This window comes from Marmota marmota, unplaced genomic scaffold (assembly GCF_001458135.2).
Source record: "Marmota marmota marmota unplaced genomic scaffold, marMar, whole genome shotgun sequence".
Taxonomy (NCBI): domain Eukaryota; kingdom Metazoa; phylum Chordata; class Mammalia; order Rodentia; family Sciuridae; genus Marmota; species Marmota marmota.
Window position 1 is genome coordinate 8,237,246 of NW_026000241.1, and position 70,900 is coordinate 8,308,145.

General features: G+C 44.8%; 3 protein-coding genes across 8 annotated transcripts in view; all 3 read left to right on the forward strand.

The window, feature by feature from the left end:
- Nucleotides 1-9,703, forward strand: part of Smarcc1 (SWI/SNF related, matrix associated, actin dependent regulator of chromatin subfamily c member 1) — a 140,760-nt gene extending 131,057 nt beyond the window's left edge. The window contains exons 31-32 of the mRNA XM_015488913.2: nt 4,411-4,610; nt 7,158-9,703. Coding sequence (XP_015344399.2) covers nt 4,411-4,610; nt 7,158-7,249 — 292 coding nt within the window. The 3' untranslated portion in view covers nt 7,250-9,703. The remainder of the gene's footprint in view (nt 1-4,410; nt 4,611-7,157) is intronic.
- Nucleotides 9,704-15,641: 5,938 nt separating this feature from the next.
- Cspg5 (chondroitin sulfate proteoglycan 5) lies at nt 15,642-29,076 on the forward strand. Of its 2 annotated transcripts, none has more exons than XM_048794839.1 (4): nt 15,642-16,749; nt 19,422-19,610; nt 21,776-21,932; nt 28,629-29,076. In XM_048794839.1, the coding sequence occupies exons 1-4, from the start codon at nt 15,683-15,685 to the stop codon at nt 28,788-28,790; spliced, it is 1,575 nt and encodes a 524-aa protein (XP_048650796.1). In that variant the 5' UTR covers nt 15,642-15,682; the 3' UTR covers nt 28,791-29,076. The 2 variants fall into 2 exon arrangements, with proteins under 2 accessions (XP_048650796.1, XP_015344400.2); XM_015488914.2 differs by having other exon boundaries at nt 21,776-21,851.
- A 28,482-nt stretch (nt 29,077-57,558) lies between these two features.
- Elp6 (elongator acetyltransferase complex subunit 6) overlaps nt 57,559-70,900 on the forward strand; it is an 18,386-nt gene continuing 5,044 nt past the window's right edge. The window contains exons 1-6 of one of the 5 annotated variants that reach the window (XM_048794894.1): nt 57,910-58,006; nt 58,736-58,752; nt 60,744-60,822; nt 62,417-62,487; nt 66,699-66,817; nt 69,750-69,951. In XM_048794894.1, the coding sequence (XP_048650851.1) occupies nt 62,473-62,487; nt 66,699-66,817; nt 69,750-69,951 (336 nt within the window). In that variant the 5' untranslated portion in view covers nt 57,910-58,006; nt 58,736-58,752; nt 60,744-60,822; nt 62,417-62,472. Of the gene's footprint in view, nt 57,774-57,856; nt 57,872-57,909; nt 58,007-58,735; nt 58,753-59,318; nt 59,337-60,743; nt 60,823-62,416; nt 62,488-66,698; nt 66,818-69,749; nt 69,952-70,900 lie in introns of those variants that run through there. The other 4 variants (XM_015489342.2, XM_048794895.1, XM_048794896.1 and 1 more) reach the window with 4 other exon arrangements.

Here is a 70,900-nt window from a genome sequence, read left to right on the forward strand (position 1 = left end):
ATCTGCGTTGGAGAAGCCTTTGTATGAGCTCTGTATGTGAAAAGCGGAGGTTAAAGAGTACATTGGTTTAAATCTTCCTAAGTTCTTCATTATTAATACTGTAAAAAAAATTTTGGAAGTACCTAGAAAAATCAAAACAGGAAGTGGTCTGATTGAATGAGAATTCAGACATGATAAAATGTTATATTAATGGTAAAACTAGAACATTTTAAGCCGGGCATGGTAGCACAGACCTGTTACCCCATCTGCTTAGGAGGATTTTTTTAGGCCAGTGTAAGCAACTTAGTACCCCTGTTTCAAAATAAAAATAATTAAAAGGGCTGGGGATGTTGTTCAGTGGAGTCAGTCCATAGTACCACAAAAAAAAAAAAGCAAGAAAAAACTAAAACATTTTATATTGGTCAGTAAATTATGGTTTGAGAACATTTCAAAAAGGTATTAAGCATTTGGCCTCCCCCCCACACCCAGCCTCATATAAGTCAGGGTCTCAATATGTTGCCCAGGCTGGAATCTTGCCTCAATCTTCCAAATATTTAGGATTATAGGCACATGCCACCATGCTCAGCTCAAATACTTAGCTTTTTAAACCCCTTCATTAGACCTACTTTACAGCCCTACGTATGGGAAATAGTATTTAGGAAATCATTATAACCCATTGTTGCAGGCTTACTCTCTGAACTCAGTCTCACCCTGAAGAGGGAGAAGGAATAGCTCATCATGTCAGCTAATCTTTTCTTATCTGAAATGCCTTTGGTTCTCCTTGTATCATGTGATAATAGAGCTACCATACCCTTTGTAGAGGAGCAGGTTACCCTCACAAAGAGAACAGTGAGGGCCCAATTCTTAACAAAGAGCATCTGTGGCAGGCACTCCCAGGAAGCTGCTGTGTACTGTGGGGAAGGAACATCCTGCAAGGAGTCTGGGCTTCCCCTCACTTAGTCTTGATTGTGCTATTTTCGTTTTCCTGGGGACTCAGCCAAAAGATGTACTGTGGACAGTTAGAAATGGATTGATGAAATGTGCTCAAGATTGGGTGTCCATAGGTTCCTTTCACAGCTTCTTCTAATATTCCAAGGATGAAAATGAAATCTTTAACTAGTATTCCATTAGACATGATGGATTTAAGTCTTTAGTAAAATATCAAATAAATCTGAGAGACTGTGAGGGATTTTCTACTAGCTAAACCTAATTTTAACAAACCATTTCATATTTCAGGCTTCAGACGCCTGCTGTTTTTTGTTTTTTTTTTTTCCTTCCTTTTCCTTGTATGTAGGACAGACTCCCCACCATCCTATGCTTTGCTACTTCTGTTTTGAAGTGATGTCTCTCTCACCTCCTACTTCTCCCTATCTACTGGGGAAGAAAATGCCTTTTTTTTTGTAGTGGGGATTGAACCCAGAGGCACTTAACCACTAAGCCATATACCCAACTGTATTTTGTATTATATTTAAAGACAGGATCAGGATCTCACTGAGTTGCTTAGCTTTTGCTGAGGCTGTCTTTGAACTCGCAATCCTCCTGCCTCAGCCTCTCGAGCTACTGGGATTTCAGGTATGCGCCACTACACCCAGTTCCCTGAGTTATTTTTAGTGGAAAATATATACTTACCCTTTATTTTGTTTAGTAAGATTTCCTCAGGGATTTCATGTTTCTGTGGACCATACTTCTTTGTACTGGTAAGAATTAGTAGGGTAGACACTCAGAGGTGTCTCATCTCTTTCCCTGTCTGCTCTCTAATTCTACTGCCCCAGGTATACCAGCCCCATGAGCTATATAGCATATGACAGCAATAACAGGACAGCACTCACTCTTGGCATATTCTTTGCTTGCCTGAGATGTTTGCGTATGGTTCAGAAAAGGAAAGTAATTATTTTTCCTTTAGCATCCTTTCCTCTTTGCTGCCACCCTTCCAAAAAGCCATTTTTCTCTCATTGCCTAGAGAGCCATGTCCCAATGGCTCTATGACCCTCTCTGTGACTGTAGGATAGAGAAACACTTTCTTTGGGAAGGTTTTAAAATTTGCAGTAAGTGAAAACAAAAGATTTTTTGCTTGGTTGGTTGATTTGCTGTTGCCTTGAGAAACTCAAAATTACGTTATCCAACTATTGCCATGCGGATATAGGGAAATAGGTAATTGGGCCAGTGCCACTGAGCCTGTAACTTCAGAAAGAGCAAAATCCTGTGAGCTCATCCCAGTGCATGATGGACAGGCATTACCTCATGGATCTGTCAGCATGAATGCTGCTCTCTTCATGATTATTTATGTTGGTGTTAGAGAGGGATGTTCCTGGGAATTGAACCTAGGGCCTTGCACATTATTACCACTGAGCTATACCCCCGGCTGGCTGGCTTTCTTTCTTTCTTTCTTTCTTTAATTATTTATTTATTTTGGTGGCAGGGGCACAGAGTAATGTAGTGCAGAGAGAATTGAACTTTGAGGAATTTTGGATCTAATTTACAATTCCCTCTATGATTCTATGACCATAAAGAAGTCTGTTGAGGGCTGGGGTTGTGGCTCAGTGGTGGAGTGCTTATGAGGCCCTGGGTTTGATCCTCAGCACCACATAAAGGATAAGTAGACCTCATTATCCACAAAAGGATAAATAGACATCATTACCTTAGTACATGTATGAAGACATGAATGATGTGATGCTACTTGGTGTACAGAGATATGAAAAATTGTAATCTATATGTGTAATATGAGTTGTAATGCATTCTGCTGTCATAACAAAATTTTTAAAAAGGATAAATAAAATAAAGGTATTAAAAAAAAAGAAGTCTATGGATTTCTCTGAGATGCTTTTATCCTCTATAAAATGAGAATATTGGAGAAGCTAGTGACATAATAAGGCACTTTACCAAATAAAGACTTCCTCTGATTATACTGAAAACCCTAAATAGGTAGGCAACTATTTAACTTTACTTAGTATAATCTCAGGAAACTGAAGCTAGGGGCATGCTGAATAACTAACCTAGGGTAGAATGAAATCAAAGTGATTGTGCAACTGTTTAGTTTCCAGGCTGCATCATCTGTACTTTCCCTGTTGATGGTACTGGGTTGCTACTGACTGGGATTGTCCCATGGACCCAGTATTCAGTCAGGGGTTTTGGCAAATCATACTTTACTATAGACATCAGAATATAAAACTCTGTCCTGTGAGAAGTGATTGAGACCGAACTGTTGTGTATCATGTCACTTATGTGAGCACACACCTGGAATATTCTTCCTATTTCTTTCTCCCTTAGCCAGTATTGGCTCTGGCTTCTTTGTAAAGGTATTCTTCACAGCTCTATGGTTAAGTTTTCTAGAGTGAGAGACTGACAAGATGTTCCTTCTGGCTCATGTAAAGCTCTGTCCAATCTGAACTTGGCGGAAGGAGATGTGCCTTTCTAGTATGTACCCAGGCTAGAATTCTGTATTTCTGACCTTAAAAGTAAGCCTCTGCCTACATCTATGACTGCCTTCATGCTACAATGACAGAGTTGACTAGTTGTTCCAGAAGCATATGTCCAGCAGAATCTAAAATATTTATTGTCTCTTTAAAGAAGTTGTTTGCTGAAAATTTCTTTTGTAGTGGGACACTGGGAATTGAACTCGGGGGCACTCAACCACTGAGCCCCATCCCCAGGCCTGTTTTGTATTTTTATTTAGAGACAGGGTCTCACTGAGTTGCTTAGGGCTTCCCTAAGTTGCTGAGGTTGGCTTTGAACTCATAATCCTCCTGCCTCAGCCTCCCAAGCCACTAGGATTATGGGCATGCGCCACTGCACCTGGCTGAAAATTCTTAAAGCGCAGTGTGAAACTGAATACAGGAAATATTTTAGTTTGTTTCTTGTCTCTGAGGTCTCCTGTCATTACTTTGAAAACACTTGGAAGAGATGGAGTTGTCTATTTCCCCCTTGTGAATCTCTCAGGTTTGTGGTTCATCATAGGCTTATTAGGGAGAAATTTTTTGTGGATAGGACCTGGAGATTCAAATCAGAATCCTTGTTTAGTGGGTTTCAGACAGACCTTTCTTCAAAGCCTGTGCATGAAGCAGTCTGGACTAAGCTGCAGTTCTTGGACTGTGAACTAATTTCCCAGCAAAGTTCTCTGTGAAACTTTGTGTGTCCTCATGAAGATGTTTGACCATCCACTGTTCACCCAAACTAACTACAATGAATATTTTCTTTTAGGTGTGCTTTCTTTGTAATTGCTTCTTTACCACTACCTGCCTATGCCAGAGCTTAGAATAGATGTTCCTCATTAGCTGCTCCCCAAATGAATGAACAAATAAAAGTTGATCATAGAGATTATGAGTTATCATTGTTAGATTTCAGATCCTTGGGAGGTTTGGTATTTGTCTGTATTTAATAGTTTCATGCATTGAGTTGATCCACTTCTAGTGCCCTTTCCTAGTGTACTTAACAATACTTTGAATCTCCTTCTACAGGTCAGATACCAGGACCAGGTTCCATGATGCCTGGGCAGCCCTTGCCAGGCCGCATGATTCCCACTGTGGCAGCCAACATCCACCCTGCTGGGAGTGGCCCTGCCCCTCCTGGAATGCCTCCTATACCAGGAAACATCTTGGGACCCCGGGTCCCCCTCACAGCACCAAATGGCATGTGTAAGTAGCACAGTAGGGAGACATGTTACTTCAGGGTCTGCCTTGGGCACTATAAATAAGGGAGGAAGGCTTTGTTTTCTCAGAACAAAAGTCCATGGATGACCCTGAGGTTTGGCAGGTCCATGGACAGTGCAGTCTGTGACAGTGTGTTCTAGAAGATCCATTCTTGATCACTGATCTTTAGTACCCCTGATGGGCAGGTTTGTAGGTGACACGTGTGGAATGCTTCCATGCAATAAGGCTGCACTCTCAGCACGGAGATCTGTGAGAAAGTCAATAAGATATTCTTCTCCCACTCCTGTTTAAACCCATCTGGGTCAGGTGTGGTGGTACAGGCCTAGAATCCCAGTTTCACAAGTGGCAAAGGCAAGGATCCCAAGTTTGAAGCCATTCTCAGCAACTTAGCAAGACCCTGTCTTAAAATAAAAAGTAAGAAAAGGATTGGGGACGTACCTCAGTGGTAGAGCACTCGTCTAACAATCATGAGGCCCTGGCTTCAATCCTCAGTACCCACCCTCCCCACAACACACACACACACACACACACACACACACACACACTTTGAATCTCAACAGACACATAGAGCTACTGATTGTTACTTTCCCTACACAAGCCTTTTAAGCATATAGGATTCAAAGTGGTAAGTATAAAGAAGAAAGGAAACCAGTTTGGAGTAGTAATAACAAAAGTTTCTTAGGGATCTTTTCCTTAATATATTGATAGTGGCTGCATAGAATAAGGAGGGACTATTCAGGAGCTGCATAGAGGAGGAATGTAAAGTCCGGTGAACCCAGTGGAAAAACACTGGTACTCCTCAACAGCACCTGTTTGAGGGTGTGTGCAGAGGCCCAGTAATTTCTCCCATAAGCCCTTACTGTGCTCCAGCCTTGGCCTCCAGAGGCTTGCTTCCAAGGCTCTGGCCGCCCTTTACTCCTGTAGACCTACTCAGTGAGTGTGATCCCACAGTGTATCTATTGATCAGGTACCCCAGCCACATCCATAATCTTTGGTTCATTTAGAAGTTCATACATTTTGCAAGAAGTTATCTCCTATTCATAAGACAGAAATAATAAGAAACATAATAATCCCTGACCTTCAGAAGCTTTAGTTGAGAAAATAAGAAATGAAAAGTTGAACAAGATTTACTGAGGTTATGGGAGACTACAAGAGTGCCTTGAATGCACTCTAGTTGTCTAGGACACTTCCTAGGGGAGAAAGGCAGACTTCATGTACAAAGACATTCTTCTCTGGATCCATCCACATGGGCTAGACAAAGTAGGTTCATGGGGGTTAGTTGGTGTATGGGATCATGATAGTAGGGGGCGGTGAAAATGATCTCCCCTGAGCTTGTGGTCAGATATATAATAGAGTGGGTTATCTTCCTTGACAAGAAAAGGCTTGAAACGTTTGCCAAGCCACCTCCCAAGCAGTACACAGATGAACTGGCCTTCCAAGGGACTTGACCAGTTTGCCATCCACAGTACAAAGATAACATCATTGGTCTTTTATCACTATTGTATCCTTGTGGTCCCCCATAGTTTGTGACTTCAGAAATCCCTCCTAAAGAGTCCTCAGTGAGACACCTTGAGAATGTGGAGGTTTCCGATGAAGTTCCCTGCCATAAATGAGTGATTGAGGAGTTCTGAGTTGCTGGCTTTTGTCCACACTGGATTGTTTCCCTTCTCCAGGCCTTAGTTTCCTCTACTTAAAGATAACAGAAGGGTTGGGATCCTTGGTCTTCACAATGCTTTGAAGAGCCTTAGAGGTTTGGAAGAATCCTCTTGTGGGTGGGGTTGGGCAAACTGACTGGTGCACTTTAGTTATTTGTTTCATACATTTTCATTTCTGGCAAGATCTAGAGATTTTTAAAACCCTGGATTAAATGATCTCTAGGGTTCCTTTGTACACTAAAGCAGCTAAAGTTGAAATAGGAAAGAACCCCAGACACTCACACTAATTGTTTCCTTCAGGACCTGACCTAGTTTGGGCCAGAAATCCGAGGACTGCAGTTGAGGAGCTGTGAGGGCCTCCCAGGAATATCCAGCTTGTCAGCAGCTGCTTCAGTGAAGTTCCCTGGCCCTGGTGGAGACAGTTAATCAGCAAGATGTTATTGATAATCTGTTTTGTGCCCAGCTAGACTAGACACTATGGGAGAAAGAAAAGTAAAAGTAAAAAGACACAGAACTTGCCCAGGAAGGAGCTTATTGTTTAACTGAAGAAATAAAACTAATAGAAAGAACCATTACAATATAATAAAATCAAAATACAATTAAGTTTCAAAATGGCCTGGAGTGATTTTTGAAAGGAATGGGCTTTGAAGGATGAGGCGATTGGAACACCCCACCACTCACATTAGGGTAAGCACATTCGTGGGTGAGAGTTCCTTTGTATCTATCCACATAGACCACGGTGGCAGCAATGCCTCATACGCCACATTGCTTGCCTGCCACAAAGAAAGTTACTTCCTATGTCATTTTTTACTGAAGAGGCTCTTTCCCAAGCCCTGTGTTTCCAGGAGTGACGAGTTACCGTTGGATGTGTTTGCAGATCCCCCTCCGCCACAGCAGCAGCCACCACCACCTGCAGATGGGATTCCTCCACCTCCTGCTCCAGGCCCACCAGCCTCGGCCACTCCTTAGCCTGGAAGATAGGAAACCTCTACGCCCACCACAAGCTGGAGTGGGGATGACAAGACTTGTGTTCCTCGGCTTCCTTGGGTTTTTTTTTTTTTTTTTTTTTTTTTCAGGAGTTTTCTTCTCACAGCCCCAAGCACGTGTCCCATGTCCCCACTCCTCTTGCTACCCCTCTCCATGCTCTGTTATCTCTTGTGTCAGGTCCTCAGCTGACACTCAAGGGGAAGCCTGTGGTGACAGTGTGCCCTGATCATCTTAAAAATAACCCATACCTCCCCTGTCTTGGTGTGGGAGGTGTTGTCTGTTGATCTGCAGGTCCTGTCAACAGTAGTATTCTATGTCTTTATCATTTTTGCTCTCCTGTAGTGGATTTTTATTTGTTTGTTGTTGTTGTTGGGGGGGGTTGTTTTGTTTTTGTTGTTGGGTTTTTTGTGGGGGGGGGTGGGTTTTTTGTTTTGGTTTTTGGGGTTTTTTTTTTTTTTTGTTTTGTTTTGTTATTTTTTTTTTTTTTTTTTGGTCTTATGCTTCAATGGATAATCCTCTATAATTATTATCTTTTTCTCCTTGGTTATGGTTGTTTTAAAGGAGAGCATCCTAAGTTAATAGGAACCAAAAAATGGTGATGGGCAGAAGGAGATAGCCACAGGGGACACACCTTAAGGCATTATAAGTGACCTTATTTCTGCTTATCTGAGCTAAGAGTGGTGCTGCTGGTAAAGTTTCCTGAGACTTTTGCCATATAAACATGCACCAAAATTAAGAGAGATAGGAAGAGGCGAGGGGGATACCCCATTGATTTTATTCTCTTATGAGGGCCTCCACCTTGCCTGGCAGAACATAGCTACTTTAACCAGTATGTGGTAGAGGACAGCACAAATATAGAACAAATCCACTCCTTCCCTAGACTCAATGGTTCTGGTTTTCTATGCAGATGATTTGCTGAATTGAGGGGTGGGTATTTTTTTCTGAGGACAGTGTGAGCTTTTAGGGTTGGAATTTGGGGAGGCATTCTTTAGTTCCCTGGGCTACCCAGGAAAGTTTAAGGAGTCTAGAGCAATGGCCTCCCCATGAACCTAGCCTACTATTCATTGTTTTATATACATTCTTTTTTTTTTTTTTTTTTTCTCTCTCTCTCTTTAAAAAGCCCTTTAAAAGAGGAAAAAAAAAAAGGTAATGCTAAACATTGTAGCTCATGGAACTTGGTTAGGATGGCTGGGGGTCCAAGTCCCCAAACTACCTCTTGCAGTAGCCAGGGTGAGTGGAATTTCATGAAGCGGTACTTAAGGTTCGGGATAGGATTAGAAGAGTGGGAACAGATCTTCGGCCTCTCGTACCTTCTCCCTTCCCTTTCTGAGATTTCACATTCCATCTGTCACAGGGTTGTCAAGAAGGTACTGAGGGTACCAAGGACCTCACTTGGCTCCAGAGCATCATGCTTTAAGGTTTGGGGTGCTCGGGCTGGGAGGGTGGGTTGCCATTCCAGAGGAAGAGCCACAAAAATGCCTTAATTTGAGCCCATATCTACCCCTGCTGATGAGTGACTTGAGAGTCTTTGTTTTGTCTTCTTGTCCTTCTTCCCTCCCTTCTATCATGAGTAGCAAAAGGGTGTTTTGGCAGATCTTGGTTTCCAAAGCGCCTGGCTTCTTCACTTTATGTTCTCAAGTGGCAGTTTCATTATTTAGAATGCAAATTAGAACATCTTTTTCTATGTATTTTCTAAAGCTTTACATATAAGAGGGTGTAGGGAGGTGTTTATAAAACACCATAGAACTTTTCCCCTTAATATCAGAAAGCAAAAAAATAAAACCACAGTTGAGATTTGCCTTTCAAACCCTCAGGTTTGCCTCTATCCAGGTGGCCCTGGTCACCATCAGAGTACTGGAATAGTAGAACCAAGGAGACCTTGTTCCTTTAATGTGTTTGTTCTAGACATCTGGCATGGAAGTGGAAATGAGCTTGTTCCAACTGGAGTTTACTTGCAACGTATTAGCCTCCAGAAAGATCCCAGTGCCTTTTGATAATGGCCAGGGTTTTCCCTACTTCCCTCCAGTTTTCCCAAAGGAAACTCATTCCAAATACTTAACCTTTTCCGAACCTGGAGTCCTAGAAAGTGTAGTTCTGGTTCATACTGTGGTCCTTTGTAACCTCAGGTCTCTAATGTGATCACTTCGAATTTTAAAAGATCCAGGTGGAAATATTTTTACTATGCCGATAATTTTCAAAGTACCTGAATTCAACACTGTTATGTTTCAGTATAAGTGATGACTTTCTTTTCATGTTTTTATCTGGTTTCATTCCTATATTATAGCCACCCAGGTTTTTTTGTTTGTTTTTTGGGGAGGGGGGGTAATATGTGGTTTTGTATAAACATGTTTCTCACTGTGTTATTATTTTGGAAAAATGAGAGGAAGGAGTTTTGAGAGATTGGAAGAAATGAATAAATGAAATACCATTTCTGGATTCTAGTCCCATTTTCTGCATTCATACACCAAGTTCATCATGTATCCAAGAAGAACCTAAAGATTCAGTCCCACCTGGTCTTGGTTTGCAGTTAAATTCTATGACTCCAGGCCACTTCCTTGACTGACCACCTTCATGATGCTTCAGGAGCATGCAGTTGATTGTGCCTTGCCCTTGGTCAAAGTGAAGAAAGACAAGTGGAAGTTGTCTAGAAAGGGTTGCATCCTGGTGCCTCTAAGTGAGCTAGAGAATGTACAGATTAGACAGCCCCACATTGGAGGCAGGCCTTGAGGACAGAAAAAAAGAGTGCCTAGTTTTCAAGATGCTATGAATCCAAGCATGATGGCTCAGCCTGTAAAATTCCAGCAGCTCCTGAGGCTGAGACAGGAAGGTTGCTAGTTCAAAGCCAGCCTCAGCAAAAGTGAGACACTAAGCGACTCGGTGAGACCCTATCTCTAAATAAAATACAAAATACGGCTGTAGCTCAGTGGTTGAGTGCCCTTGAGTTCAATGCCTGATACCCCCCAAAAAATAAAATAAATTTTAAAAATGGTATGAATCCAAAAGAAGAGGATTCTGTATGCCATGAAGTGAACACTCAACTCAAGAGAGTTTTCAAAAGAAAAGTGTGGATCAGGATCATCTTCACAGACAAGCTGAGGCTTGATGGACCCTGCTCTCAGCCACTGATGAGTTCTGGAGCCTTGTGTTTCCAGGGGATGCTGATGCTGGTCAGGGTATCATCCTTTGAGAACCACTGGTTAAGAAAGCTATGTGCTTGAACAGGATCTCTACAGTTCCCTCTGTGAGACCTTTCATCCAGTAAAACATTTAAGTACCTACTAAGTGCCAGCTATGGGAACTTGCAAACAGTGAAGTCTTAGTTGTGAATAAGGTAGGCAAGGCCCATGCTATCCAGTCCACTTATATTCTGGTGGGGTGGGGGATGCCAGACCATAGTTAATAACAAGTACTAGCACTTTACATAGTGCCAAATTTTCATGAGGAAAATGAAATGGCATAATCAAGAGTTTCCTCTGAACATCTGGGAGATAATGTGAAAGATCTGAACTGTGATTTATCTCATTTATGCTGAATATGGTACCCTAAGAGACAGACCTTCATTCCTTCCAGAAAAATCTCCACCTGAATAATCAGGGCACCCATTTGCCTGGATTCATTATATCAGCTCATGAGAACTCTCCATCTTTATTTATCATAAAACCCCCTGTTCTCTACAATTCTTTAGAGCATATTCTGTTCATGTTTGATGGGGCTTCTTCTCAATCCCTATCAGTGAATGATCTTCACTTAAGGAGGTCCTCTTTCAGAATAGGATGCAAAAGTATATCTATTGAGAAAGTCCTACCCTCCTCCAAGCCCAGGTCCCTCAATGTTGGACCTCCTTGTAGACCGCTCCACTTAAACTGTTTACCTGTGGCTCATTTTTAGGCATGCCACCACTCCAGTAATTAGGGAGTACTTTTGAGCCTGAACTTGGGACAGAGCTAAGATTGCCACATATGAAGAGTGACCATAGGGAACAAGAAAATTCAATGGATCAATGCAAACAGTTTCCAGAACCAACCATAGATCCCTCTGGAATCACCTTGTCCTACTCTGATTCTTATGGGGACTCCGACTCAAGAGGTCCTTATCTGGTCCCTCTCCCTACCCTGGCCTGCCTTGCAGAATTGGAGCTATCTTTACTACTACTATCTGAAGAGGCCTTTCCCTGCTCTTCTAACTCAATGAAGAGCAACCAGGTGACTCGTTTTAAGCAGCAACCCTTCCCTTTGAGGCAAATACCACACCTACCTTTAGAGTACAACTTTTGCAGGCCTCAGCAAAATAGTTATTTCTTAGTACTACTGTACATTGACTGCCACCTACATACAAATGGCAAAGGAAAGAGGATTCCACTCTAGTTCTGTGGCAATCTAATGTGCCTTCACAAAAGGTGGGGTGGTGGGGCCATAGTCCTTTTGCACAGGCTAGTTTCTGTGGCTTGTTTAGCCTGCCACTGACAGGTTCCTACAGCCATCTGGATTGTGGCATCCTGAGCTCTTTTTTTTGTTTGTTGTTGTTGTTTTTAGAGGGGGAGAGAGAGAACTTTAACATTTTAGTTTTCAGTTATTGGCAGACACAACATCTCTATTTGTGCTGAGGATCGAACCTGGGCCGCACGCACGCCAGGCGAGCGCGGTACCGCTTGAGCCACATCCCCAGCCCTCCTGAGCTCATTTCTGCAGTGCTGCAGGATCCCTGAGAAGAGCTTAGGTCACCTGCTGAGGCAGCAGGTCTGTTCTGCAGACAATCTAGTCACTCCACATCTGAGGCTATCTGTGTTGGCTTCCCTTAGGTGGCTGTCTCACAACTGGCTTGGCTTTGGGATTAGGGTTAGAAATTCAGGAGACCTTTCAAATCTGGTATTGCCTCAATAAGGTGACCAGGTTGTACCTTCCTTTTCTGAGAGTAGTTTGCTCAGCTGAGAATTCAGAGTTCCCTACATGAGGATGTTATAGTCAACACAAAGGACTCAGACCCCAGACCACTTAGCCCTTCCCTTCTTCCTGGGAATGGCATAAATAGATCTATTCCCAGTAGCCCATCACCAAAAACAATCAGATTTTTTCTGCAGTCTATAACATGGGTTATATTGTTCCCTGTAAGAATCATAGTATTGGGCTGGGGATGTGGCTCAAGCGATAGCTCCCTCGCCTGGCATGCGTGGGGCCCGGGTTCGATCCTCAGCACCACATACAAACAAAGATGTGTCCGCCGAAAACTAAAAAATAAATATTAAAAAATTCTCTCTCTCTCTCTCTCTCTCTCTCTCTCTCTCTGTCACTCTCTTTTAAAAATATATAAATAAATAAATATTAAAATTAAAAAAAAAAAATCATAGTGTCGGGGATGGGTTTGTGGCCTCAGTGGCAGAGCACTTGCCTAGTATGTGTGAGGCACTGCATATAAATAAAAAATAAAGGTCTGTCAACAACTAATTTTTTAAAAAAATCAATATTAAGTGTCCAGGTGAAAGGAACTTGGGGAGGGGAGGAGACAGGGCTTCCACTGATGCCCTACCTCCCTGTCCTGATTCCCATTAGAGCATTCAGAAAACTAAAGTCTCAATGTGTTAGTAATTAATACTGAAGATTTAAAACCAAGAACTGTGCTGCTTTCTGTCCAGACCAAACTGCTCCCTCTATGGCAATGGTCCTTGTACCAGCCTTGCTCTGGAGGCAGCCTGCCAACCCCAGTAGAAAACAGGCATGAAGAAGCCATTGCCACAAAATCCCTGACACCCAAATGTAAGAGACATAAGCGGAAGGATATGTGAGTGTGAGCTATAAGTAGGTCAGTTTCTCTCATTCACCACTTCCTACAGCTTATATGCCTACCTCATCCCTTGTCTCCAGGAAAAAATATGACATTCATTTGACACTCTATGATTGCCAAATATTTTGACATATGAGACTCAGGTTACCGATCTCCCAAAGTCACAGATCTGATGCCAAATCTTACTCTTACCTATCACACACTACTGCCTAGAGGAACTTTTCCCATCCATTTCATGGGTGTCACCCAACCAAGCATGCTGTGCTCAGTTCTGAAACAGCTGGTGACATCTGCTAGAGAACTTCAGAATGAAACAGAATGGCAATAATTGATGTAAATTCCCAGGTTGAGGGAAGGTGTAGTTCAGTGGCAGAGTGTCTGCTTCACATACACAAGACCCTAAGTTAAATCCCCAGCACTGGAAGGGGAAAAAAAATCCCAAATGAAAAGTGGTATGTCTTCAGAGAAGGGGAGGAGATATCTGAGGAAGGACACATTTCACATTTTGTATCATGTTTTGCTAAGTCAAAAACTTGAAAGAATGTATTTAATAGGTACCCATTCCTGAGGCCTTCTTCCCACACAGACTGGCCTCAATAAAAGGAGAAGGTAGGCACAGCCACTAACATCCACTCTGCTACCACCAAATACAGGTTAAAGGAACACAGAGACATCGAAGCATACAACATGACAAAGGAAGCAGAGATGGGGCTGGAGATAAATAAGGGTTACAAACCAGGTGCAGTGACACACCCTGGTAATCACAGACACTTCAGAGTCTGAGACAGGAAGATCACAAGTTCAAGGCTAGCCACAACAATTAAGAAAGACCCTATCAAAATAAAGGGTTGGTAATGTAGTTCAGTGGTAGAGCACCTCTGGGTTTAGTCCCCAGTATTGCAAAAAATAATAAGGGTATGTTGCTGCCTCTGGCCAAAAGGCAAGTATGGAGCCCTACTGGATCTGCTTAGAAAATGTTGCATTTCAAACATATTTTACTGAATCTGGAGGCAGCATGAAGCCATGGAAAGAGCCAGGAAGTCAGCCCCTTTTGCAGGGAGCTTCAGACTCATGATTGGGGGTGAGGTTGCTTTATCTTCACTGATGCCTTCTACAGAGTAGGCCTCCTTGCCTAACACTGATCAGGGCATAAATCAACTGTCTGAGCCAAGCAGAGGTGGACTCACAGAGTAGAGTGATCCGAACTGACCTTTTCTGGGGTAAGAAACTTGTCAGGCATGAAGGGGAGGGACACTACGCTGGGAAAACAAGCCACAGAATTTCTTATTGGAGAAACTGAGACTGAACCAAGGCAGTCTCATCAGGAAACACATGACACATTAGGGTCACTTATTTGGTCTCCTATGACAGGAATGAGAGCACGACAAATACCAGCGTTGCCATATCTTTGGGCTGAGACCCAGAACGTCTTAATTTTACTTAACATATCAAGAGGTAAATGGCTACAAGGATATACTAGGTGACTGTACCATGGCTCTGTCTCCCCACAAAACAGGGGTCCATAAATCAATAGTCCTGGGAAACATTGTGAGCAGTCTAGGGGACCCTCAGAGTAACGCTCGGCCCCATGTCCATGTGCACCTGGTCAGAGATATCAGCCTCTTTGGTCCACCCCGGCACTTGAGCTTTGGTGGCCCAGGACACCCGGGGAATGATGCTTCCAGAGTATAAGGATACGGGAAGCAAAGGCCGCTCCCCAGGCTGCTCCAAGGGGGATAGAGGGAAATTGAAGTAGCAGCAGCCCTAGAGGGTCTCACCCCTTGCCCCTGTGACGCGTTCGGCAGGCCTGGCTGGGCGGGGATCTGGGTTGATTGATGGCTTTGGCTGCGGTCGGATTAGGTCTGATCCGCTTAGAGCCTGGGCCGTCGGATTCGTCCCTTGCCAGGCTCTGCCAATGTCCGCAACCGCCCTCGAGGAGAACCCGAGGCTTCCCGGAGCACCTTGCTACCCAGAACACGGGGTTGGCACAGAAAACCCAAGAGGCTCCGTGCTTTCCGGGCCAGCTCGTTTCCACACCCGGACTGGGGCTCCTGCTCTTGCGGCCCTTCCGAGCTGCGTTCCCAGTTTGCGGTGTCTGGGCGCGCGACGTCCCCGCCTCCTGCTCGCCGCGTGGCGGGTGGGTCCTCCGGGGCCAGGGCCTTTGAGGGCTCTTAACTAGGAGGCGGGAGGCAGCCACTCGCGGTTCTCACGCGCGTGCACCTGTCGGCTCGCGCCACGCGCGGCGCTCTGNGACCTCGGGGCGGGGTCTGGGGAGGGCGGAGCCTTGAGACTGGGTGGGGCCTGGAGGTGGGGAGGGGCATGAGTGATTCTTTGAGGTGAGTCCTGGAGGTGGCTGTCTCTGCCTCGTTCTCTCAAGGTTGAGGCTTCAGGACCACCCAAGTATGGGTGGTCTGTGAAATAGGGACAGTGTATTTTCCTAGCTCAGGAGGTGCACTCGGGGCGGGACTCGAGGTGGGTGTGGCCCTGGGAACGCAGACGTTGCCCCAGGGAACCCTGGTCTAGGGTAGCGAGCTTGGCAGGCTACTGGGTTTAGGCTTCATGTGCCATCCTGAAGCAGCATTTCGCTCTCTGCTCGTAGCACGTGAGGCGGGAAGTGCGGTTGAGGCCGAGGAGCTAATGAGGAGTGTACTGTCGTGGGAACCGCACGCTAATGACACGCGGGAGGAGGCGGGCCTGCCTGGGACTGATGAAGGCGAGACCTCGTGGACGGCCCCTGGCAGAGAGCTGGCCTCTGTGGGCCCCGGGGTCGGACCAGAGGAGGCACTAGAGGCATCAGCTGCAGTGACTGGCACCGCCTGGCTAGAGGTCGACGGCCCAGGCCTAGGCGGAGTGACCGCAGAGGCCGGTAGTGGTGATGCCCAGGCCCTTCCAGCTACTCTCCAGGCTCCTCATGGAGCCCTTGGGCAGTCGACAGTGCCCCCTGCCACTTCTGAGGCTACTGAAGCCAATGGGCCTTCCTCCCCCACTGCTCTTGACAAGCAGAGCCCAGGCCCTGAACTCCCCAAGGAGAGTCCCTTGGAGGTTTGGCTGAATCTAGGAAGCAGCACACCTCAAGGGCCAGAGCCCACTGACCCACTTCAAGGCACACCAGAGTCCCAACCAGCCTCAGATATAATTGACATTGACTACTTTGAAGGATTGGACAGTCAGGGTCGTGGTGCAGACATAGGGAGCTTCCCAGGGTCACCAGGAACCTCAGAGAACCACCCTGATACTGAAGGAGAGACCCCTTCCTGGAGCCTCCTTGACTTGTATGATGACTTCACCCCCTTTGATGAGTCTGATTTCTACCCTACCACATCCTTCTATGATGACCTAGAGGAAGAGGAAGATGACGACGAGGACAAGGATGCAGTGGGAGGAAGAGACCTAGAAGATGAAAATGACCTTTTGGTGCCCACTGATAAGCCTGGTGTGGGGCCTGGGACAGGCCAGCCTACCAGTCGGTGGCATGCTGTTCCTCCACAGCATACTCTGGGGATGATCCCTGGAAGCAGCATCGCCCTCAGGCCCCGCCCAGGAGAGCCAAACCGGGACCTGGCCTCAAATGAAAATGGCACTGAGTGCCGTAGTGGCTTTGTGCGGCACAATGGCTCCTGCAGGTCAGTGTGTGACCTCTTCCCAAGTTACTGTCACAATGGCGGCCAGTGCTACCTGGTGGAGAACATAGGGGCCTTCTGCAGGTAAGTGAATGGTAGGTAGGCAATGAGAACTATAAAAGAGTATAGGTGGGGCAGACCCAGCAAAAGGAGAGTGTGGGGGGCACAACTTCCAAGAGTTGTACATTCACAGGATTCCCAGGTCAATAAAGATCCACTCACATTTCTTCTACAGAATAACTTATTAAAATGTATTTCCTGTGGTCTCATCACCAGGAGAGGTTCCTCAGAAATAAGATTTTAAAAGTTCTCTACCTGACCCATACTACTCAATTATGAAGGCAAGTGAAGGACTTCGGAAAGGATTTTGGAAACAGCCCTTTGCCGAGGTTTTTGTTGGAGAGTGCTGGCCATTAGTATAGCCAAGGAGGGCTGGCCTATTAATCTGCTCCAGAGTAAAGACAGCTGAGACAGCTCTGTCCAAACCCAGTGAATAGCAGGAGGGCCCAGTCTCATAGATGGGCATGAGCAGACCCAAAGAGCAGCCACTCACACAGGTGAAATCAAACTGAGAGTCTGGCGGTTTTTGACTTTGGATAGTAACTCTTTTTCTTTCCCTTGGTTGATACTTGTCTCCCCTAAGATACCACATTCATGATACCTTCAAAGATTTAGTTTAGAATATCCCTGAGAACATTGTCTACAAGAACCATCCCCCATCTCTTCAGTAATTACCCCAATCACTTCACTCTTGGGAACTGCCCTAATGTGAGATATTTACCTGCTGGAGAACTCCCTGTCTTATTCTGGAAGGATCATGAGTCAGGGATGATTTGGGTGGTTCTTTACAGGTCCTAGAAGTGGAATAGAGTGTTCATTATCCTCTGAGGCTAGTTTCCTTTGATCTTAGGAGGAACATTTCTGTTATCAGAGTCTCTTTGGTCAGTGTCATTCTCGATGCTTCTTTTTCTTGTTCTTTGTAGAGGTATGTGAAGAATCAGGTTTCTTAAGGGCTAATGTTATGATTGGAGAATAACACTGGTGAATGCTCAAAGAGTTTCAGTTCCCTTCTATGAAAGTTCTTTGTCATAAATAGTTACGCTAGGGTCACTCACACATGATGTGACCACAAAGTTCTGGTTGGAGTTGTCCATCCATTGCCAATAGGAGGTGCTGTGGTTTAGAAATTAGGAGGAGGTGGTAAGGCTTTGCCAGCTGGTTAAGGGCTACCAGAAATATGGGGAAACCCCATGGTTTTGTGCTTCAAACTTTATTTTGGGGAACTATAATGATGATTTCAGCCTGGGAGCTGTGGAAAGTCATCTTTGCAAAGTCATCCATTATCCTCTGAGAGACTTGGTGTTTCACCCTTAAAATGAGCTCCCCATCAGAGTATGAAATTTAAAGGCCTTGCTGCCTCTGGAGATCTGAAAAAGTTCCCAGAAACCCCTGGAGCTCTCAGGGAATTCCTGAGTAAGGAGTAAGATTGTCTCCTTACCAAGCTACCTGGCTCTGCTGACCAGGGATCCACCAGTCTGCCTTAAAACGGCTTCCCCATATGCCCTCTTTAGCAATCCTTGCTAAGCTTTCACTCCAGGGTCACACTGGGGCCTCCCTGCCCAACTCCTGCTAGGGCTGTGCACACCCAGCCTGGCCCACAGCTTGAAAACTGCTTTTGCATTCCACTCACAGGAGACTGCTGAGCCTTTAGTTGCAGACTGCAGCGTGCCTTTGTCTCTGTCACCCTGACCCACTGCAGAGAAACGAAGAGCGCTGTGGCTGGACTTCTCTAGAACACGGGATTAGAGGGCCCCACTTAGAGGGTCTGCATTCCCTAGCAACCTCAAACAGATAGTTCCCCTATGATAGGAGAGGATCAGTTGGAAAACAAAGAAGAATTGCTTGTTAGCCATTTCTTCCCAGCCTATTCTGGATGTAGACTAGCCAATTCTCTGGTGCATAATTTCCCCATTTCTGGGCCCCTTTCTTGTCTGTCATTCACCCTGAGGTTCATGTCCTCCCTCCTTTGCCTGCCTCTATATCCTTCCACATCTTTCCTCTTTGAAGCAGCCTGGTTCCCATGGAAACAGCAATGTCATTGGAAGAGTTGGAGCCTGGGAATGTCCCCAAGGGCAGGAGAAAGTCACTCAACAAAAGGACTAAAACCCACCCAGAAGGTTGATTCTCACTATGCTTATATGACAGTTCTCATAGTATTGGAAAGGTCTAGGGGCAGAAGTTCTGATACTGAAGGGGTAGGAGGAGAATATACATCCATCCTTGTGTCTGTCCTTGTCTGTCAGTTTCTTAATTTTCGGTGTCTGGTTAACCACGTGAACTAGATGAAATGCGAACAACAAGATAGGTTTTTCATGTTTGGGGAAGGGCCTAGTACTTTGTAACGATAGCTCTTATTCATCTTGTGTCTCATCTGTCTTTCACCCAAAGCCAGGGCAAGCAGAGGTCTGAGAGAATCCTGTGATTGTCTTCACTGAGTTATAGTCACGTAACAGTCATGTAACTTAGAGCCATTCACTCAGTTTCTCTGTGCCTTTGTTACCTAATTTATATCATGGCCCTCAGAGAGCAGCCTGATCCATTTCACTGAGGACTTATAAAGAGAGGGGAGAATACTTGCTTTGAGTAACACCAGGTGGTCCTAGGAACAGGCTATTGAGATGAGTGGTGGGGTCAGGCCCAGACCCTGGCTGCGGCTGCAGCTGCCATCAGTCGTGGTCTCACTGTCACTGCTGCAGGTGCAACACCCAGGACTACATCTGGCACAAGGGAATGCGCTGCGAGTCCATCATCACTGATTTCCAGGTGATGTGTGTGGCCGTAGGCTCTGCAGCCCTTGTGCTGCTCCTGCTCTTCATGATGACCGTCTTTTTTGCCAAGAAGCTCTATCTGCTCAAGACGGAGAACACCAAGCTGCGGAGAACCAAGTGAGTCTGTGCCACCCAGCCTCTTGGTGGGAGATGCCTGACCCCTGATCCAGGGATGTTGTCACGGGGGTTTCTGACACCTGCTCTGCATCCCTAGCAGTTTTGTTCATGCTGAAGAGTCGCCCAGGCTTATCCATTCACACAGAATGTGCTGGTATTGCAGCAGAGGTGAAGCCCCCATGCACATTGTGGCTACCTGGCAACATTCCCAGCACCCTTATTCAGGACAGAGAGTGCTTAAGGAAGAGGTGGCCAGCATAGAGCATGTCCCAACCCTAGCCCCCAAGCAAGTTGCTGTACTTGGTCTGCCCATCCTGCCAGATAGCATCTGCTTCCCTGGTCTTTGACAACCAGTAGCCAGTGTGAGGATTTTGCCCACAAATTAGTGTGGAGTGATTTCACCCCCCTCAAATCTGCTGTCACTCACTACCATCTCCCCCTCAGTGGATGCTGAAGAGAGAGGCTTTAGCACTACAATATATTGCTTCCCACCCCTCACCCTTCCTGAATCCCCCCCACACTGGGGATTGAAGCTAAGGGCACTTTACCACAGAGCCACACCCCTAGCTTTTTTTATTTCTTATTTTGAGATAGGGTCTTGCTGAGTTACCAAGGCTGACCCCTGAATTTGAAATCCAGTTGCCTCAACTTCCCAATTCACTGAGATTACAGGTGTGTGCCACTGTGCCTGGCTTGCATTGCTTTTTAAAAACTGGTCAACCCCTGGTCCAGACAGAAGTGTTTAAGGAAATTCTCTTTACCTTTCCAGAGTAGAATTTTGTGACTGAGGAGGGGGTCCATGGTTAACTTTCTCTGCTACACCCACATGGGGATGCAGAATGGCTGGCTGCTTAGCTCTCAGCAGAGCAGCACCTGTGTGTGCATGTGAATGTCAACACACATTTACCATTACGCTAGGTCTTGAACTTTCAGATATGACCTTATGCACTGTGAGTGAATTATTCTTATCACGAAGTAAAATAAAAACCTTTCTAAAGTGTCACAGGAGTCAAAAGGAGGAAACCGAAGCTCATCTTCTTTGGAACCCAAGAGACAGTTGATGCAAAACTGGCCCCGATTGCCTTTCAACCTGTCACCCCATTAATCCCTCTGACCTGAGACACCCTCCAGAGAATGTGACTGAAGGACTTCCCTGGGTCCTGAAAAAAGGACAAAACACCATCTGTTGCTCCTGTGCGGGTGGACGCATGCAATGTGCAGATGCTGGCAGCCCTGCGGCATTTCAGTTAACTGCCATGGGGCCGGAAGGGCCTCTCCATTGTGCCTGTGCATTGAGGCGGGGGTGTATCTGGGCACATGATCACTCCACACAGACAAGCCAGGACCCTTGGCTTCTCATGCCTACACCAAAGTGGTGGGTATGTGAGGTGGAGGGGATAGGACCATCTAAATCTGGGCAGCTGCTGATGAGGATAGGGGGCAGAAAGGAGCAACTTCCAGAGAAGAGGAGAAGCAAGAGCTAGAGCAGAGTCATGTTTGCCTTCCTGATTTTGTGTTTTTCAGGGGCCGCTCCCTCATTTCTCTGCATACCTTATTTCTTTCCTGAGCCCAGTTACTGCTCTGATGATGCTTCATGTGCTCAGAGCACTGAAGATCCTACTGCGATTGATTGATTCTAAGATGCATATTTTTTTCTCACATATTAACATCTCTGAAATTGGATTGTATCTTACAATCGCTGGCATCTTGCAATCACTGTTACACAGATGGTAGTTTTGATGTAGTTGTAATTGCTTGGCATGCACAAACATGGTCATAGCTGTTCATATCGTTGTCAGTTCTGTATCTAAAGTCCAAACGAGCTACTGCAATTATGTTTAAAAAACCCAAGGTGGGCTGGGGATGTAGCTCAGTTGGTAGAGTGCTTGCCTGGCGTGCACAAGGCCCCGGGTTCAATCCTCAGCACCACACACACACACACCAAAAAAAAAAACCCACACAAGGTGATAACAAAATATGGATCATGGTTTAAGTGGCAGAAGTTTTTTCTTATGGTGTATCAAATAATGAGGCATCTTATTCCAACTCTTGGTATTTAACAAAATGTAGTATTTGACCCATGAGGCTGAAATATTAACTTCTTTTGTTACATTTTGCCATGATCATTTCACTTATGTTTTCCCGTCTCTCTTCTTTCCTACCAGCAAATTCCGGACCCCGTCTGAGCTCCACAACGATAACTTCTCCCTCTCCACCATTGCTGAGGGCTCTCACCCAAATGTAAGGAAATTTTGCGACACTCCTTGTATCTCCTCCCCCCATGCCCGTGCCTTGGCTCACTATGATAACGTTATCTGTCAGGTAACTTGTCTTCTTCACATCTACCCTTATGCATGCCTCAGCCCCCAGCCCAGGCCAAGTCTACAGACAGCTTTGGAGGTCAGATTAGGGCAACCCAGTGGAGCATTGAAGGTGGGAATAGGGGCTTGATAATGTCTGGCCTCTTTGACAAGCAGGGGTTATATGTAGTAGAGCTCTTTTACAAGGTTGACTGGTAATTTTAGCTTCATCTGTGCTTTAGAAGTCTGATTTTAGAAGTCTGATTTTACTTTCCACATCATGGAGAAAGACCCTGCTTTCATTAATAGTCTCATAGGTTCTGGTGGTTATTTAAGCAAGTAGTGGTTTCCTTTGGGGACAGGTGGAAAACCCCTTCCATCCTTGATCCTGTTTGAGGACCCTAACAATTGCGAGGCTTATACACAATTGGTTAGTGCAAGGTGAGCACAAAACACTGGTGGAACTTTAAACCTGGGAGTAATTCTATTCTTAGTAGGATGAGCTCATAAATATCAATTGAAATTCAATAAAAGTTCCAAGTTGACCATTTTCCAGAGATACTAGCTTATTCTATGGCCTGGATCAGGTCAGCCATTAAAATACTGAGTACTGGGGCTGGGGTTGTGGCATAGAGGTAGAGTGCTTACTTTACACGAGTGAGGCACTGGGTTTGATCCTCAGCACCACATTAAAAATAAATAAATAAATAAAGGTAAAGGTAATGCTGGGTTGGCTGGGGTTGTGACTCAGCAGTGGAGCACTTATCTAGCGTGTGAGGCCCTGGGTTTGATCCTCAACACCACATAAAAATAAATAAATAAACAAACAAATAAATAAATAAAGGTATTGTGTGGGCTGGGGTTGTGGCTCAGAGGTAGAGCCCTGCCTTGCACACGTGAGGCACTGGGTTCAATCCTCAGCACCACATAAAAATAAATAAATAAAGATATTGTGTCCATCTATGACTAAAAAATATATTAAAAAATAATAAATAAAGGTATTGTGTCCAACTACAACTAAAAATGAAACAAAAATACTGGGTACTGTCAGAGAATTTTGAAAGTCAAATAGAAACCATAGAAGCCCTCAAATCATGTCATATCCAAATCCAGGAAATCTGCACTTAATGCAGCTCTGTACTTTAAGGTAAATGCATTATTATAACACCAGTCAGGGAGCTAAACTGAAACTCTTATGACTAAGACAGTGGAGTTTAATGGAAACTATGAAGAAGTTCTTTGAAGTAATGGGGTATCAGAGCTCATCAGGACCTTGACAGTCTAGAGCAGTGCCATCCAGTGGGGCTTCCAGTGAGACAGGAGAGTCCTCTGTCTGCACTGTCCACTACTGCAACAGCCACTAGCAACATGTGGCTCTAGAGCTCTTGACATGTGAACAGCACAAATCAAGACAGTCATCTTTTTGTAGATGGGGAAACTGTAGCCCCAGAAGGGAAAGGAGAGAAAATAGTAAATGCAGCCTTAGTCACAGAAAAGAAAAATGGCCTGACAGAGGAAGTCATTAATTTAAGTAGGAAGTGAGAGGATCATTTTTTTCCTGATGACTTTGATGCCAAGGATAGAAAACAGGTGATTTCACCAAAATATTAACAAGTTCAAGATATAAATAATAACCAAGGAAACAGGATGTCTTAAAGCTTTAAGATGGATAACAACATAACTCAACCCATAAGAATGTGGGCACCTTGAGGGCAGGTCAGAGTCTCACTCATCAGGCCAATCCCTCCCACCTTATCCAGCCCCTTGCAGTGCTGTGCATTCAATCCACACTTATTGACCACTGGTGACAACAGCCCACCACCTGCTCTCTTGGTTCCACTGCCGGATCTGCCATCCTATACACATGGGACAGCAAATATGCCCAGTCAGGGCATTCCTGTCCATGGCGGTTGCTCCTGCCTGACAGAAGGCAAGGTTTCCTAGGAAAGGTTCTGACCCATGTGTTTCTGGCACTATGAACATGGACACCTTTGCCATGTCTTCACAAAAGACAGGAAGGAGATAGGTCCTGTTGGGGGACTTAGTTGCATAAGCCAGTGCAAGGGCTTCCTGTTCATGGCTGAAACAGCCATGTGGAAGGTGGGGCATCTTTACATGAACATTTCTGCCCACCCCGAGCTCAGACTGGCAATCTTGAAGACCAGAGCAAAGATAGGCAGCCACAGTGAACTCTGCCTGAGAGGGGGTCATGGGGTCAGCTGGTACAACATGATGGCCGTCCCTCAGGGAAAGGGTGGAACCAGGCTCTAGTGGTCCCCTTGGCTCTTCTTGGATCTGATGTCCTTCTCCCAGCTTGTGCCAGCAGCAGCATCTTTTCGTTCTTTTTTTTTTTTAACATTTATTTATTTATGTATCTTTAGTTTTAGGAGGACACATTATTTTGTTTTTATGTGGTGCTAAGGATCGAACCCAGTGCCTCATGCGTGCTAGGCGAGCATGCTACCACTGAGCCCCAGCCCCCGCCCCATCAGCATCTTTTCCACTCTGTAAAGCACTGAGTGTGAGGGGATGATTGTCCGTGCAGCCGGAGTGCTCTCTCGCTCTCCCCACCTAGCCTACAGACCAAACTTGGTCATAGTCAAGGTCTTTTAGGTGTGGCCAGTTAGGATGGGTGTGCTGGAGCTGGGGGTGAAGCTCAGTGGTAGAACACATCTCACACAAGCAAGGCTCTGGGTTCCATTCCTAGCAAAAGGGAAAGAAAAAAAATGCCACTCCACTGTGAAATGCAACCCTGCTTGTTGCCATGGCCATCACACTTTCCACCTCTGCACTGTGCAAGGAGAGGCAAGGACCCAGAGTCTGGCCTGCTGGTCAGCCTTCCCCAGCCTCTCCCTTCATCCTCAAATTCCTTTTTGGTATTGAGGAGCCTAAAATTTTTGAGTATTCTATTTCTCTTACTAGAGGGGTTATTTCTAAATAAAGTAAATTGAGTGGGTCATTTTCCTACCCCAGTGACTCTCAAAAAACCCATATAATTAGCCAAGCATGGTGCCACATGCCTTTAATCCCAGCAGCTTGGGAGGCTGAGGCAGGAGGATTGCAAGTTCAAAGCCAGTCTCAGCAACTTAGCAAGACCCTGTCTCAAAATAAAAAATGGCCAGGGATGTTGCTCAGTGGTTAGGTCTCCCTGGGTTCACCCCTGGTACAAAAAAAAATTTTTAATTAAGAAAAAAATCTGTTGTTTTGGGTCTTGTGTGGCAGGGTCCATACTGATTTCAGTGTCAATGGCTTCCCGCCCTCTACTGCTCCTCTGAGCTCACTGCTCTCATGTGAGGTGCTGTAAGCATGGGCCACAGTCTTTTGTGTGGCTGAGCAGCCATCCTGGGGAGGGGACATCAGGAGGCTGGAGGGAGCACAGCAAGCTGGACCTGCTCCAGGTGCACCATGTGAATGAAGTCACCTGAAATCCACTGGCAGACTGCCCAGGCTGAGCTGCCCTGTTGCTCCTCACGGCGGTGCTATCCAGGGAATGTGGCAGATAAATGTGGCAGATAAAGTGGTCCTCCTGAGACCTGACAGAGCTTCCAGGAGTTTGTTTTATTCCTAGGACTTTGTGGTACCCAGAAGTGCTGTTTTTTCATAGTTACATTTTTTTTCCTTTCCAGACTCTGCTTTTGCATGTGTATAGTAAAGCACTGGCTGCCTACCCCCTCTGACAGAGGTTTGCACATGGGGTCCAGGCCTAAATGTGTATTACCCCTGGGCTGCAGGGTACCCATATGGCTGAGATGGAACACTGGGAGCAAGGGTCCTCTGTGGTTTCCAGGATTTATGTCAGATATCTATCCTGCTCCCCTGTGACTAGATACATCTGCCATACCAAAGGCAGATGGATCTGCTGCTACAGAGTTTGGCAACCTTAGGCTTTACAGGAAATAGGACACAGTGGTGCACTCCTGTAATCCCAGCTGCTCAGGAGGCTGAGGCAGGAGGATTGCAAGTTCGAGGCCAGCCTCAGCAACTTAGTGAGACCCTGTCTCAAAATTTAAATTTTTTAAGAGGGGCTGGGAATGTATGTAGCTCAATGGTAGAGCCCTCCTGGATTCAGATCCCAATACAGGAAGATAAAAATAAAAAGCAGAACAATTCTGGAGGAAATACTCTGGCTACAACAACAAGACATGTTTCAGACACTCCCTCGTCTCTTCTTTTTGTGGAAGGCACTTGGCTTGCCTAAGAGTCTTATTTGGATACCTCTGTTTCTTACTTTTAGGATCTGCATCTCCCATCTCGGCACAGAAGGCAATTTTTTCATCTTTCCAAATCCCATGGGCCCTGGATGGGACAACTTGAATGGGGGCCCCTTCTTTGTGACATCACAGCTCTATAAAGAGTCAGTTGATGTACTTTTCTTCACATTTTGAGAAATTCCTGTGCCCTATGTGCCCAAAAAGCATGTGACATAGAAAGAATGTGGGGAGGTTTCTGGAAAAACATGAAAGTAGTTTGCATCCTTAGAAGAGGAAAAATGAGCATAGACCCTTACTGTCTTTTCCCAAGCTTTGGTGTGATTCAAAATCCATCCTGCCCATGATCTTTAAGGGCTCAACTCTGAAGCTTCCACGTCCAGCATCTTCCCCAAACAGAACAGACGCACACACAATAAGAAATACAGTTCCACCTCAACCCTCTTCCCTCTCCATAAAACATACACATGGGCTGGGCTGGGGGTATAGCTCAGCGGTAGCACATGTGCTTAGCATGCACAAAGCCCTGGGTTCAACCCGCAGCACTAACACACACACACACAAAGTAAAATAACCAAAATATATACATACATAGACCATATTTCTATATTGCCTAGAAATCTTTCTATCTCAGTGTATATGGGTTTTTGTCCTGCAGTTGTTAGGGTCTTTTTTTGTTATTGTTTTATTTGGTTTTCTGGTACTAGGGATTGAACCCAGGAACACTCTACCACTGAGCTACATACCCAACTCATTTTATTTTTTATTTTTTAAACTCAGGGGCATTCAGCCACTGAGCTACATCCCCAGCCTATTTTGTGTTTTATTTAGAGACAGAGTCTCACTGAGTTGCTTAATGCTTCCCTGTTGCTGAGGCTGGCTTTGAACTGACAATCTTCCTGCCTCAGCCTCCTGAACCGCTGGGATTACAGGCCTATATCACCATGCCTCACTTATTTTTTATTTTGAGATAGGGTCTTGCTAAGTTGCTGAGACTGAACTTGTAATCCTCCTGCATCAGCCTCCATGTCACTGGGATTCCAGGCATGCACCACTGTGCCCAGCCCCTGCATTTTTTTTTTTTTTAATTCTCTCCAAACAGTGATTGACAATGTCAGGTGCCTGTGTGTGCTGTGTACAGTTGCTGTGCCTCAAGTCTGCCTCAGGACTCTACAAAGTCCATTTCCTCTTGTCTCATTGGTATGGGGAACATGTGTCCCCTGTTATCTATAAATCATGTCCAAAGTCTTTAAAACTCTATTAAATTTTTGTTCAGTCTAGGCCTCTGAAAAGCAGCCAGCAAGTCTGTGGCAGTGGGCAGGTGGCAGAGCTTTTCATACCCACAGTGTTCTGTGTGCGTAGCACCATGAAAAGCCAGACTTTTCCCAACCCATCACTACCCTAACCCAGTGCAGCCGGTGGAATGGACTAGAGTTCCCCCGATGGAGAATGCCTGGCCATTAAGCATGATCTTGATTTTTGAAAGTAGTTAAAACAAGAATAGTCCTAAGGGGGAAAAAAAAAGAATAGTATTAACTAGCTGGTCAGATGGAATATTCTCCACCCTTCATGCTATTCGTGAATCCACCTCTCTGATTAGCTGAGTTCCGTGTACTTTATAATAACTCTTTAGGGTACCAGACAAAAAACTTGAGGCCCACAGAATCACTCTAGATGTGATCCCTTCTGGGGGTCCTCAAGGAAAAGAGTAAGGCAAATCCTACTGCAGAAATCCTCTGAGGGCCCAGAATTATAGAACTGGAGGACTGAATGCTACTGGGCTCTCTGGAACCCTTTCACTGGCAAATTCAGGTCAGATTCAGGAACTTGTCCTGGGGCTTCAAGTGGCACTTATGGGTGGCATGAAGGCAGAGGTGCACCTCAGAAGTAGGTGGGGGATCCACAACTTAAGTGAACATCTGAGGCAGAGTGTGGCAGGCCACTGAGGCAGCCAGACCCTGGGGGTCGGGTTGAAGAAGCATCTTTTCAGTTAACATCTTCAACAGTACAGTTCTGACTGCAAGAGGCTCACGGGTCTTTGACCTGTAGTCAGGGGACATGTCTGCATGTCTGGGGAGTGTGCATCTGAGTACAGTCCCACGTGTCCCCCCCACCACCCTTGTATTCCCTGACCAAGACGCTGATGGGAACAGAGCTCCTTGTGTGAGACTTCAAAGGTGTCTGAGCCAAATTAAGGGGGGCTGTTTCCCCCCACTCTATGTCCAAGAGAAGACATGACTAGCCCCAGTTACAGGTCTTTGATTACCATCAACTTTTTATCTACATCTGGCCATTGCTTATAAGCTTATAAGGATGACTTTCCTAAAAAGTAGTTGCTAGTCAGTTACTTCAGTTTATTATTCAGTTTATTCAAGACTTAGAGCTTTTCTTCCTTATTCGTATATAGGTTTTGAAGCTCTGCTTCCTTAGCCGGTTAGAAAACCCAAGGTAATTATTGATTGCTCTGCCCACTGTCTCTTTCCCCTTCCCAATTTTTTTCCCTCCTCCAGGATGATCCTAGTGCTCCCCACAAAATCCAGGAAGTTCTGAAGTCCTGCCTGAAAGAGGAGGAGTCGTTTAACATCCAGAACTCCATGTCACCCAAACTTGAGGGTGGCAAAGGTGACCAGGCCGACTTGGAGGTGAACTGTCTCCAGAATAACCTAACCTAAAGCAGAGCAAGGAGAGAGGAAGCGGGGGCGGGGGCGGGGAAGAAACATTATCTCCTCTGGTACAGAGTCCGGTCCACGTAACCATTTGTTAGACTCTTTTCTTTTTCTGATCTCATGGCATGCTTTGATGTATTTTGTACAGGAGGGGAAAGAAACACTTAAAATAAGCAAAGAAACTGAACAGAACTGCATACACTGGACTGTTTTATCTGTGCTGTCTGTACATTGCTTCTGCCGCTGTGATTTCTAAACCTACACTGTTATTCAACTGACTTTTTTTTTTTTTTTTGTACTTTGACCCACCTTTTTTTGGAATACCAGTCCAAAAAAAAAAAAAAAAAAGTTCTTGAAATAAAACTTTTTTAAAAGCTATCCATTTTATTCCTGTCATGTGGCTGCTTCTTACCCATTCTCACTAGTTTGACTTGCATTCTGACCTTCACTGGAGATGGACTCCAGAGCAACATACATCAGGCTCCGTGGCTTAAACAACACGAATTTAGTTTTTCACAGTTCTGGAGTCTGGAAATCCAAGGTTGTCACTAGTGTTGGTTTCTGATGCGTCTTCTCCCTCTAGCTTACAGATGGCCACTGTCTTGCTGTGTTACCACATGGCCTTCTTTCTTTGTGCAGAAAGAGGAAGGTCACTGATGTCTCGTTCTTACAAGGCCTCTCTGATTACCTCATTTAGTCTGACCTAGCCTCTTTTTTCTTTTCTTTTTTTTGGGGGCGGAGGTACTGGGGATTGAACTCAGGGGCACTTGACCACTGAGCCACATCCCCAGCCCTGTTTTTTATTTTATTTAGAGACAGGGTCTCACTGAGTTGCTTAGCATCTCGCTTTTGCCGAGGCTGGCTTTGAAGTCTCAATCCTCCTGCCTCCTCCTCCTGAGCCTCTGGGATTATAGGCATTTGCCACTGCACCCAGCCTTTAACTAGCTGCTGCTGCTTTTTTTTTTTTTAAGTTGTAGGTGGAAAAATACCTTTATTTTGTTTATTTATTTTTATGTGGTGCTGAGGATCAAACCCAGTGCCTCACACGTATGAGGCAAGTGCTCTACTACTGAGCCACAACCCCAGCCCTAACTAGCTTCTTAAAAGCCTGTGTCTGTCTATAATCAGGTTGTAGGTTGAGACCTCAATGTATAAATTCAAGAGCAGGGCATAATTTAGACCAAATAATCTTATCTCATCTACTGTTAAGAATATTTGCTGGCTGGGGTTGTGGCTCAGAGGTAGAGCACTTGCCTAGCATGTGTGAGGCACTGGGTTCGATTCTCAGCACCACATATAAATAAATGAATAAAATAAAGGTCCACCAATAACTGAAAAAAAAAATATTTAAAAAAGAGAATACTTTGGGACTGGGGTTGTGGCTCAATGGCTGAGCACTTGTCTAGAGTGTGTCAGGCACTGGGTTTGATTCTCAGCACTACATATAAATAAATATCTTGTGGGGGGGGGGGGCTGGGGATTGAACCCAGGATGTTATGCATACCAATTGAACTATATATCCCCAGCCCTATAAATAAATAAAATAAAGGTCCATTGACAACTAAAAAAAAAATACTCTTTTAAACCAGGTGCAGTGGAGCATACCTGTTATCCTAGCAACTTGGGAGGCTGAGACAGGAAGAGCACAATTTCAAAGCCAGCCTCAGCAATTTAGCAAGGCCTTAAGCAACTTAGTGAGACCCAGTCTCAAAATAAAAAATTAAATGGGCTGGAGATGTGGCTTAGTGATTGAGCACCTCTAGGTTCAATTCCCTAGTACCAAGGGGGAAAAAAAAGAATAATCTTTAAAAAAAACTCTCTTCCAACTGGGCCCAGTGTTGCACACCTATAATCCCAGTGACTCAGGAGGCTGTGGCAGGAGGATCACAACTTCAAGGCCAGCCTCATCAAGGTAATGAGACCCTATCTGAAAACATAGCGGCTGGGGTTGTGACTCAGTGGTGGAGTGCTTGCCTAGCATTTGTAAGGCACTGGTTCAATTCTCAGCACTGCATATAAATAATAAAGGTTCATCAACAACTAAAATATATATATTTTTTAAAATAAAAATAAAAAATATAAGGACATGGTGGCACATGCCTATAATCCCAGAGGCTCAGGAGACTGAAGCAGGAGGATCATGAGTTCAAGATTAGCCCCACAATTTAGCGAGGCCCTAAGCAACTCAGTGAAACCCTGTCTTGAAATAAAGTATTAAAACGGGGCTGGGGATATAGCTCAGTGTTAGAATGCCCCTGAGTTCCATCCCCAGTACCAAAAAGAATCCAATGCCAGGGATGGAACCCAGGACCTTGTGCATGCTAGGCAAATGCTCTACTGCTGAGCTACACCTCCAGCCCTTTTGTCTAAATTTTATTTTGAGCATTTCACTAATAAAATTTGCTTAGACTGACCTTGAACGTGTGATCTTCCTGCCACAACCTCCTGAGTAACTGGGATTTCAGGAATGTACCACTGTGCCTCACCACTTTTGTCCTCAGACTGTATTAAGTACTTACACTCTGAGCCAAGCCTACTAAGGGAGGCCCTAGTCTCAAGAAGTTCATAGTCTACTTAAGAAATAGACTTAAATAATTATAATGCAGTGTGTCAGTATTATAATGGGAGTGTGCATGAAGAGTTCAAAGAGGTTGCAAGTGGATGTTAAATGATAAGAAGGCATTTTTCAAGATGAAACAGGAAAGCAGGAGAAGGTGTTCAAGGAAAAGAGGAACTACTCAGGAAAGTAGTGCTGGATGAGCAGAGATTGTGCGAGAGGGAGGGGTCCTAGGTGATGGGCCTGGAAGGAACCACTGAAGAGAGATAAGGAAGGACCTGGAATGCCCAGTAAGCATGGATAAGACAGGTCCAGATTTGTTTTCTAGAAAGATAACTGGAGACAGCAGTGAAGGCCCACTGAGGATGGAGGTTGTAACAATCCAGGAAATGCACAGGGATGGATCAGAGAGAGGAGTTCAAATAGCAAGGTTTACCAGCTGCTGGGGAGTTTTCCAGAATTTTTTACCTGCATTCATTCTGTGATAATTCTAGCTCCTGAAACCCCCGGAAGTGTGTTTCAGTTGACTAATTTCTGCGTGTTCTTCCTGACTTGTATCATCATGTGCCTTGTTATTTTTTATTACGTGCTGGACATTGTATCTGAAAATTTGTTTATTAAACATATCTTGACATCTGGGATGATTTCTTCCTGTCAGGGTTTTTGTTTTCCTCTGTCAGGTGCCAGGGGTGCTAGAATTATGGGATCGCATGAATACAGATTCAAGGTGGTGGTCTCAGACCTATCACACTGTGCAAGAGCTTGCTGCTGGTTCTTCTTTTAACAGTCCTCTGGAGTTACAGCCCAAGACGGGCAGTGCTTACCGGTGTCCCACCTGCACAGCCCTGGGAGACTTTCAGAAACACTCCTTGTTCTCTCTCACCTTATCTGAATGGGCAAGTGCCTCCAAGGCACAAAAATAGCCCCATTATCAGACTTTTCTGTCTAGGTTCCTGTCTTCTCTGGATGTCGGCCTAGTAACTCTTTAGTATCTTGTTAGCTCTTTGATGCTTGTCAGATGTTTATACAGCTCTTTGGTTGTCATTAGTGGGGGAGTGGGTCCAATTTACCTCGTCTCCTGTTGGCTAACAACAGAAGTCCTCTGTTTCCACCTTGGACTCTTGCCCAGACCATGTTCAGTGCAGTCTGCTCTTTGCTATTGGATAGGGCTGCTTATTGGGATACATATTATACTTTCCTAACCATATTTCTTGTCCACTTTGAGGGATTTGGCATGGCTCTGCTTAGAACTTCCTGTACTCTCTGAATTAGGGGACCTGTCCTTCAAGGGTAGGCACCTTTGGATCCTTTCACAAGGAGGCCCAATCAAGCGAGCCTGTGTGTTAAAAGTGCTTTGTAAATTCTAAATCCCATCCAGACGGCAGGGTTTGTTTAGTATTGTGCTTTGTTTTGTGTTTCCCATGAGAGTATTATGAAATGTGTATCAAAGCCTTTGGCTTTGTCCCACCTTCACGGTACATACAGGATGGATAGGAAATCCCAGATCACAAGGACAGCAGGGGACAGCGGAGGCCTATTGAATAGAGTCACCAGATATTACCAAGAGTCTTTGTCCCAAAGAAGGAACTAAAATGTTGGAGTAGGGTATATTGATTTCTGTCTGTGCCTGTCCTCTTTCCTGCCAGAGTGTGTGTGCTGCACAATGATTGTGATTCATAGGGCTAGCTGGCGCCCTCTCTGGGGACCCTCCAGCTCTGCTGCTACTGCCTCCCCCAACCCCCATAGTAATTGCCTAGCTCTGGGGACACTTCACTTCACCCTCATGCTTTCAGATGAATGTGTCCTCTCTGCTCTTTCTAACCCACACCATAGCCGGTCCTGATTCTTCCTTTCCAAAGAAAAGAGAGCCAGGCGTGGTGATGCACGCCTGTAATCCCAATGGTTCAGGAGGCTGAGACAGGAGGATCATAAGTTCAAGGCTAGCCTCAGCAACTGAGACCCTGTTTCAAAATAAAGAGTAAACTGGGTGCAGTGGTACTCACCTGTAATCCCAGCAGCTTGGGAGGCTGAAGCAGGAGGATCACGAGTTCAAAGCCAGCCTCAGCAATGGCGAGGCACTAAGCAACTTGGTGAGACCCTGTCTCTAAATAAAATACAAAATAGGGCTGGGGATGTGGCTCAGTGGTNTACAGCTCAGTGGTAGACCACCCCTGGGTTTAATCCCTTGTACTGCAAGAAACAACAGAAAGAAAGGACAGACTGGAAATATGGAAGAATTGGACATCATGGAAGGAAGCCAAGTGTCTCTGGAGCCTTCCAGCACTGAGGAGGTCATGCCAACCAGGAGAGCTGTGTGGGCGGTGTAGAACCCTCTGTCTACACAGAGCAGATCCTCGAAGTACCACACCTGTATCTGCTTCCTTGGATTACTGCCACAAACCAGCAGGAATGGAATGACTTAAAACAACAGAGGTTTCCTCTTCACAGCCGTAGAGGCAGGACGCCTGAGATAAGGTGTAGCCAGCTCCAAAAGAAGGAACCTTCCTCGCCTCTTCCTTGCTGGCAGCCCTTGTCACTCTTTGGTTGTAGCTACATCACTCCCATTGCTGCCTCTGCCTGCACAGGACTTGCCTGTGTGTGTTTGTCAACGTTTTGGCGTCTTCCTGTGGTCTTCTTATAAGGACACCCATCATCGGATTCAAGGTTCACCCTAGTCCAGTATGATCTAATCTTACAACTGTAAAGATTCTTATTTCCAATAAGGTCACATTCATAGGTTTCCAGGGTCCAGACTTTAATGTCTGTTCAGGGACACAATGCGAACCACATAGAGCCTTACCATTTACAACACACTTTCATGTCTATGGTTTCATCCATCCTCACCAGAGCCCTGGAGCCTGGTCTTAGGACTAAAAGGCATCAGTGACAAGGTTACAACTTGAAATTTGGACATGTGTTTCAGTATCTTTCCTCTGCATCACCTTGTACCATAGACACTGGTTCTTCATCCTTTCTCATAGAACTGATAGTAGCAAAAAGATTAGCCTGTGCACCACAAAGTGACACTCAACCCCAGACTCAGTGCTAGACATTCTCTTCCAGTTAGGAGCCACACACTCTCTGAACCCAAGGTTCTTCATCTATAAAACCCTTACCTTGGGGCTGGGGGTTGTGGCTCAGCGGTAGAATGCTCCCCTAGCATGCACAAGGCACTGGATTAGATCCCCAGCACCACATAAAAACAAATAAAATAAAGATATTGTGTCCAACTACAACTAAAATAAATAAATAAAGTTTTTTAAAAATCCTTACCTTTTGGGCTGGAGCTGTAGCTCAGTGGTAGAGTGCTTGCCTAGCCTGTGTGAGGCACTGGGTTTGATTCTCAGCACCATATATAAATAAAATAAATGTCCATTGACAACTAAAAGAAAATATTTTTAAAAATCCTTACCTTTTCACAGAACTGTCTTGGCACCCAAGATATAACAATGAACCACATGGACCAAAAGTACCTAGTGGAACTTACTTCCCAGTGTCATGAAATCCATTCAAAACCATTGTCTTTGTCTGTTTTCTGTTGCCATAACTAAATGACACTGGGTATTTTATAAGGAAAATAGGCTTATTTAGTGTTAAACCAAAACTCTTGAGATGAAGGGTCTCTGAAATAAAAGGGTTTATGGAGCCAGTGCAAGTGCTAGTCAGAAAAAAAGACGTGGGACCTAGGACAAGTCCCCACAACTACCAACAGCTGAGCTAGGTAGCAATTGGAAGTGTGTCCACTGAACCAGAACTAGGAACATCTTTTTCAATCTAAAAGGTTTGGGGAAGAAGGACATAAGTTAGTTACATTGGATATAGATCAGAGCAGGATTACATAAAGTGGTGTGTTTTAAGATAGGGGAACAGGCCCTAAGGAGAAGAAATCATTGCTTCTGGATTGGTAGGGGTGGAAGCAAGATGTGGTGTTGGGAGTTGTGATGGAATTTATTTTTGGCACCAGGGTTTGAACCCAGGGACACTTAACCACTGAGACACATCTCCACCATATATATATATGGTATATTTATTTTTATGTGGTGCTGAGGATTGAACCCAGTGTCTCACACACATGCAAGGCAAGCACTCTGCCACTGAGCTATAGCCCCAGCCCTCCCCACCACTTTTTAAATTTTATTTAGAAACAGGGTGTGACTGAGTTGCTTAGGGCCTCACTAAATTACTGAGGCTGGCTTTGAACTCGCAATCCTCCTGCCTCAGCCTCACAAGATGCCGAGATTACAGGCATGTGCCACTGCGCCTGGAAGTTGTGATGGAATTGAGTTAACATTTCAACATACATTTGAGAATATGAAACAGCCTTTTATTCCTTTTGACCTGTGGCTTATTAACTGATTTACTTCCCCCATCTCTCTTTCCATCCACCCTCCAGGCCTTGTAGTTAAATTTAGGACATCCTGGAATTTTTCTCTTACTATTAACTCAGGTTCTGGAAGTCCTAGAGCAGGACGTCCACATCTGCTTGGCATCTGGTGAGGGCCTGGACATCATGAGGCGAGACAGGGCAAGCGTGCATACTTGCGCATCTCTTCCTCATCTCATGTAGCCACTAATGCAGTCGTGGGGGCCTCACCTCACAACATCAGTTAATTGCAGTTACCTCGCAAAGACTCTGCTTCCAAATGTCATTAACATATGACTTTCGGGATTAAATTTCCAACACATGAAATTAAGGGGACATATTTCAACCAGAGAAGTAATATATGGGAAAGTGTTTTGAGAACTGGAAAAGGTTCTACACTCATCCTCTAGGCCCAAGGGAAAGGGTGAATACCAGAGGGGCATAAGCCAGCTTCCTGGTCAGTCAAGCAAGGGAGTATCTGGTGAGCACCACCAGGGCTGAGCACAGTTAGAGGCTCTTCCCTCAGCCCAGGAGTCATGCCAGGTATACAGGAGGCCTGGGGAAAAGAAAAGCATTCCAATAAAGCACACTGGCAAACAGTATTGCCTCCTGAGTGTGTGACTTTGAGATTACACAAAGGACATGGAGGAAAGATACCCAAAGGTAGCAGAAGGAATCAGATGACCAGCTAGAGCAGGCAGGTCGCTAATGGTTTATCAAAGCCAAAAAAAGAGAATATGTCAACGGAAGGGATTTGCCCCTGGTATCATGTGCATCCAAATCCAAGGTGTCCCTTTAGGAGCATAATTGCTAGGACAGAGTCTTCAGCTTCATAAGATAATGTCCAAAGTGGTTGTTTTACCAGGTATGGTGTCACGTACCCATAATCAGAGAGACATGGGAGGCTGAGGAAGGAGGATCCCAAGTTCAAAGCCAGCTTTGGCAATTGAGTGAGACCTTGTCTCAAAATATAAAAGAGGAGGGCTGGGCATGGTGGCATATGCCTGTAATCTCAATGGCCCTGGAGCCTGAGGCAGGAGGATCACAAGTTCCAGTCCAGCCTCAGCAACTTAGCAAGACTCTAAGCAACTTAGCAAGACTTTGTCTCAAAAAATATAAAGGGTGGAGCACAGTGGCACATAATTGTAATCCCAGTGGCTCAGGAGGCTGAGGCAGGAGGCTCATGAGTTCAAAGCCAGATTCAGCAATTTAATGAGGCCCCAAGCAACTTAGTAAGACCCCATCTCTAAATAAGACTGGGGATGTGGCTCAGTGGTTGAATGCCCCTGGTTTCAATCCCCAGTACCAAAAATAATAAAATAAAATAAAACATAAAAATGACTGGGGGTGTGGCTCAGTGGTAGAAAGTCCCTGGGTTCAATTCTCAGTGAAAAAAAAAAATGTGGTTGGTTCAATAATCAACAGAGGATGAGCAGTGCTTTTGCTCCATATCCTTAGCAGTACTTGAGAGCACTGATCTGTAATTATGATTTTAATTTGTGATTCCCTAGTTGATGAAATTGCACACTTTTCATATGTTGATTAGTCATCTAGATTTCTGCCATCATGAAGCACTTACTTATTAACTCATCACCCTGGTTTTCTATTAGGTTATCCTGTTTGATTCAAGAGCAATCTTTGTCCTGTTTATGAGCCCTTTATTGGTCATCTGTGTTGAAATATCTTTTCCCACTTGGTGGCTTGCAACCTTACAGTCTTAGTGTTAATATAATTTTTTTGTTGGTGATACCAGGAATTAAACCCGGTGGCACTCTACCTCTAAGTAGAGTATACATGCCAGGCCCTTTTATTTTTATTTTTCATTTTGTAACAGGATCTCATTATGCCCAAACTGGCCTCAAACTTGAGATCCTCCTGCCTCAGCCTTATGAGTAGAAGGGATTACAGGTGTGCACCACCATCCCCAGCTTAAAGTTTATTTTTATGTAGTCAAATTTACCAGTCTTGGGCTGGGGTTGTAGCTCCGTGATAGAGCACTTGCCTGACATGTGTGAGGCATAGGTTCAATCCTCAGCACCACATAAAAAAAATAAAGAAATAAAATAAAAGTACTGTGTCCATCTATAATGAGAAAAAATATTTTAAAAAAATTTATCAGTCTTCCTTCATGATTATGGGATCATTCCCAAAGAGTTGCTTCCACAAAGGATGCTGAAAACCATACAAGAAATGTCCCTTGCATTATTACCCTGTGTGTATATGATTACATGACCTGTGTAACTCTATGTCATGTACAACCAGATAAATGAGAAATTATACTCCATTTATGTATGATGAGTCAAAATGCATTTTACTGTCATGTATAACTAATTAGAATATATATATGAGTTGATGGGTACCAGGATAATCTTTTATCTATTAAAAAGTAATTTTTAGGGCTAGGATTGTGGCTCAGTGGCAGAGCGCTTGCCTCGCACATGTGAGGCACTGGGTTCAATCCTCAGCACCACATAAAAATAAATAAACAAAATAAAGATATTGTGCCCATGTATAACTAAAAAATAATTTTTAAAAAGTAATTTTTAAAGTATTGTGGGGTTTTTTAATCGTATTTTAGTTTTCAGTAGGCACAATACCTTCATTTTATTTATTTTTTTTTTATGTGGTGCTGAGGATCCAACCCAGTGCCTCATGAGTGCCAGGCAAGTTCTCTGCCACTGAGCCACAACCCCAGCCCAAACTTTACAATTCTTGAAAACTGATTTCCTTGAGGGCATCTCTATTGAAAGTAAACGTATTAAAAAAAGTACAGAACATCTTCCTCATCAGTGTTCTGTCTGCATAGTCTTATCTTGTGGGTATAAACCATAGTTAATTGAGTCAGTCCCTTATTGAGGTACATAAATATTTTTATCCCTTGAAATAAAAATGAGATGTCTATCTTTGTATATATTGCTTAGTGTCCACATACAAATATATTGAAGCTATCCCATGAAGTGGAATTGCTGGGTTAGTGCATACGTGCAGTTTTTAAAACGTCAAATTTCCTTTGTTTAGTTTTACTAATTTACATTTCTTTCTGCAATGCAGTAGAGTAGCTATTTCCCCATACTTTTATCAAAACAGTTAAAGAAAAAAAAAAAAGAAAGAAAGAAAGAAAGAAAGAAAGAAATGTCCCTTGCACTCTAACTGGCAGAAAAACAGTTAAATATCTACAGAATCACAACTTCTGAGCCTATCAAAGCCCTGGGGTCACAAGCCTACCAGATGCATTGAATTCCAGAGTATGACAAGCCCCTTCAAGGACAGATGGAATGCACATGCTGCTTTGTGGAAGGCAGAGAGAGCCCAGGAGGAGGAGCAGCACCATAGGAGCAGGAAAGAAGACTGTTAAAATATGGACTCACCTGTGCAGGTGGCGCGTGAGCAACATGGCCACTGGGCTTCCCTGGGAACTGCAGACACAGGGCAGCCTGCAGCTCTGTGTAAGGTGACTTCCACTAGCCTCTACCAGATGCTCCAGGAAAAACTGCAGCAGGGGACAGACAGAGACTGAGAGCATCCTGGGAGGTGGTGCACAAGACCAAAACACGGCCCCCTCCCCAGACTCTTCCAGCAACAAAGGGACCAGAAGCTGCCCTGTCATCACCACCAGGAAAATCCAGCTGCCTCTGGGAGGGTGCAAGGAGTCTCCTCCCTCATTCAAAGGATCCTCCTGCTTCAGCCTCCTAAATTGCTGGGATTACAGGAATATACCACCAAACCAAGCCTGGTTTGGGAGAAAGACATTCTAGGCAGAGGGAATAGCAAGTGTGAAGACTGAGTGAAAATGAGCTGAGTATCCAAGGAACATAAGGGAGATTGGAGTGGCTAAGGAATGGATTGATCAAGAGGAAAGATGGTGTGAAACAATAACAGTAATGCATTTTGGAAATTTAAATATATAGAAAATTTAAAAATTTAAGTGTTACATATAGATCAGAAGAGGAACCAATGAGTTAGTGTTCTAAGGGTCTTGCATTGTCTGGGAAGAGTAACATCAATGTCAATACCAGGCCTGGACAAGAAATGATACATGTTGTAATTTCTAGAGCTATGCTATTCAATATGGGAGTCACCAGCCACATGTGGGTGTTGAAATTTAAATTAATTATACTTAATTTAAGTTCAGACACCCATATTGCCCAGCAAGGTGGCACATTCCTATAATACCAGCTACTTGGAAAGCTGAGATAGGAGGATCGCAAGTTCAAAGCCAGCCTGGACAATTTAGTGAGACTCTGTTTCAAACAACAAAAAAGTCTGCGGATATAGCTCAGTGGTAAAGTACCCCTGGCTTCAATCCCCAATACCACATCCACAAAAATAAGTAAATTTTAAAAATTAATCTTCAGGGGCTGGGGTTATGGCTCAGTGGTAGTGCGCTTGCCTGGCATGTGTGAGGCACTGGATTCAATTCTCAGCACCATGTATAAATAAATAAAATAAAGGTCTATCAACAACTAAAAAAAAATTTTTTAAACCAATTTTTAAATTTTGGACCCCAAAAAGAGGAAACTTGGAGGCAGAGGCTGTGGCCCCTGTGGTGATGGAGGCCAATACTTTGCCAAACCACAAAACTGAGGTGGCTCTGGTGGTTTCAGCAGCAGCAATAGCTATAGCAGTAGCAGAAGGTCTTAATTACTGCCAGGAAACAATGCTTAGTAGGAGAGGAAGTCATGGAAGTGACAGGCAAGCTACAGGACACAACAGATTTGTGAACTCAGCCAAGCAGTGTTGTAGGGCCTCACTGCTAGATAACTTTCATTTGCACAGGCATTAAAACTCAAGGTCTATGTGTGTCACTAATTGCACAAGTTATTGTATTTTCTATTCTGTACCAAGTGTAAGGCATTCCAACAAAGAGTTTCAATGTAGATTTTTTTTTTGACCCATGCCATTTGTTGCTATATGTGATTGATTGGCAGTCTGACCATGATGCTGAATTAATGGATCTAAAAAGAAAAACACAACCGAGGAAAGCAAAACTTAGAGTAATAAGTGTTTCATGCTATTGATTTCCCTCCAACTGCCTTCCACAATTTTTGGCTTGCTGTATTTTCATTTCATTCAATGCAAAATATTTTCCCATTTCTCTAATTATTTAGTCTTTGAACCACGGGTCAAGGTGCGTTGTTTAATTTCCAAATGCTTGGAGGTGGGGGTTTTCCAGTTACCTTCATTGTTGATTTCTAGTTGAATTCTATTGTAGTCAGAGAATATGCTCTGTATGAGTTCAACACCTTCCAATTTTTGAGATTTATCTTACGGCCCAGAATATCTCTACTTGATTAATGTTCTTTGTGCACTTGAAAACAGTCTTTTCCTCAGAAGTCTACTTCCATTCTGTCTGACTTTGTAGGATATAGGACTAGTTTGAGAGGCGGAGGGGGCCTTGATTGGCTTGTACACCATGTGGCCCCAGGCCAGGACACTTGATAGGCGGCAGTCAATGGATGGGTGGGTGCGTGGGTGGATGAATGGCAGGCTCTGCTTCCTGAGGACAGGGCAGTTGCTTGTTTGTACCCAGGCCCCATCTTCCTGGAGGAAGGTGGAGTCTTCTTCAGGAAGTATTGAGGGGGGCCTGTGGAGTGAGCCCCTTTCTGGATCCCCCATGATGTTCCTCTCTGGGTCCCTGGGAAGCCTGTGCAAAGGCCTCAGGGGGCCTCAGGGCGTGGTCCTTTGTTGGGGTTTGCCCCCTTGTTGCTGGGTGCTTTTGCAGCGGGGGCTCTCTCCTCCTTTCCCTGCAGAAGAAAAGGAATTGGCCTTCTTCCTCCTTGGCAGAACTTGTGCTCATTTGAAGTTCCTGAGGCCAGGCCCAGTAGGCGACCCAAGCAACCGTCATTAGCCACATAGCCCGCTGCAGCCTGCCCACGCGGCTGGCTTTGAGGGTCCGCCAGAGCCTCTGGTGGGAACCGCTCACTGCCCTAACGGGGCCTCTCTGGGGAGGCGGGGGGCCCTGATTCTCCCTTGTCTTTACTCTGGCCACTGCTTCACCCTCTCCAGGAAGACAGCATGCTTCCTGGTGCAGCTGGCTCTGCGGCCACCAGGGCAGAAGTTCACCCTTGTTCTACAGATGGAGCAACAGAAACCCTGGGGCCGTCTGGGTCCCTGCCCAAACAAGGCCGGACTAGGTTGCCAGGAGTAACGACCAGAAAGCTGGGGGACATGGCTCTGCTCCCCACTCTGTTGGCAAGCGGAACGGGTTCCCACAGGAAAAAGGCCCTCCCGCCAGCTGCCATGGCTGCCCAGACCCTGCCAAATAACAGGCACAGGACTTTGGCTTCTGGTATTCATGAAGAGGTGCCTACATGAGAATTGTCCCACACCCTAGAGACCCTGACAAACCCACAAAAAGGCAGATGAAATAATGACCACCAGGCCAGGCATGGTGGTGCCTCCCTGTAATCCCAGGGGCTTGGGAGGCTGAGGCAGGAGGATCGCGAGTTCAAAGCCAGCCTCAGCAAAAGTGAGGTGCTAAGCAACTCAGTGAGACCCTGTCTCTAAATAAAATACAAAATAGGGCTGGGGACGTGACTCAGTGGTGGAGTGCCCCTGAGTTCAATTTCCGGTATCAAAAAAAAGGATGACCACAGGAGCAGAGGCAGGCCCCTTTGAAACCTGGCAGAACCGGCCGGTTGCAGTTGCCGCAGTGACTTCCCCTCTCTGGGCCTGGATTAACAATTCCTGCAAAATGGAAAGAGTTTCAGATGCATGCCATCAGGGGCCGGAGGAACCTTGTCTGAGGAGCTTCAACATACCTTTTGTCCATCAGACTCGGAGATACTCTCAGGGCAGAGCAAAGCTTGATTACCAGCTGTTCCGGGTCCTCTATTTGCGGCTGAAGTCCCCTCCACAACATTCCAAATATCATGAGCCTCCTGAGGTTGTGCTTCCTCCGCCAAGAAGGCCCTCACGCCCTCCCACCATCCATGGTCCATTCACACCCTTCTTTTTTTTCCCCTTTTGCGACCTTCCCCACATTTGGCTTCAGTGTGTCATTTTTCTATTGGGACTTCCTGCCTCCCTGAGTCACCTCCTGGTGCTAGTTCTACCCACTAGACTGGATGAGTAAATCTCTCTCTCTCTCTCTCTCTTTTTATTTTTATTATTATTATTTTTTTAAATTCATGGTCTTTTCCAGGTCATAGACAACCAGAAAGCTGTTCCTGCACCTGCCCTTCTGGCTGAATGTTTCCAGACCTTCAGGGGGTAGCTCTCCCAGTCCCTCAGTGTCCTGGGGTGGAGGTCTTCTCACATGCTCTGAATGAGTTCAGAAAGAGTCTCTGTATTCTAGGCGTTTTGTTAACTCTGAGGGGTACACAGAGACCACCCCAACATTCACAGGACAGGACTAGAGTACAGATGGAGGCTCATGTTTGAAAGTTGATAAGAAATTGTGCAAGCTAACAAACCACCAATAAAGAAACCTCTAATAATACCTTCATAATGCACCATGGTGCTCACCTGTAATCCTAGCAGCTCGGGAGGTTGATGCAGGGGGATCATGAGTTCAAAGCCAGCCTCAGCAACTTAGCAGGGCCCTGTCTCTAAATAAAAAAAAATAAAATAAAAAGAGCTGGGGATGTGGCTCAGTGGTTAAGCACCCCTGGATTCAATCCCTGGTACAAAAAAAAGAAAAGAAAACTTCATACATAATGATGTAGGAAACTAAGTTTGAATTTAGATATGCTGGACCCCTTATAGTTCTGCTCCAGATGTGATGGGGGTGAGAAAGCAACCTCACTGGCCTAAGCTGGGTCCCCTTCCCTTTTGCCTCTGGCTTCCCCTGCAATGCAGGATGCAGGATGCATCAGGAATCCACACAAGACATCTTTTTGGCCCTGTTCATTCCCTTGGCCTCCTCTCAGTCCCCATCCCCAGGGAAGCAGATTTGGGGCCATTTGGCCAAATGATTCTGGGTCCCGGGTAGTAAGTTTGGTTCACAAGGGAAGGGTATAGGTTCTGCATGGGTTTGTTCCTTGGCACTGAGGATCCCTCACCCTGTGTGAAGATTCGATACCCTCCCTTTCTGGGTCCGAGGGCCTCCCTGATTTGCCAACACTATGTATTCCTCTGTCAAGTCACCTATACAGTTCACAAAGTCACCTTTCTGACAGAAGTACTGCTCTATTTTACGGTTAAGTTGGGGGCCCAAGGCTGGTACTTATCCTTTAGAAAAACAGAGTATCCTATTTCTAATCTGTTAATATCCTTTCAGGGATCACCTCCAGAATCACCTCTGAGCTAACTGTAAGTGCCACCTGCCATCTGTACCTGTGTCAAGTGTGCCACTTGCACCAACCAAACCCTTCATACATCTCAGCCCCGGAGCCTGGCTGCTTCACCTGGCATCACAGTTCTCTGTGGCCATGTTGGTACCAGGGTACGTGTGGCAGTTGGCGGTGAGAAAAGCTAATGCTGATGGGGAGGGTGGGACCAAGGAGCATGAACAGCACTTGGTAAACTGCAGTTCCTGTTCTTCGTGAGTCCTGGGTTGCTAGTTTCTGGCTCATTGGCTAAGCAGAGCTTTGGGCTGCAGGCTGCCCTGCACAGCACTTCAGACTGTGACAGCCGTCTCGCAGCCCCTGCCTCTCCAGCATTGCTTGAGTTTCAGCTGGCACAGGGTCCAACCACAGGCCAAGCTTCCAGAATCTTTTGCCCAAATGGCTCTAAGCCTTCTTCCCTAGAGATGAAGTCTAAGAGGAGGCCAAGGGAGTGTGAAGAAGCTGGAGCATGTGGGCTCCCTGAACGTGGACCCTTGTGCTACAGCCCCTGCCAGCCTGGCGCCACCCCAGCCCTGTGTGCTGAGATGCTCCATCCTGACCCCCTCAAGGGAGAGCTGATGGCCCAGCTGCTAGGAGCACAGTCAGTCAACCTCCATAATAGATGGCCCCTTGAGGGACTGCTCCTCTTCAGAGCGACTGCACCTGAGGTCTCCCTTCCCAGGGTGGCCCACATCCAATGACTGATCCACATGGGGCATGAAAGCCTGGTCATCTTGGCCCAGAACCCCTGACGGCCTGCTTTAGCTCCAGACTTCGCCGTTGGGGTCAGCTGAGGCTATCCCTGGACTACTTTATACCTGGGCCTCTCTTGCAGGTTTGATGGGGAGACTTAAAAAGTTTTCTGCTTAACCCTTGGAAGACCAGGATATAACTCCATAATAAGCTTCCATCCCTCAGGCTTTATTAACTATGATTAATAAACAATAGCTCTCAGAGAGGCAGGTACTCTGCACAGTACTCAACAGCATTATAGTTATCCTCTTGTATCAGCTGGGGACTGGTTTCAAGATCCCCCACCCTGGGATACCAAAATCAGCAGATGCTCAAGTCCCTCATATAAAATGGTCTAATGTTTGTGCATAACTTATCTACATCCTCCTGTAGCCTTTCAATAATTTCTAGATGACTTATAATACCTAATATAATGTAAATGCTATGTATCATTCAGGGAATAATGATGAAGAAAATTTTGAATACAACTTTATTTTTTGTGTGCAGTGCAAGGTTTTGTACCCAGGGCTTTGTGCATGCTAGGCAAGAGCCCTGTCACTGAGCTACACCCCACTACCAAGAAAAAAATGTTATATCTTTTCAGTACAGATGCACTTTATTTTTATGCTATGAGGCATCAACATAGCATCACAGGGGTGCTTTTACCACTAAGCTATATTTCCAGCCCTTTTTATTTTATGAGACAGGGTCTTGTTGAGTTGCCCAGGCTAGCCTCCAACTTGCCACCATGCACATCTCAAACATAAATTTTTGAAATATATTTTCTATCATTTGTGGTTGGTTGAACCTGTGGATACAGGCTCATTTCGGCTGATCAAATTTCATTTAATTTTCATGGAGACCCTTAGTTGTATGTAGCTGTTACCTTTTTTTTTTTTTTTTTCAGAAGGAACTACATGAAGCTCAATGAAGTTCCTCAAAGTTGTGTTTCACAGAGCCACTCATTCAAGACATCATCATAGCCAGGTGACATGGCACATGCCTGTAATCCCAGCGTCTCAGGAGGCTGAAGCAGGAGGATCATGAATTCAAAGCCAGCCTCAAAAAAAGCGAGGCAGTAAGCAACTCACTGAGACCCTGTCTGTAAATAAAATACAAAATAGGGTTGGGGATGTGGCTCAGTGGTTGAGTGCTCCTGAGTTCAATCCCCAGTACAACAACAAAAAAAAGGCATCATCATACTTCAGACATTTTTTTCTTTTATCTTGAGGTAGGATCTCAATTGTTGCCCAGGCTGGTCTTGAACTGCTGGACTTGAGCAGGCACACACCACCATGCCCAGCTCAGAACAATATTTCTTATGATTCAACCATCTTATCTATTCCCTCAAATATCTTCACCTGTGCAGAATCTTTATGCTTTTATTAATTCTTTAAGGAAAGATATTTTGAAATTCTTCTTTTAAAAACCTAAATCTTGTGGTGGCACACAACTGTAATCTCAGCAACTCAGGGGCTGTGGTAGAAGGATCAAAAGTTTGAGGCCAACCCCAGCAATCTAGCAAGACCCTGTCTCAAAATTAAAATGTCATAAGGACTGGGGTGCAACTCAGTGGTAAAGTGTCCCTGAGTTCAATTCTCCATACAAAAATAAAATTTCTTTTTGCTTATTTCTGTTTTCTCAGTAGAGAAGTCAACATCCTCACTGTGTTTCATGGGTTCCCAGAGAAGTGAATCCACGGGAGTTGAATGAATGAGCAGGATTGTGAAGTGCTTTGAGAGTGTATGGCAAGTGTCAAGTATGATGAGAAACTTTTAACTTTAACTTTTTGGTTCTGGGCCACATTTTTGTACTGTCAGACATGATGTGTTTCCTCACTGTGACCAAAATACCTGACAAGAACAATTTAGATGGGACTGGGGTGGTGTGTCAGTGGTAAAGCACTTGCCTAGCATGTGTGAGGCACTGAGTTTGATGCTCAGTACCACATAAAAAATAAACAAATAAAATAAAAGCATTCTGTCCATCTACAACTACAAAAAAAATTTTTTTTAAAAGAACAACTTAGGGCTGGGGCTGGGGCTCAGTGGTAGAGCACTTGCCCAGCATGTGTAAGGCACTGGGTTGGATTCTCAGCACCACATAAAAATAAATAAAACAAAAGTCTATCTTATTTAAGGCCCATGGTTTCAGGGGTCTCAGTCCATAGATAGCTGACTCCATGGCTCCTGGTATTGACAAAAGATATGAGGCAGCACATCATACACATCTTGCAGGAAGAGTCCAGAAGAGCTCTGCTCAGGTCAGGAAGCAGAGAGAGAGAGGAAGAGGCTGCAGGGAAGATGTACCCTTTCAGGGCATGCTTCTAGTGACCCACCTCCTCCAGCCATGACCCACCTGCCTACAGGTACCACCCCATCATTCAGACTAGGATGGATTGATTGATTAGGATGAATTTTGCTTTCACAGCTGTGCATGTTTTCAATTAAAGCATTGACTTTTATAGTGTTTACTTGTTCGATTCTTAACTTCTTTGTGTGTGTGTTGCTGGGGATTGAACCCAGGGCCTTGTGCATTCGAGGCAAGCACTCTACCAACTGAACTATATCCCCAGCCCAATTCTTCACTTCTTCATCAACTAAATATAGGATACAGCTCTCACAATCAAATCGCTTTACCTCGGACCATTCCTGCCTTAATGCAGGAGCTTCTGGGGGACACCTCATATCCAAACCATAACAGTGTGCCAGGTGGCAGCTGTTGTGAAGGATGGAGGTCAGGCAGTGGAGGGTTCCTGGCAGTGGGTCAAGGGTGTAAGGTGTAGGAGGAAGGAGGGGTTGTTCTTTCACCACACAGACAGTCCTCAATGCTGGCAATAATTGTATTGCAAGCAGAGGTCTATGCCCCTTTGAGTTCCACACCTGAGCCCTGGGAACCATCCCAGTGTGGGGAGGAGAAGCCTGCAAAGGGTGCAAAGAGAAAAATGGGAAAGCAAAAGGTGAGTCTTGGGGCTGGGGTTGTGGCTCAGCGGTAGAGCGCTCGCCTCGCATGTGCAAGATCCTGGGTTCGATCCTCAGCACCACATAAAAATAAATAAGTGAAATAAAGGTATTGTGTCCAACTACAACTAAAAAATAAATATGTAAAAAAAGGTGAGTCTTGAATGTGCATCAGGTCCAGGGAACAATGAGGGCAGTAGCATCATTTGAGTGCGAGGGGAGGCAGCCCCACAGTGAGTGGGCACTGCATTACCCAGGAATGTTTTTCTATGGGGGCTGTGGGGCACCTGTTTGGGGCATCGGAGCAGCCCCACTTCCAAAATGTAGTCTGCTTCAGTTATCTCAGGGACCAGGCAAAGCTGAACCTGCTGCCCCAGGGAGCAGGGACCCTGCAGGCATGCCTAGCCAGAGTCTGCACCACAGGAAGACCCTGCAGGCCTGGGGCCCACAACCTGCAAATCTGCACGTCAGAACCAGTGGCCTCACCTGCCCTTACCTCACCACTTTGGCTTTGGTCCCAAAAATGTCACTTAAAATCTCAGCTCTTCTGGCTTAATGCACAGTCTATTCTGCCCATAGGCCTGTGATGCCTGGACTGGCCAGCCTCTAACAGGTCTTCAAGGACACAACGCACGCAAACACCCTGCCTTGACCCAGACTCTGAGGACACACACAGCATTCTGTTTCTGCCTTTATTATGGTACAACAAAATACCTGCCTGGATATGCCTCCTCCCCATGCCACACTGCAGCCTTTGATGGGGGTGGAGGACATAGAGGGTGGGGGGACTTGTCTGACTGACTTGGTTGGCAATCTGTCTACATATAGTCCTAATTATGTCACCACCCTGCTCAAACACATGGCCAGTAGTGTCCAAAGTACCTCCACAAACAGATCTTGGAAACCTTTTTTTTTTTTTTCCATTTTTAAAATTCACATGAACTTTGCATTTTACTTTCACAGCTGTGCATGTTTTCATTTTAAAGCATTGACTTTTACAGTGTTTACTTGTTAGATTCTTAACTTCTTTTTTTTTGTGTGTGTATGTGGTGCTGGGGAATTAAACCCAGGGCCTTGTGCATTCAAGGCAAGCACCCTACCAACTGAGCTATATCCCCAGCCCAATTCTTCACTTCTTCATCCACTAAATATTCAAGTAAAACTGCTGTCTGGTTTGCCTGGCTTCCTGAAGTTCTGTCTCATGGGGTATGCGCACCCAGAAGCCTGGCCTCTGGTGCAAGGCTCACATTTCACAGTTCTTGGGCACCAGTGCAGCTGCATGCCCCAGAGCCTCAGGCTGCCCCTCCTTCCTCCTGAAATGTCCTGTCCCTCCTCTTCTCCCAACCCTAGTCCTTCTTTCTCATCTCCTGCCTCTCCTGCCCACTCTTCAATATCTGGCAGGGTCTCTCCAGCTTCCTGGGGGTCTGGCCAGCTCATGTGTCTCAGTGGCTACACCAGAACTGGGGTACTTCTTGCTGCTCTGAAGTTTCTATCCCTCTGCTATCTACAAAGGGCTCTGCCAGTCTCAGCCAGCGCTGGTGTTTTGTCTAAGCTTCCTAAAGGAATGAGTGAGCCAAGGGAGACCCTGTGACTATCTAATCTGGGCCCCTTATCAGTAAAAGAATCTGGGCTTCAAGCAGAGGGAGGCAGAATCTTGGGCCAGAACCTGGGCCCAGCCAACCTGGGGCTGTAAACCTGCCTGTGGCGCTCAGGACAGGAAGAGTCCTCAGACTTTCCTGAGGTCTCCATGCCCTGTCCAGGCTCAGAGCCTGACCACTTCATCATCACAGGCAATTACTTTCAGCTGCTTGGTCGCTTGGCCAGAGCAGCAGCCCTTCGTGATGAGATGCAGGTTGGCACCAGAGTGTGGGACGAGGGACAGGCTGGCAAGGAATCAGAGCAGCCTTTCTGCCACCGGCTCCGGCTTTCCGCTGGTGATACGTAAGAGGATTAGGGCTCAAAACTCTGGACAAGGGGCTTTTATTCTCAGGCCTGTGTTTTCATTGGCCTCCAAAGCCCCAGAGACAGGAACAAAGGTGAGGAGGGACCTCCAATCCCTCGCCCTCCAAGCCTAGTGCTCTGGGGGAGCACAAGAAGCCCTGCCCCACTTCTGAGGATGACTGACACCTAGCCCCTACCAGATCTGCCTGAAGTCTGAGCTCCAGGGCCCAGGGAGACATCCTCACCCTGCAATGGAGGCCTGAGCCATTCACAGGCTGGCACCGGGGATTTTCCAAGTCAGCAGTGGCTTACAAGGGAATCAGAGTCCTGGAATGTAAGGATGGAAGGAGGCATGCAGCCACCTAGCCCAGCCTCTGTGGGGACATCGGTATAGGGAAACTGAGGCACAGAGAGGCCATGACGTGCCCAGGGAGCACCTGAGCTGGGACTGAAATGAGGAATGGGAGTCACAGGTGCTGCCTGGCTCTTCAGTTTTTTTTTTTTTTTTTAAGAAGAAAACAGGGGCCAGGTATGGTGGCATGTGTCCAAAATCCCAGGTACTCGGGAGGCCAAGGCAGGAGGATTCCGAGCTCCAGGTCAGCCTGGTCAACATAATGGGACCCCAACTAAATGAAGAAGATTGAAAAATAATAATAATAAAATAAAACTGGGAGTGTAACATAGGAGCAGAGTGCCCCTGGTTCAATCCCCAATGCTGGGGGAGAAAGTATATAATATTAGATATCACTGTTCCTCCAAGTCCTTTGGCACTTCCAGACCCCACCTGCCACCACAGGGCCTGAGCCCAGGCTTCTCAGCCCGACTTCTGCAGAGCCCATTCACTGCTGTTTCAAGGTCTCATTCCAACCCTGTCTTGCCTGTTCACACAAAGTCACCCTGTCTTCTCAGGGATCCAGGTGGCAGTTGAGATTTTAAATAGTGACTTCGCTTTCTCATGACCTCATAAAGCCCTCAAAAGGCAGTCTGGACAGAACCCCCGCTTTGTCTATGCTTGGTTTTGAGCAGTCTGACAAGGGCTTCTGCTCTCCTTCCACTCCAAAGCTGGGCAGGGCAGCAAACTGGGCCCACCAGGGCTGTGACTGGGCTCCCAGGGTGCATCTTGGTGTAGCTCTCTTCATCCTGGGTGAAGCTCTGAGTGGGCAGGGAGAGTCCCTGCCTTCCCTGGGTAGTCACATCAGGGGAGTCATTTCAGAACCCGATCTGGAGTTAAAGAGGATTGTAAATGTGTGCTCAGTCTGTCTCTCACAAGCCTCGAGGCTTCTCTAACCCAGGGACAGGTGAGCAGATATCTCTGGGGTGCAGGCAATCTACACTACTGTTGACCACTGGCCAGGGGAGATGGAAAATGATCATCTTTGCACTCATGTGTCCTGCAGGTTCAGAGTTCTGGGAGACACTTTGCTGGCCTTTTCTAGACCTTGGGAGACTCTTCCATATTGACAACACACCCCTGCTCTGGCCTCTCCTACTTCTGCCTTACTTCCTGTTGGGTGTGACTTCCTCTCAGTTCAGCTTCTTGGAAAAGCCGTATAAAAACACCCTTTTCATTTTCTCCAACTCTCTCACCATCTTCCTCCAGCAATCCCAAACTAGCCCCAGGTCCATGCATCACATTATTTTGCAACTTATTATTTCACAGATAGTCTCCAGGGTACTAGTAATACATTAATGAGGAAAAGAGACATTTCCTGCCCTCACCCAGCTTGCATTCTGACAGGGAAGGGCACTGGGTAAATGGACTGAAGCTGAGTTGGATAGTAATAAGTTCTATAGAGATAGATAAAGCTGAGGGGTCAGATAGGGAGTGCTGGGGTGTTACAGGTTGGTTTCTCCAGGAGCAAATGTTGAGATGGAGGCTGGGGTCACCACCTGTGAGAGGAAGGAGAAAGAAGCAAGATTGAACAGAGGAAGAATTTGAACGGTGTGGAAATCCAACAAAGCTTTGGGGGCATTCTGAAATGAGGATAGTCCATCAGAGTGCTTCACAGAGTGTGGAAATGGTTGATCCTTTGTAATCTACAGTTGCCAGACCAAGGCTGCAGTGGGAAGGGAGTGACCTTGGATCAAGCACTATGCGGCCACGGTGGACCCTGGAGGAACAGAGAGCTGGGGTTTGTCTGGTGATTGCTTTTCCTGCAGGTGCCCTTGGAAAGATATCTGGTGGTGCAGCCCTAATATCTACCACATGGGGCTGTTCAGGGAAGACCTCACAGAGCAAACTGGAAAAGTTCAAGGAAGCCATCCCTGCAAACACCTGGAGAACAGCCTTACAGACAGTAGGAGGGGAAGCAGAGACTGTGAGACTGTGTCAGAAGCCTTGTATGGAGTGGGTGAGCTCCCAGCAGGCAGGACCAAGAGCCACCAGAGGATGCTGGCTCTTTTTCTAGAGGGAAGTGAGCTGAGAACTGAGGGCGGTAGGTACATTCTTGTGGAAAGAACCTGATGCAAGGAACTCACAGAGCTACCCAAAGGTGGAGCTAAGGCTAAGCCAGGGCAGAGGCTGTGGGCCAGGGAGGCTGTGACATGTACCTCAGTGAACTGTTGGCGGGTGGGATTCTGCCCAGATGCTGGCCCAACGTCTCAGAACTAGTTGACTGCAAGCATCAGTCAGTGTCTGCTGCCCTCTGGTGGCTGAGCAGGAGATGACCCAACTGGCATCCACTCGTGCCAGCAGCCTGCGGGCTGTATGGGCTCACCTTCAACTCCAGGCTATGAAAGCTCTCTTGTCACAGATGGCAGAGGTGTCAGGCAGCACTTAGGGAGAAGCAACTCATCAATTTAGAGACAGGAAGGCAGAGAGAACATATGATGTTAATGCAGTGGTGACAGTCGCAGCATCCAGAAGGGCTGAAGCAGGCATCCAGGACTGGAACGGTGAAGCAGGCGCTGTTCCCAGGAGGCAACAACGTGAAGACGCTGCTTGACAGAGTTCTGAGTTCAAGGGCACAGTCACAGACTCTCACACGGGGAGATGAGGGAATGGAACTGGGAAGGCTTGACAAATAGAAGGACATGATGAAGACCTGTAGGATGAAACAGAGCTGGAGAACTGGGGGAGTGAAGGCACGGGAGGACTGTGAACAAAGAGCAAGAATGGAAGCTTGCAGGGCCCCTGGAGGTGTGGCTGCCGCTTTTGCCGATGCTGGAACTCAGAAGCTGCTGCTGCAATCCAGTCACCCACCACTGATGCCGAAGCTACCACAGAAGTCATCACTGGCAGAAAAAAAAAAAAAAAAAAAAGCCTTCTTCCAGGGACTTCAATGGAGAGCACTCCAGGCCAGGGGAGGTGCCGGCTCACTCCTTGCCATGTAAAAGCCTCTTCGCCTTTTGTTCCTTCAGTCCTTCCAATGCCATTCTACTTGATTGCCTTTGTCAAATCCTTCTGTGATTGAATTTTCTGAACTTAACATTGGCTTGTTCAACACATGTGTAAACTAAGTGGAGGCGAATTCAGGTATTTTGGGACCACAGGCTTGTACAACAGGGGATAAGGTTTTCTTTAAGAAAAAGAATACAACATTGTGAATACGAAATCAGCTTTATTAGGTTTATGGCAAATTCATCTCTGTCTGTTGGGTGATAACCCAACAATCTACTCTGGATGGATATTATAGAGGGAGACTCCTGCACATGAGCCGGGGACACAGTGGTGCTTGCTCAGAGGTATCTTTCCATTCAGAAGAAAAAGAACCATTGATAATAGAATAAATAAATACATATAGGAAGAATCACTGTTTTACATTGAAGTACAAATTATCCTCCAATTGTATCTAAAGATTTAATATAATACCAATAAAATTCCTAACAAGGCTAATTGCAGCATTTTAATTCCAAAATTGATCTAGATCCTTTATGTCACACCAATCAAAGTCAATTATGGACAGATTAAAGTCTTAAATGTAGAAAGAAATATGTTATAACTTTTAGAGACGATAAAGAAGAATATCTTTATGAGCTTTAGGACAGAAAGACTTTCTTAAAGGAGATTTAGTATGCTCAAACAGTTAAAGAAAAAATGTGTTCAACTTTGACTCACTAAAAGATAATCTAAGCCAGGCACGGTCGCACATGCCTGTAATCCCAGTGGCTTGAGAGGCTGAAGCAGGAGGATTGCAAATTCAAAGCCAGCCTCAAAAAATTTATCAAGTCCCTAGGTACTTGGTAAGACCTTGTCTCAAAATAAACAATAAATAGGGCTTGGGATGTAGCTCAGCAGTAGAGCACTTGTTCAAAAGCTGGAGGCTTTGGATTTAATCCCCAGTATCCCATACACACACACACACATGTTTGTGTGTGTGTGCGCAATCACACACATGCTAAGGAGTAATCAGGACTGGATTTGCCTTCTTGCTTAAAACAACGCAAGAAATATATGAATGAATGAAACAACTTTCTTGAGTTTGGACGTTAGGCAACATAGGATGTGATCCATGAGAAATGAGAACATACAAAATTAGTCCCATGATCAAACTGATGGCCTTGAAAGAGTTCCCGACAAGGAGGAGGAACTAAGGCGGATCCTGAATTACTCATTGAGTTGGAAAGAGTGTAGGGAGAATTGGGCAGCCAGAGTTCCAAGGACATAGTACCAGAGAGGGAAGTGTTGTACAGAGAGTACCTGAAGATCTGCAGAAGGTCATCCTCAAGCATTCAGCAAACGAGGGAACACCCCCCACCATTTACTTATTTTGGGAAAGCAGCATGCAAAATACGTAAACAGACAAACTAACTAAATAAATAAATAGGCATAGCAAGGAATTTTTTCAACCTTGCAAAAGGGAGCCATAAAAACATAGGTAAAATATTTAAAGGTGAAAGACCAAAAGCTTTTCCTTAAGATTAGAAATTTTAAAACAAGGATGCATGCTCTCCCTATTTCAAGCTTAATGAACTGAAGAAGGAGGAGGAGGAGAAGGAGAAGCAGCAGCAGAGGAAGAAGAAGAAGAAGAAATAAAAGGTATCTAGATTAGAAAATAAGAACTGTCTTTACTCTCTAAGAGCATGATCATGTACATAGAAAGTCCAAAGGAATATTTACAAAGCTACTAGAATTAACAAGTTTAGCAAGGTTGTACGATAATATCAATACACTAGAAACATTTGTAGGCTGGGGGTATAGCTTGGTGATAGAGTACTAGTCTAGAATGTGTGGGGCCCTACATTCTATGCCCAGCAATGAAGAAAAAAATCTATTAAATTTCTATATGACAAGAATGTAAGGGAAATTGAAAATTTAAGAATGCTATTTATGATAGCATAAAATTACAAAATATAATTCTGACAAAAGTTATGAAACACATTAATATTGGAAACTACAAAATACTGCTTAGAGAAATTAAAGAAGGCCATGTATGGTGGTGCAAGCCTGTAATCCCAGAAACTGAGGAGGCTGAGGCAGGAGGATGGAAAGTTCAAGACCAGCTTCAACAACTTAGTGATACTCTATCTTAAAAAAAAAAAAAAGATTGATTTTATCACTCTTGTTAAGATATTATTATTATTATTTTTGTTAAGATATTATTAAAAGTGGCATATGTGCCTATAATCCCAGAGGCTAGGGAGGCTGGGCAGAAGAATCACAAGTTCAAAGCCAGCCTCAGCAACTTAGTGAGGCCCTAAGCAATTTAGAAAACCCTGTCTTGAAATAAAACGTAGAAAGGGCTGGGGATGTGGCTCAGTGATTAAGCACCCTGAGTTCAATCCAGGTACCCCCCCAAAAAAAAGTATTATAAAATAATAATAGGATTTGGGCTTCTTAAGTGATTTGGGAAAGGTTTACAGACCACAATTTTGCTTAGGAATGGGTGCTTTCAGAAAGTGGGTTAATTCTACATTTGGGTATTTTAATAAATCTTATCTGTCAGGGACAGTACAGCAAGGCTAAAGTTGTGATTGATCAAGAAGCAGAAGTCTTATTAGCTGGGAGAAAGATGTTTGGTAGTTTCTGAGATGGATAATGTACATGTTTTGTGTTCAACACGATTATGGAATGGTCTACTTTTGTTTTGTTCCATTACAATAACTCTGACTCTGATGTTTTGTGAAATTGTTTATGCTCAACAGAACAAAAAAGACAGCTGTGAGCACCAGATTGGCTCCTGGAGGACAGTGGCTGTTTTTCTCTCTCATGTATCAGTAAGCATAAAACAGCCCATTTTTGGCTGAAGTGTTTAAGTCATTTTGACACAGAGAAGTGGCCTTGATTTCCTTTTCAGGGGCAGAGCTTCAGATAAGTGACTACATTCCTTATCTATATTAAACTTGTTGTTTTCACAAAAACAGGACCCTGGATCCTTTCACTTGCTGTGCAGGCCAGATAAGTGACCCCTTTACACAAAGCTGTGCTTGGCTTTGAGCTTCTCAAAGACATTGCTTTCTTTAATGTCACCTGAACCCCACTCTTTCCCAAGTCCTAAACCAACTCTTTTCCCTTTAGTGACAGGCTCTAGGGCTCCACTTGTAAGCAATGAGTCCATACACTTGACTTTGGTGGAATTACAGGTGTCTGTGAGGTTGAGGCTGAATGGAATATAGGGTGTAAGAGATATAAATGGCATCTGAAGAAAGACTTGAAGGAGGTGGGGATTTTTAAATCAGCTGAATCTCCTCCCAGTACTGGGAATGAACTTTGGGGTACTTTACCACTGAGTTACAGTCCCAGTCCTTCTTATTTTATTTTATTGAGACAGGATCTCGCTTTTATTGGTAGAAATCGGGATCCCTCTGTGTTCCAGGGAGGTGAAGAATGCACACCAGAACGTGGAGATAAGCAAGCAAGCAGAAACTTATTAAGGAGGTTAAGGTTTAGAAGTGTAAGAAAGCTCCCAGTGAAGAGTATGGTTGAGGCAAGAGTGCCACTAGGGTCTCTTGGTATCCTTTTTTTTAAAGGCACAGGTGGGGAAGTTGACTCCTTGAAACTGTCCTAGAAATTTTAATTGTTTTGTGTGTTAGGCTGAACTGCGAGTTGCCCCCCCCCAAGAAGGAGTCTTTTGTCTCTTTTAGGAAACACGTTGTTTGACGTGCTGGAGCATACCTCAAATGGTGGTTCCGACATCCATCCTCCTTATGCACTCTCACCATTTTACCCCCACTATGATTACCTGTTTCCTCTACTTCATCCCTAAATTGGCCAAGCTGGCCTCCAACTTGCCATCCTTCTAGCTCAGCCTCAGGAGTACATGGGATTACAGACATGTCCACAATGCCAGGTAAATCAAATTAATTTCGGGTAAAAAGTTAATTTCTGTACAAAGATCCTGAGGAGCAAGGGCACATTTCCTTTTTTTTGGGGGTGTGTGTGTGTGTATGTGTGTGTGATAATATATCCATACGTGCCGACAATTAAACAGTATAATTTGATCGATTTCATCCAGTACCTCCTCTTTTCTTCCCCTCCCTCCCCCATCCCCTTCTTCTATTCTACTGGTCTCCTTTTTTAAAAATTTGCTCTAATTAGTTATACATGACAGTAAAATGCGTTTTGACACCTTGTACACAAATGGAGCGCAACCTCTCATTCCTCTGGCTGTACATGGTGCAGAGTCACACCAGTACTGTAATCATACATGTATGTAGGTAATAAAGTCTCTCATTCTACCGCCCTTCCCATCCCCACGGCCCCCGCCCCCACTCCCCTCCGCACAATCCAAAGTAAAGTTCCCACTCCCCTCACTATGGCTCAGCATCCGCTTAACAGACAAAACATTCGGCCTTTGGTTTTGGGCGATTGGCTCATTTCACTTAGCATGACGTGCTCTAGTTGGGTAAGGGCATGTCTCGACCATCGAGTTAGCGAAGGCCAGGCACGGAGCAAGGAGGGCATGGGAGACGAGAGACCAGAAACCATTAGAGCCGCAGATCAGCAGCTATGGCACAGTGCTCCACCTCCCCAGGCGCGATGCGCTTTTCGCGCGTGCGCCCGCAGCGGCCCACCGAGGCGCCCGTCTATTGGCTGCGGTAGAGTTCCCAGGAGTGGCGTTGCGTATGCGCGCGCATCGCGCAACAGTGTAATCGCGGGTGTGTGTTTGTTCTTCGTACTCCGGAGCCTCCGCAGCACCGGTTTCTCACCCAGAGCTCTAGTCACCCGAGCTTGGAATGTTCCCGGAACTTAATAACCTTCTGAACACCACCCCTGCCGGGGTGGAGCAGGTAAGAGGTCGCGCGTCCCGGAAGGGGGCGGGTCCTGGGAGAGTGACGGAAGACTGCATCCGGGACGTAGGGCGCACGATGGGGGAGGCACGCGGACGGTCTGTGCCTGGATCCTGGGTGTTGTAGTGTGGAGATGCCTGTTCCTGAGCTGGATCCCGGGGGAGAAGTGCTTCTTGACTGTCCCTCCGCCCTTAAAGGCCGTGCCTACCCTTAAAAGCTTATCGGACGGTCGGGTTGGCTTAGTTTATAGACATATACTGGGGAGATTTTTGTGCGCTCACTGGGATGGGGTCCCTGGAGCCCAAGAGAGATTGCATTTTTTTTAATGTTTATTTTAATGTTGATAGACCCTTAATTAATTAATTAATTAATATGTGGTGCTGAGAATTGAACCCTGTGCCTCACACATGGTAGGCAAGTTCTCTGCCACTGACGCCGCAGTACCTGTCTCCTGTGGTGTCTAGTAGGGTCTTCAAAGGGTTGTTCAAAGCCAGCCTGCGGCGCCACAGCCTAGCCACTGTTTATTCCACCCTTCTCACACTCCGCGACACCTGGGAATATTTTAATTTTAATGCAGACCTACCTTTTTCAAGAACACATCTGACTTAATCCATAACCTCGATCTTCCTAATGAAGTGGTTGGTTTCTCCAGGTGTTAAAGAGCTGAGGCCTTCTGGGAATTGAGGCAGCTCGAACTACGCCCCCCCCCCACACACACACACCAATTCTTGTGATCAAGTCAAAAATATTTCAGACATGTTGTCCAGAGTAACAGGCCTGAGTTTATTAGAAGGAATGGGAAAGGAGAAAGGGGAGAGAGTGGGTCTTTTTAAGAGAAGGACGGCATGCCTCTCCGCCCTCCAGTTTTTTTTTTTTTAATATTTATTTTTTTAAGTTGTAGTTGTGCACAATATCTTTATTTTATTTGTTTATTTTTGTGTGGTGCTGACGATCGAACCCAGGGCCTCACACGCGCTAGGTGAGCACTCCACCACTGAGCCACAACCCCAGCCCCTGCCCTCTAGTTTTATTGCGGGACCCAGGGAAGTTTCTAGAGTCCTGGCCCAGGGCCACCTCTTGACTTTTAACAGCAGGATGACATCAGACTTGTTATTTATTTTATTTATTTTTATTTTTAATTTTTTTGTGATTGTAGATGGACAGCCAGCCTTTATTATGTTTGTTTATTATTATTATTTTTTAATGTGCTAAGCCTGGAAACTAGTGCCTCACACATGCTAGGCAAGCACTCTGCCACTGAGCTGCAGCCCTAGCCTGGACATCAGACTTTCAAGTCCATACTGCCATGCCAACGCTAAGTCACTTTGGCCCATGCTGAATGGTTCTGATTGGAACCTGTTCTTAAAGATTTTATGGTTAGGGGGATTATTTTTATCTCCCTGAGTTTGGGAAACTGGTCTGTAAAAGGGTCACAAAAATGACCGTTAGAGGATAACTTGTGTTTTTCATATCAGAATTATTTTGGAACTGCATTTCTCCTGCAGATAACAGATAGTTTACTGAAGTGACATATCCTGTCACTTAAGCCAGGCAGGGCTGCAGGTAAGTTGCTTTTTAAAAGAAAGTATTTGGGAGCTGGGTTGTGGCTCAGTGGTAGAGCGCTTGCCTAGCATATGTGAGGCACTAGGTTTGATTCTCAACATATAAATAAACAAAATAAAGGTTCATTGACAACTAAAAAAAATGTAAAAAAAAAAAAAAGCATTTAGGGGTCAGTATAGGGGGCCCAGTTTATAGAATTATCACCTTTAACCTTACATTTCCACTGCTCACATCTGTCCCTTATCACAGGCAGCCATGATACCAGATAGTGTCGGGCAAATTGTAGTTTCAATAGATGCTTATGGATTTTGGTTGCCCAGCAATTCTCATGTGTTTAAGCCTCCAGTTGGCGCTGGTTACTTTGCCAGTTACTAGAGCATTTCTGAAGTCCTCACCCTGGACCAGAGTGAGGTTTGAAATGGCACCAGGAAATGAAAGCATTGGGGAGGGGGTAACCCTGAAGGTTACTTATATTTTATAAGTGAAAAAACTAAAGCCCAGAGAAGTTAGGCACTTGCCTAAAGTCTCAACAGTTTGAAGATGGCATGTGTGATACCACATGATCCTGATGTTTCCTGTCATTGACAGAACTAGAGTTGTCTGGGGTGGGGCAGCCAGACTCTACAGAAGCCATCTTTAGAGGTATTTCCAAAGACACTCCAAGATTTGAACCCCATTTGAAGCAGGCCACCGAGAGAACTGTGTAATTGCTGGTCTCTGTAAACAGCTATTTCTTCCCCTCTCCCCCACCTCACAGACAGAATTGACATTAGAATTAGAAATAGGGAAGAAGTTATATCGGAAGACCTTTTTGAAGGTCCTTTCCTGTCCTGCAATCTGATTGATTGGCATCTGATGGTCAGCACTTTCTTTGCTAAGGATTTGGTTCTCCCCAAGACTGGTGCCTGAGTTACTAAAGTGAGGAATGGAAAGAGAGGAATTTTATTCTGTGTTTTGCTTTGAGAAAGTGGAGGCTGAGATATGCTTGCCCATCATAAGTTACCTAATACTCATAACTTTCCCCCATAATTGTGATTTATTTTCTTCAATTCGGGGTAAGTTTAGCATATTTATCATTTAAAAATACATTTTCTAGCCAGGCATTGGTGGTGCATACCTGTAATCCCAGCAACTGGAGAATAAGGCAGGAGCATTGCAAGTTCAAGCCAGCCTCAGCCTCTTAGCAAGACCCTCAACAATTTAGCAAAACTGACTTAAAAATTTAGAAAGGGTTAGGGATGTAGCTCAGTGGTAAAGTGTGTCCCTGGTTTCAATCCCAAGTACTAGAAAAACCCCAACATTCTAGGTGTCTAGGTGGAGAAATTTAGGAGAGACCAGTATTTCTACACTGGGCTGATCTCTTTTCAGGAAGTCTAATTCACCTTTTTGTGTCCTCTTAACTTTTAGGGAAAACTGACTTTACTCTGTGATGCCAAGACAGATGGCAGTTTCCTTGTCCACCATTTTCTTTCCTTCTACCTCAAAGGTATGACTCTCATTAATTTTGTAAAAAAACCTAAGGCAAAAAAAGAAAAGGAAAAAGAAGGAGAAGGGGCTGGGGATGTCGCTCAAGCGGTAGCGCGCTCGCCTGGCATGTGTGCGGCCTGGGTTCGATCCTCAGCACCACATACAAACAAAGATGTTGTGTCTGCCGAAAACTAAAAAATAAAACATTAGGGGCTGGGGATGTGGCTCAAGCGGTAGCGCGCTCGCCTGGCATGCGTGCGGCCCGGGTTCGATCCTCAGCACCACATACCAACGAAGATGTTGTGTCCGCCGAAAACTAAAAAATAAATATTAAAAAAATTCTCTCTCTCTCTTTAAAAAAAAATTAAAAAAAAAAATAAATAAAACATTAAAAAAAAAATTAAAAAAAAAAAAAAAGAAGGAGAAGAAGAGTAAGAAAAACTTTGAGGAAGCAATGGGAAGAGCATTGATTGACACACACCTATAGTCCCAGCTACTCCGGAGGCTAAGGCATGAGGATCAAAAGTGCTAGGCCACCCTGGGCACTTTTTTTTATTACAAAATAATAAAAATAAATAAATAAAAGGCTCAGAATTTAACTTAGTGGTGGAACACTTGCCTAGCGAACACTTGTCCACAAGCACAAGATAAAAGGCATTTATTAACCATGGGGCTATAGCTCCATGGTAGAGAATGGGTCTTGCATGTGTGAGGTCCTAAATTCAATTCCTAGAAACGCAAGTATAAATAATCAGGGCTTTGGTGTCTGAGTAACTAAGGACTTTTTTTTTTATTAGGAACAGATTACTGGGCCATCTGTTCCCTCTTTCAAAGAGTGGCATGTGCTTACTGTAACCATGTCCTCCCTTCCCCTTCTCCAGGTGCTGTGCAGACACTACCTCACCGAGGTCCTTCTGTAGCTTCCTGACTTAATTGTTTCTAAATCCTTGTGTGTTTTTAGGTCTCTGGGTACTTGACCCCATTGATACTTTTCCCTGGCAGAAAGAAAAAGCAACGGAATCTACAGATAAATTAGGATTATTACAGTTAGTCAGGTAGCTGGAGACCTTGTGGTCCTTGTATTTTGTGTTGGATATAAGACTAGTTTAAAAAATGTGCTGGGCACTGTGGTGCATGCCTGTAGTCTCAGAGCCTTGGGTAGCTGAGGTAGGAGGATTGCAAGTTCAAGGCCAGCCTCAGCAACTTACTGAAGCCGTAAGCAACTTAATGAGACCCTGTCTCAAAATAAAAAGTGCTGAGCATGTAGCTCAGTGTTCAAGCAGCCCTTGGCTCAATCCTCAGTACCAGAAAAGTAAAAAATTAATTACATTCCTGTATACCAAGAGTAAACAGAAAAGAAAAAAGTTGAAAAAGACACACTTTCTAATAGGACAAAAGTAATCGAACAGAAATACATCTCAGAAGCAGTGAATTAAGGCATATCTGTTAAATATGAGGAAAAGTGCATCTTAGATGCAAATTAGGTGTGTCAGGCTGCAAGGCCTCCTCTGGATATTTAGATCTGCCTCAGTGCTTTTGTTTCCAGAGGTATGAAGTGTGGGACGGATTATAAGCAGGGGAGTTATTAAAAGTCAATTTGTTTTCTTTTCTAGCTAACTGTAAAGTCTGCTTTGTGGCACTTGTCCAGTCTTTCAGTCACTACAATATCATGGGACAGAAGCTGGTAAATATTTTAGACCTCCATGGTGCGGTTCCTGAGTGAGAATGTATGCCATGCATGTATGAGTGTGGGCTAAGAATGGACTTTCCTGTTCGGGTTGTAGAGAATTTAGCAAAGAAGGGGACTGGGGATGTGGCTCAGTGGTAGAGTGCTTGCCTATCATGCACTGAAGCTCTGGGTTCCATCTAAGGAAATGTTGGACTTCTGAGCCCTTTATCTAAAAGGGAAAAGCAGCATCTTGGTGTGTGTTATTATCGAGAGTTTATATAAGCAGACTTGTTGTTTGTGGATGTCAATTAATCAAATACTTCTACTAAAAGGTTTCTCCTTCTCACTGTGAGCTTTTATCTTGGTCCTGCTGTGTTGGAGATCACAGATTGGTCTCTTGCCAAGTTAGTTGCTTCCCACTTTATCCCCATCTAGGACTTGAGACCCAAATGTGGGGAGAGGTGCTTTTTGTTGCCTGCCCCTCACCTACATCAGATATAGTCAGATGAGAATAGCATAGCCAAGAGACCAGTGGGCTTCCTCCCCTAGCTGGAGCCATGATCTATGATCTGGGACCAACTGTACGTACTCCCTGAGCATGGGAACTAAAGAGGACTGAAGGGGCCATGTCAGTCTTAGAGAGGGAAGGAACCAGGCCACCTGCTTTTTTCTTTTTCTTTTTTTCAACAGTGCTAAGTATTGAACCCAAGGCTTCACACATACACACGCCCTTTGGCACTGAGCCACATTCCCAGCCCCATAGTGATCTTTAAAATGCCAGTCTTACTGTTAGGCCAAATCACTGCCTTTTCTGTGTTTGGGAGAAACAAATGATGGGTAAGAGAAGGGCAACTTCTTCCTGTCCTCTAGAGAAGGAAGAAACTCCTGTGTTGGAGGTGAGGGCACGAGCTCCAGGAGAGCAGCCCTGTACGGACCAGCATTGCATTACAGGTCACTGAGGCATGTCTCAGGCCTCAGCCTGTGCTTCAGGATGAGCAGGCTGTGCATCTCGCACCCAGACTGGCCATTTTCTTTCACCTTTGAGTGGTCATCAGCCCAACAGGAATGGCATGCCCAGCACTTGGCACGTGGAGTGAGCTTCCATGCTTGTGGCACGTTATTGCATTTATATAAGTAGACTGGTAGTGAGCCAGAACAAAGTGAGGATCAGGAGTCTGTGTGTGTTTTGTGTGTGTTTGTGCAGCTGTAGAACCACAAAATTTGTGGGATGGTGGAGGGTACTTGATGTTTGGTATGTGAATGAGCAGTTGAGACCTGGTTTAGGGCCTGGGAAAGACTTCCCATGTGATCTGTTTCTGTACAGGTGGAGTAGGGAGTGTGTATTTAGTATGCAACATCATCCCTGTGTGTTCATTGAAATGCAGATCCTGGGCCCTGCCCTCATTCTGGAAGTCTGAAATCAGGCCCAGGGATCTGCCTTTTTCTTTTCTTTTTTAAAAAAACAAAAAAAAAACAAAAAAAACAATTTTTTTTTTTTTTTAAGAAGGAGAGAGAGAATTTTTTTTAATATTTGTTTCTTTTTTAGTACTCGGCAGACATAACATCTTTGTTTGTATGTGGTGCTGAGGATCGAACCCGGGCCGCATGCATGCCAGGCGAGCGCGCTACCACTTGAGCCACATCCCCAGCCCCTCTTTTCTTTTATTTTCCCTCCCTTCCCCCACCTTTCTTTCTTTCTTTCTTTTTCTTTTTTTTTTTTGCAGTGCTAGAAATTGAATGCTGGGGAAGCACCATAAGGTCTCAGTAGCGTATGTTTATTTTGGTACCAGAGATTGAGCTAAGCCCAGGGGCGCTTGACCACGGAGCCACATCCTCAGTCCTTTTTTATATTTTATTTAGAGACAGGGTCTCACTGAGTTGCTTAAGGCTTTGCTAAATTGCTGGCTAGCTTTGAACTCGTGATACTCCTGCCTCAGCCCCACGAACTGCTTGGATTATAGGCCTGTGCCACCATGTACCCCATCCCCACCCTGTACCCCATCCCTATTTATCTATTTATTTATTTATAACCTTTATTTAATATATTTATTTTTATGTGGTGTTGAGGATTGAACCCAGGGCTTCACACATACTAGGTGAGTGCTCTACCACTGAGCCACAATCCCAGCCCCTTATTTTTTATTTTTTTTTAGAAGTTTATTAAAGGACAGCAGAAAAGACTTCTCCCGGAGGAAGAAGGGGACCCAAGAGGTGGAATCCCCTTATTTTTTATTTTGAGACAGGGTTTCACTAAATTGCTGAGACTGGTTTTGAACCTGCAATCCTCCTGCCTCATCCTTCTGAACCACTGGGATCACAGGCATGTACCACCATGCTGGCTCAATGTCAGTTTTTAATTAACCATAGTAATATAAAGTTATATATATATATATATATAAAAAATTTTAGTTGTCAATGTACCTTTATTTTTATTTATTTATATGTAGTGCTAAGAATCGAACCCAGTGCTTCACACACACTAGGCAAGCACCGTACCACTGAGCCACCACCCCAGCCCCTAAAGTGTTATTTTTAAATGCGTGCATTTATAAAAATAAGCACAGGGCTGGGGATATAGCTCCATAGATAGAGTGCTTGCCTCTCATGCACAAGGTACTACATTCAGTCCCCAGCATCACACACACAAACATACATACACACACAAAAAAAATCACAATTAAAATCAGCATTAAGTGAATAATAAGACAATAGGTGGAATGGTCAAAGTCTGGAAAATGATGATGCAGGCAAAAGGGCCAGGCTTTTGGTTTCATCTGGCTCTTTTTCCTGCATCAATGGCATGTGATCTCAAAGTCTGAATTTATTTATTTATTTAATTTAGTTATTGATGGACCTTTATTTGATTAATTTACTTATATGTGATGCTGAGAATCAAACCCAGTGCCTCACACATGCTAGGCAAGCACTCTACCACTGAGCTACAACCCCAGCCCAAGGTTCTGAAATTTTTAAAGAACACAACTAAGCCAGATGAGGTGGCACACCTGTAATCCCAGCAATTCAGGAGGCTGAGGCAGAAGGGTCATAAGTTCAAGGCCAGCCTTAGCAAATTAGCAAGACTGTCTCAAAATAAAAAAATAAAAAGGGTTAGGGCTGTAACTCAGTGGTAACGTGTCCCTGGATTCGATACCCAGTACAAGGAAAAAAAAAAAAAGATACAACTCATAGCCACTGCTGCTGTAATCCCAGCAGCTCAGGAGGCTGAGGCAGGAGGATCCAGAGTTCAAAGCCAGCTTCAGCAAAAGCAAGGCGCTAAGCAACTCAGTGAGAACCCTATCTCTAAATAAAATATAAATAGGGCTAGGGATATAGCTCAGTGGTCAAGTGCTTCTGAGTTAATCTCTAGTACCTAAAAAAAAAAAAAAAAAAAAGATACAACTCATAAACTGCAACTGTCAATCTCCCTGAAATACAGTAAGAACTCTTTATGAGTAAATTCTCATCTGGACATGGTGGCACATACCTATAATCCCAGCAATTTGGGAGGCTAAGGTGTTCAAGGCTAGCCTAGGCAACCTAAAGAGACCATTTCAAAGAAAGAAAGTTAAAAACCAAAAATATCAATATTGCTTAATCCTAAAATTTGTGTGTGTGTGTGTGTGTGTGTGTGTGTGTTTAAGCAAAATAATGTAAGTTCTTAAAAATGTGCCAATTAAATGGAAATGCCTGTCTGAAAACAGAATGAGGATTGTGAGCTGGGAATGCCCAGGGGAAAGAAAGTATGGGCTTGTATTAAGAGTAGACAGGGGGCTGGGGTTGTGGCTCAGTGGTAGAGCACTTGCCTAGCATGTATGAGGCATTGGGTTTGATCCCCAACACCACATAAAAATAAGTAAATAAATACACAAAATAAAGGTATTAAAAAAATGACAGCATGTTTAAAAAATATATATAGAGAAAGAGGGCTGCGCACCTGTAATCCCAGCAGCTGGGAGGCTGAGACTGGAGGATCGCAAATTCAAAGCCAGCCTCAGCAAAAGCAAGGCACTAAGCAACTTAGTGAGACCTTGTCTCTAAATAAAATACAAAATAGGGCTGGGGATGTGGCTCAGTGGGCAAGTGCCATGGTCAAAAAAAATAATTAGACATGTTCACATTTGCAGGGTTTGGAATGTGTTTTGAACCTTCTTATGAGCTACATCTAGCCTCTCTAAAGGGTTCCTCTATAAGGCACAGTAATTCACTGTTCTTTTTCTCATCTTTAGGGTGTCAGTCTGACCATGGCACGGGAACGTGGGCAGCTTGTATTCCTTGAGGGTCTCAAGTCTTCAGTGGATGTCTTCTTCCAGGCTCAGGAGGAGACACACCCGCTGCAGTTTCTCAGGTCAGAGTGCATACCTGACAGGTGGACCCAGGAAAGGTTTGCTGTGTGATTCCTTCTTGTGTAGGAGGCAGAACTAGCTTCTGGGATCTGACACTTCACCTGGTGTCGCAGCATTATCAGAAAGCACATGGCTCACTTGTAATCCCAACAGTTTGTGAGGCTAAGGCAAGAGGATTGTGATTTCAAAGCAAACCTCAGCAATTTAGCAAGGCCCAACTCAATGAGATCTTGTCTCTAAATAAAATTTTAAAAAGGGCTGGGAATGTGGCTCAGTAGTTAAATGCCCCTGTTCAATCCTTGGTAGCAAAAAGAATGTGTATGGCTCTTATCATGGTTCCAAGGTAACACAGTTGTCCCAAAGGCTACATACAGAAAGCATCATTTGCTGGGAGTATGGCAGAACAACATGCTTTGCTGTTTTTCAAACCCTGGCTCAGAGCCATTGCATGTACAACTTTGCTTTATTCTTTCCTTGGTACAAGGATCAGCAAACTAAGGGCCTTGGCTAGCCATGTTTTTTTAAAAATTTTGTTTGTATATTGTTTTTGGCTATTTTGATCTACAGTGATAGTGCATAGTTGGGACAGGGGCCATGTGACCCACAATTCTAAATATTTAGTATCTACTCTCTATTTATTATCTGTCTCTTCTAAAAAAAATTTGTCATCACCTGGTTTGGTATCCAACATCACAGGTCTACATGGGTGCCATGGTGCAGGCCTGTAATCCCAGCAATTTGGAAGGCTGAGGCAGGAGGACTGTAATTCAAGGCCAACTTGAGCAACTTAGTGACACCCTGTCTCAATATTAAAAAGGGATAGGGATAGAGCTCAATGATAAAGTGCCCCTGGGTTTAATTCCCAGTACTACTAAAATAATTAATTTAAAAAAATCACAGATCTCAGATTGGTTTTCCTACTTCTGATCAGAAGTTCATATGAACTCTCCCCACTGCCGCCTCCTTTCAGGTATCCCTTTATACAGTGGACTAGAAGACTATATTCCCTGACTCCATCTATGATCTTGAACACATTCCTTAGTACCTCTAATCCTGGGTTTCTTCATCTGAATGTAAGGGCTAGTTACACCTGATCCCAAGGTGTGGGGAGTTGCTTCATTGTTAGGGAAGATAACCCAATGCCAAGAGCTCAGCCCTGGAACATGAGGCCCTGGGCTTCATTCTTCTACTCATTGCTGGGAGTTGACTGCTGGGGCATTCAGAAGGAGATGGATTAGCTTGTGTCATAAACAGGTCAGATCTGTTATGCTTAGAAACAGCTCTTAGACCACTATCCTTTACCACCAAAGCACCAGAATTGCTATTAAACAATTTTTTTTCCTTTAGTACTAGGGATTGAACCTGAGGACACTATACCACTGAGCTACATCTCTAGATACTTTTTAATTTTTTATTTTGAGACAGATTCTCACTAAGTGACTGAGGCTGTTCTTGAACTTAGAATCCTCCTACCTCAGCCTCCCAAGTAGTTAGTATTATAGGTCTACACCACTGCACCCTGGCCTGTTTAACTTTTTACAGCAACATGACCTCCTAGGAATTCTTTGTCTGCTTACTCCAGTCTAATCTTCCAGATGTCATGAACTCATTTTTTTAGAATTTAACCTTTATTTTTTATTTATTTGTTTTATGTGGTGCTAAGGATTGAGCCCAATGCCTCATCCATGCTAAGCAAGTATTCTACAACTGAGCTACAACCCCAGCCCATAAACTCTCTCTCTTTTTCTTTTGTATCAGAGGCGTTTAACGACTGAGGCACATCCCCAGCCCTTTTTATATTTTATTTAGAGACAGGGTCTTGCTGAGTTGTTTAGGGCCTCACTAAATTGCTGAGGCTGGCTTTGAACTTGGCATCCTCCTGCCTCAGCTTCCTGAGCTGGTGGGATTACAGATATGCACCAGTGTGCCCAGCCTGGATGTATAATAAACTCTTGGGTTGAGAAACTATATTCTCTCTCTTTTTCTTTCTTCTTCTTTTTTTTTGGGGGGGGGGCGGTGGGGGTACTGACGATTGAATCTCAGGGCACTCTGTTAATGAGCTCCATCCCCAGCTCTTAATATTTTAAATTTTGAGACAAGGTCTCACTAAGTTGCTGAGGCTGGCCTTGAACTTGTGATCCTTCTGTCTCTTCTCCCCAAGTAGCTAAGGGCACCACTGCACCTAGCTTGTATGGTGTGTCTCTTTTTTTACGGGACGGGTACCGAGGATTGAACTCAGGGGCACTTAATCACTGAGCCACATCTCCAGCCCTATTTTGTATTTTATTTAGAGATAGGGTCTCACTGAGTTGCTTAGCACCTCACTGTTGCCTGAGGCTGGATCCTCTTGCCTCAGCCTCCCGAGCAACTGGGATTATAGATGTATGCCACCATGCCCAGCTGTATGGTGTCTTTTTTTTTTTTTTCTTTACATGCTACTTTGTTTTTAGTTGTAGATGGATACAACAACACCTTTGTTTTAGTTTTATGTGGTGCTAAGGATCCAACCCAGTGCCTCACACATGCTAGGCAAGTGCTTTACTACTGAGCCACAACCTCAGCCCCTGTATGGTATCTTTTTTTTTTTTTTTTTTTTTGGTGGTGCTGGGAATTGAACCCAGGGTCTTGTGCATGCGAGTCAAGCCCTCTTCCAGCCGAACTGTATCCCCAGCCCTGTATGGTATCTTTTAAGGCGCCCAGCAGCTATTCATTTTTGTGTTCCCCAGTTTCTAACAGTGCTTTGTACCTACTAGGCTGCAGGAAGTATTTGAATTGGAGTAAAACTTTTACATGAGCATGCCTTTTCTTTTCCAGATTGCCAAGAACTGTGATATAGTTCTTGGTCTCTTCTGGCACTTTCCTAGTGCCACTTGGTCCCACATAAATATTTGTAGAAAAAAATGAGCTCTGGTGACTTTTGTCTTGTTTCTCCAGGGAGGCCAGCGCTGGGAACTTGGAACCATTGTATCAGTTTGTACGGGAGGCCTTGAAACCCGTGGATAATGAGGAGGCTACCTGGAGGTGTCCAGTGCTGCTGGTGGATGACCTCAGTGTGTTGCTGAGCCTAGGCTTGGGGGCAGTGGCCGTGCTGGATTTCATCCACTACTGCAGAGCCACTGTGTGCCAGGAGCTAAAGGTACTAATGGAACTATTCTCCGTGCTGCCACCTGTGACCTCTAAAGAGTCCAGACAGGTCTGGACTCATTTTCTTGCAGTGATCTTTTTATTTGCTTAGGGTTTGATTACCCTTTCCTCTGGCAGGCCTAGAATTCATGGTTTACCCACCCTGTTTTCCCCTATTGCCATTGCTAAAAAATAAATCCTTCAAAAGAAAAGGAATGATCAGGGGGCTGGGGTTGGGGCTCAGAGGTAGAGCGCTTGCCTAACATGCATGAGGCACTGGGTTCAATCCTCAGCAGCACATAAAAATAAAATAAAGATATTGTGTCCACCTAAAACTAAAAAATAAATATTAAAAAAGTAAAAGGAATGACAGCACTGTGTTCAGTGGGACTGGTCACATGTGGCACAGTCCTGGGATATTATTATTTCTTCATATATTTTGAACATCTGCTCAGATAAAGAGTATAAATTGCTTTATATGTTATTTTTTGTGGGTGGGGTACTGGGGATTGAGCCCAGGGTTTCACACTAAACTGCTTTAAAAATTATAAAGTGCAGCCAGGCACATGCCTGTAATTCCAGTTATCTGGGAGACTGAGGCTGGAGATTCATGAGTTTGAGAGCAGCCTGGGTAATTTAATGTAATTTAATAGCTCAGTGGTAGAGTGCTTGTCTAGCACATGTGAGGCACTGGGTTTGATCCCCAGCACCACATAAAAAATTAACAATTTAAAGGTATAAAAAATAAAAATAAAAAAGGCTGGTAAATTAGCTCATTGGTAGAGTGCTTGCCTAGCAAGCATGAGGCCCTGGATTAAATTCTCAGTACAATAATAAATTTAAAGTGTAATAAAGTATAGGATATAAGATATCTTTATTGACGAGGCAAAACTAGAGATTTTGCCTTAATAGAGATATTTAACAGTGATTGTAAACCAACCACCTACCTCACTGATACCTGA

Coding starts and splice junctions, on each gene's coding strand:
- Cspg5 (XM_048794839.1), top strand. CDS start 15,683: ATGAGGAGTGTACTGTCGTGGGAACCGCACGCTAATGACACGCGGGAG. Junction 16,750..19,421: donor AACATAGGGGCCTTCTGCAG/GTAAGTGAATGG, acceptor TCACTGCTGCAG/GTGCAACACCCAGGACTACA. Junction 21,933..28,628: donor ATGATAACGTTATCTGTCAG/GTAACTTGTCTT, acceptor TCCCTCCTCCAG/GATGATCCTAGTGCTCCCCA.